We start from the raw sequence: 72089 nt of genomic DNA, 5'->3' as shown, positions 1-72089 counted from the left end.
TCGACGACCATATAAAAGGTGCGCTGGCGTCAGCGGTTCGGGATCTTTAATATCAGTAGAAATGTGAGTTATCGGACGATTGTTTAGAGTTCCCTCGATTTCGATTACAATTGTATTCAACATTTCCGTAGTGACACATGACTTTCCTAGTATTGCTTTAATTGACTTTTTCGTGAGTCCAATTAGGCGTTCCCAAAAGCCTCCAAACCACGGTGCTCGGTTGGGTATGAATTTCCACTCCGTTCCTTGATCGGCAAGTTTTTCTTGTATTCGGTTGTCTTTGCTTGATCTTGTAATCTTTTCGGCGGCTGCCTTGAAGGTTGTTGCATTATCGGACAACATAATCCTTGGTGTAGATCTCCTAGCGACAAATCTTTTAAAAGCAAGCATGAAAGACTCCTCGGTTAAATCTGTGACTATCTCCAAGTGTATAGCTCGTGTAGCGGCGCAAGTGAATAAACAAATATATGTTTTGCTTAATTCGTTGTGTTTTCCTTTGTATACAAAGCTCCTGTGAAATCAACGCCGGTTACTGAAAAAGGATAATCGTAGTTGACTCGATCTTTAGGTAGCAGTGGCGGATCGGGTGCGTTATAAGGCATTCCTGATATTTTAATGCATTGAACGCATTTACGAATTTGTGATTTTACGCACTGCCTTATTCTCGGTATCCAATATTTCTGTTGAATATATGCGATTGTACTGTTAAGTCCGGCATGTAAAGTCTTTGTGTGTGCATCCATTACGATTAAGGACGTAACACTGTGGTGTGTTGGCAATAACAACGGATATTTAGTACTCTCCTTCACAGGTGCGTTTTGTATTCTCCCGGTACAACGTAGTAATCCATTTCTGTCTGTATATAGTTTAAGTTGTCGAACAAGTGGCACTTTTTTTTGTGAAGATGAATTCAAGCTTTCAATTTCATCCTTAAATGTTTCCTGTTGTACTGTTACTATTACTTTTAATGCTTTACATCGCTCCTCAACACTGATAAATCCGATTGACCGTTTATCTTTTAAATTCCGTAAATTCTGTATAAAACGCAAGACGTATGCTGTTACTCTAATTGCTTTTTCTAAAGATCTGTATCGTTGTATATCTATACATGAAATTCTCTGTGTTGAAGCATTTGTACTTTTATCGTCTGTATTGTCATCACTAACAGTTACCATCGTGCTGCAGTCTTCAATTTTCCTCGTCCATGTCGGCCAATTTTCACGATTTAAAATCCATTGTGGACCGTTCATCCATAAGCTGTTATTATAAAGGTGTTTAGCGTAAATTCCGCGAGTTAAGTAATCAGCTGGATTGTCATCTGTTGGACAATAATTCCATTCAGCATTCTCTTTACCTATCGTGTTTCGAAGCGATTGAATATTCCAACTGTCGCTCCCGTTTTCTCGTGTTATATTTTTTCGTACTTCATGCGGTATCTTCCCGAGAATTACTGGTATCAATAACGATTCGTACATGTCCTGACATTGTCCGAGAGACTCTAGACCCCGTATGTAAGCTTCTGATTTGTCATGAAATGTTCTCAAACTTTCTAATGTATCATGTGGTGCGGGTATATCAAGTAGTGCTCTAATATATGCATTAATGATTTTATGTGGTTGGCCATAGCGGTTTCTCAATAATTCAATTGCTTTGTGATAGTTTGGATTTGTCATGGTCAATCCTGAAATTACGTTTGCAGCTTCAAATTGAAGCAATGAGTTTAAGTACGAAAATTTCTGAATGTCAGTTAATGTGTGATTGTGATGAATCGTGGTCTCGTATGAATCCCAGAAATATTGCCATTGTAAAATGTCTCCATTAAAATTGGGAAGAGATAGCTTTGGTAGGCGATGGTTATTACTTGAGGTCGAACTTGACTGCGATAGCTGCTGACTTGTGTGAGTAAATGGGTTTGTGTACGGAACAAACTCTGGTGCGCTTGAATCTAGTATCGAAGATGTTGCTTTTGGTACGGGTTTTAAGAACTTTTTAAATTTTCGAATTTTACCCTCTAAATCTAAATAATACTCATCTGTTTCAAGAATTCCTGGTCACGGCACCAATGTAGATTATTGCGTTGCGTTGTGTATTTGATCGTAAGTTAACTAAGTCTAAGGCGATAAAGATATAACTACGTCTGCCATTATACGTTTCTATTCAATACAACATAAAGTATACAATTACGCGACGTCACAAAGATAGTGGCCGTACCGCAAAAAGGTACGTTAATATTAGCGCAATTCTTTACAGTTATATTTATTACATTTTCTGGTGTCAAACATGCCTAAAATTTCAGAAGCATACAGTACAACTGGTTTTACAGTATGATCAAATATAAATGTAAAATTTTGAATGTCACAAGGAGTATTTTTAAATATATTAGTCAATTTAAAAAATGCCTTCTGACCTATAGAATTTAGGTCATTGAGGGCACGTTTGAAACTCCCATTCAAACTAAATAGAACACCCAAATATTTATATTGATAAACAGACTCAATACTCTTGTCGTTTATATAAAATTTTCTAGACATCATTCGTCCACTTTTATTAAATATCTTCACTTTAGATTTATCATAAGTTATTTCAAGCCCCCAATTTTCACAATAGTTATCAACCTTGTTCATACAATTCTGTAACCCTTCAACTGATTCTTATACAAAAAGTAAATCATCTGCATACAATAAACTATTAAGTAACTGTAATCCAAGTGATACAGGACGATATGAAGTATCAAATAACTTAGTAATGTCATTAATAAATACATTAAAAAGACTTGGACTAAGATTGTCCACCCGGAACACAAAAAACCTCTGAGAGTGAAGAATTATCTAATTTAACTCTAAGCTCTATATTGCTATACATGGATTTCAGTAAGGATAAAAACTTTCCGCCCACCCCTGTTTTTATTAATTTGAATAAAAGTCCAGGGTGTAGGACAGAATCAAATGCCTTTCTAAGATCAATAGAGTTAAAAAGTTTTGAAAGGCAACTAGTAATGGTAATGCCTCTATAATTATTTGGTTCAGTGGGATCACCACTTTTAAAAATAGGAAAAATGTAACCGCTTGACCAATTTCTTGGATATATACCTGAATCCAAGACTAAATTAAGTTCCCAATTCACATATAATCCTGCTGGCCACGTTATTACCGGTGACCTTAACATTGTTAATAACACTTCTCTACGAAATGTGTTATCGAAAGGTCCGAAATATCGTGAGCCTAAATCCATCAATTGGAAATACAACTTTAAAATTTTGATGGACTCAGTCGAGGATTATGCCAGGTAATGGGCTAAACGTGAAAAGGAAGACGTAGACACTCTATCCGAATGAATTAAGGCAGTAAGGTCGTTAATACAAATCAGAATTAAGGAACTGAATGGGTCCATCAATGCCCATGCTACATCGATCTTTAAAGACCCAAATGTTGCTAAACACTTATCCGACCTCCATGATAAATATGTTGTTGTCCCCGCAGACAAAGCCCCAAATAACATCGTTTTTGTCTGTAAAAGTCACTACATTAATTGCTTGATAAACGAATTAGGTATAGACAATTCACTTGGAAGCTCAACATATACCCTCACTACACTTACCAAAGAGGAAATCCTGGATAATCATAGGTCTGTTCTTTGTTCCTTTGATATTTCAACCAAAGATGAAGAACTGGATCTTCCATCACTGTATTGGATACCTAAACTACATAAGTGTCCTTACACACAACGGTATATTGCTGGGTCTTCCAAGTGCTCCACGAAACCTCTTTCTAAATCATTAACATCTATTTTATCAGCAATCAAAGACGGGCTTCAAAGTTATTGTGAAACTGCCTATTCTAGAGGTGGCGTGAATCAGATGTGGATACTTAAAAATTCCAAAGATCTTTTAGAGTACATACAATCTAACTCTCTTTCATCTTGTAACAGTATTAACACATTTGACTTTTCTACTCTTTACGCAAGTATTCCACATTCCAAACTAAAAGACAAATTGAAAGAGTTGGTATTACTTTGCTTCATAAAAAAGAATGGCCAACGTAGATACAAGTATCTTGTCTTAGGGAGGGATAAATCATACTTTGTAAAGAATCACTCTGATTCAAACAAAAAATTCTCAGAAACCCATATTATCAAGATGCTTGATTTCTTGATTGACAACATATTTGTAACGTTCGGAGGACGTGTTTTTCAACAGACTGTCGGCATCCCAATGGGAACAAACTGTGCCCCTCTACTTGCCGACTTGTTTCTTTATTATTATGAGGCTGACTTCATGCAGGAACTTCTTAGGAAGAAAGATAAGAAGTTAGCAATATCCTTTAACTCTACTTTCCGCTATATAAATGACGTTCTTTCACTAAACAATTAATAATTTGGTGACTGTGGAACGCATCTATCCCATCGAATTGGAGATAAAGGATACTACAGATACAGTTAAGTCGGCTTCATATCTTGACTTACATCTAGAAATTGACAATGAGGGTCGGTTGAAAACAAAACTTTACGACAAAAGAGATGATTTCAGCTTTCCAATTGTGAACTTTCCATTTCTAAGTAGAAACATCCCAGTAGCACCTGCATACGGGGTATATATCTCCCAATTGATACGATATTCCCGTGCTTGCATTTCCTATCATCATTTTCTTGATAGAGGGTTACTGCTCACAAGGAAGCTATTAAACCAAGAGTTCCAAATGGTGAAGTTGAAATCATCCCTTCGTAAATTTTACGGACGCCATCACGAGTTGGTTGACCGTTATGGAATAACCGTTTAACAAATGATATCGGATATGTTCCTTACGTCGTAACTACAACCCCCTTCCCTTTCATGAATGTGACCTACCGAATTAGACTATTTACCGGATTTGTAATCACATAAGCAACACGACGGGTGCCACATGTGGAGCAAGATCTGCTTACCCTTCCGAAGAACCTGAGATCACCCATAGTTTTTGGTGGGGTTCGTGTTGTTTATTCTTTATTCTATGTTGTGTCATGTGTACTATTTTTTTGTGTTTGTCTTTTTCATTTTTAGCCATGGCGTTGTCAGTTTGTTTTAGATTTATGAGTTTGACTGTCCCTTTGGTATCTTTCGTCCCTCTTTTAAACATTTTTCTAGTCCAGGCAATATAATAAATTGTCCATATTTCAACATCTCATTAAGTATACTGTCCATACTACTAGCTTTGTTATTCTTTAACTTTTGACAGGCTTTACTTATTTCATTTACAGAAATATTACAATCAAGATAAGAATGACCCTCTGGAATTTTAAATAGCTTTAAAGCATTCCAGTATTCATTATTCAAATCGAGCTTGCTATTGTTTACAGTATTAAGCTCTTTAAAATGATGTAACCATGATTCTGCATCTATACCACTTTCCTTGTTCTCTACATCAGAACTTTTAAAGGTGTTTATAATATCCCAAAATGCTTTAGGGTTAGATTGGGAGGTATCTTTCTATTTAACCATTAAATCTTTAAAATAATTACGACGTTTTTCCTTTCTAGTCTTATTATATATTTTACTTAAAGAAAACATTTAGCTCTAAGCTCTTTATTAAATGGATTAAGAGCAAGTACTCTGCTATAGTGGTCTAGTGATTTTTTCAAATCATGTAATAATGTATTATACCAAGGTTTATCTTTTTTCTTCTTCCTTGTAACTTTAACTTTCCTTTGCTTAAGTGCAATATTAGCTGCTTCATTTATACAAGATTGAAAACCATTTACAGCTATATCTATGCTATCTTGATCTAAACTATAAACACTATTATGTACCAACTGATCAAGTTTAGATGTGACAGAGGGAAGCTGAAGAGCTGAAACTTACAAATAGAATCATCGTTCCACAAAAACTTTCGTGGGTTGGGACATCTAGGAACTCTGGAATTTTCCATGTTTTCAACAAAGTCAACACTTAATAAACAGGATAGCATTCAATGATCAGAGAGCGATTTAATAAATCATGCACACGAATACTTAATATATTATGATACATGCTCTCACTTACAACCATATAATCAATAATACTGCTACCCATGGAATTATGGGATGTAAATTTACCAAGTGTCTCCACATGTTCTCCCATTTAAAATCCTGAGCCCACTCTGAATACAAAGCTCTAAAAGGCTGTTCCCTCAACAACATCTCACTGTATCTTGGTTATTCCTATCCAGGCTTATACTATCAACTAAATAATGTCGATCATAATTAGAATGAATAAAATCATTGTCATTATCAACAAAGTCAACAGCAGTATTAGTGCGAGCATTAAAGTCTCAGCACAATAAAATGTCGCCTACAGCGGAGTATTTACCAACATCACTCACTAATACTTCAAACTGGTTCCCCTCTTTTCTAGAGTAACTTGAGTTTTCAGGGGGTATGTGTAGAAAACAAATATATAGATCTTTACAAAGGTTAAAATAGTTCTGGCTAAGTTTAAACCACATATAATTTGAGTTTTCAGTAGGTAAAGGGGTAATACCACCTGCTATTGACTTTTTCACTAGGACACTGATACCACCAAAATTTCTTTTAGATCTACTATTTTGTACCCTGTGAGAGTGATATATTTAATACTCTGGTAGGGGTGAAATAAATGACTTAGTACAATGAGTTTCTACCAAACCAATCATGTCATAATACTTAATATTATTAATAAAAGTAGAGACCAAGTTTATAAAAATCTTTGGTCGCCACACCATCAATGTTCCATGAGCATACACTCAATAGCCTTTTCTTTTTCCTCTGCGTTGCCATCGTTGATTTTTTGGATTCAAATTCGAATTCAAAGGCCTTCTGCTAGGAGTATTTAGGAATTTAGGAATATTTAGTACATTATCAATTGATCTTCTCTTATTAGATGCCAACATCGTCACACCTTCTACTGTAAGGTGTCGTCCATCATTTTCTATGAAATGTTTTTTAATTTCAAATGACTGGGAAAGATTGTTATGGTCACATACGTCAAATTATTTCGACTCTTCTGCTTATTCTTTTATAGCAGAGTTAATAGTATTAACTCTAAGATTAAGCTTTTTCTCATCCGTCCTATTAGTTGCCAATGATATCAGGAGTTTTGAGCTTGGTTTACAGGTTTTTGTTTCATTCACAAGTTTTTGCATTTTTGTAACACATTCCGATGATGTGGAATGCATAAGCTCATTAGTTAAAACGTGAAATACTATAACTTCTGGATTTTCTGAGGTTCCTAATTTTTGAATGACTTGTTCTGCTTCATTAAATTTATATGCTGTTTCTTTGGTTGTTTCATACTTTGAACTTAATTTCTCTGGATCAATTTTAGAGATGTTTGATGTTCCAATCAGTAATACTTGAGGTTTTTTGTCTTTTTGTTTACTAGTTGGATTAATCTTTGACCATGTATCAAAATTTTGCTGATGTTCAGCTATGTGAATCTTAATTGAAGACAGTTCTTCTTTAGCACAGTCTATTTCTTTTTGCAAGAGATCATTCTTTTTTGTTGACTCTGATTGTTGTTTAAGAGTTTGTTCTAAAAGATTCTTTATTTTCACACTCATTTGTCAAAAACTTTATATGCTTGTCAGTCTGTTCTTTGTATGTTGCATTTGATTTTTTTCTCTGCCTCATACAATGACTTTAAAGTAGTTTCTGAAAGAAGATTCCCGTGTTTCATTGTATTTATTGTCAATTTCAAATCATTTATATTTATATTTTTCCCTTAGTGAACTGATTATTTTTGACTGATCCTCTTTATTTTGGATAGAAGAAATCAACATTACAAGTTCATCCATTTTAATATTTTCATTATTGTTGTTATTTGGTTTACATTCATTTTTAGCCTTTTGTACATAAGTTTTTGTTTCAGTTAGGATCTGATCTACAGTGTTGATTTTGTCACTCAATAGGGATACATTTCCAATGACATTTTCAACAAGGTTTACCACATTCTTTTCAAAAGTTGTCTGATACTTTGAGACTTCTGTTTTTATCATGTTTTTAATACTTTCAAACAAAGCACTATTGTCTGGTTGCAAGGGGATATCTTCTACAGTTTTAACTTAGGGTCTTTCATGGTGCAGAACTTGCAAGAGTATTTCCTAGTTTTGTGTCGTATATATTTTGCTAGCTCATAACCGGGTAGACCCGTACAACCATAGTGAGTGAACCCATCCTTTACATGTATTGCACTGCAGAATAAATTCATTGTTTATATTTGAACATAATGTGCACTCAGTATTGTTGGTGTTCAGCTGAGATTCTTTATAACTCTCAATATTGTTGGTGTTCAGCTGAGATTCTTTATTACTATCTGTATTAAGGGGGGTCGCATTTTTATCATTATTGTCTTCAATATCAGTTATTGATTTTGCAGCAGTTTCATCACTATCTGTGTGTTTATTGATCTTTAATTCATCACCACTCTCAGGACAGTCAACAAACTCGTTCATGTCCGAGTCATATTCAAAACTGGGGGCGTTATCATTTTGTAACTGGCCTCCACGTGGTTCCTGGTCATTGCCATTGGGGTTCACATCGTTACTACAGTTAGAATGTTCATAAACATCCATTGTGACCCAGTTCCTGTTGTTAAATATTAGAATCGGGGATAGACCTGCATCTATTAAAAGTGTTTTTGCGGCTTCAAGGGTCTGACATCCCTGATAAATGGCCCCCTTTACACCGGTAACATGCCTGCTACAATCAGCCCATTGGGTAAATATACCATATTCATAATTGTTATTAAGGTTTTCTCCCTTGCATACTGCATAAAAGTTAGGTTTCTTATTTCTCCTGCTCATTTTGAAACAATTTCTATACAGTTTAGCCTTTGACTAGTTTTTTCTTTACCAAATTAAAAAGTCCGCCATTTGCATCGGACCGGAAAACGCGTTAAAGAAGTGAACATCTCCAACTTCCACTCACAACAATATTGTATTTTAAACATTTTTTTTAAAGTGGAAAAAAGTAAAATTTACTATCTCAACATATATATGCAGCTTGTTTGATTATATATTTATATCTGGGCCATTCAGAGCTTGTTGGGTGTGGATTCAAGATTTGTTGTGACCTTTGAATGAATATTACAATCATTTCTTTTGGTAGTATGCTACTGTATTTGTAAAATTTCCACAAACATTATTTTTCTACAGCCAGTATGTATTATAGAAAAAAGACTTTTCATAATCATGAACTTGCATAATCATGATTATAACATTTATAATTAAGGAAGTTCAGGGGTTCATCACTGAACATCATTTCTGAGCATGTTAGATATTTGTTTTATTTAAGGAATTATGGTCTACATGTACAAAATAAAACAGAAACATTAAAACAATTCACTTTGTTTAATTATAATAGTTGAAGTAGCACTTTTAATTGCATGGCCATTTTCAAAATTTCTGTTTCAATCCAAGGGTGATAATTTGTATAGAAAGGGCATGAAAATCACACATTTTGTCAATTTTCTTAAAAGTATGGCTGCTTTATGGGAGGGCAGAATTATATTTGACAATCATGCTTTTTTGTGCAGAAATACTATCCATGAATTCGATTTTTTACGTTTGTTAAACAGTTATACATGTAAAATATCTAATCAAATTTTTACATGTTTGATATATTTTATATCAAAGTATTTTTTATGTTTATTCTGTTCCAAAGTGTTTGTTTTTTTTTGCCTTCACTGTTCTATAAATCTTGAAAACGAATTTGCTATGTTGTAACTGTTAACTTCACATTGCTAGATGTTCATGATGTTATTTTTGTTTGTCAAGTTATAGATTTATCAAATATTTATTTTTGTCATATACAGACATTGTTTCAAAAAGTTCATGTCCCATGCTTGCCAATAATGAAAAAATATTGAGTCCCATTTCAGCACTTTTTGTGCTGACATGAATTGTCATTGATATTTATAAATTTACTGTTTACAAAATTTTAGAATTTTTTGAAATACTAAGGCTTTTCAACCTCAGGCATAGACTACCTTAGCTGTTTTTGACAAAACTTTTTGGGAATTTTGGTTCTCAATGCTCTTCAACTTCGTACTTTATCTGGCCTTTTTATTTATTTTTGGATTCGAGCGTCACTGATGAGTCTTTTGTAGACGAAACGCACGTCTGGCGTATATACTAAATTTAGTCCTGGTATCTATGATGAGTTTATTTTCTGTTAACACTGCAAAAAGTGCTTGTTTCATTACAGTTTGCACCGGTCCCATGCATTAAGAAATTTTGACCGGTCCCCAACAGTACTTTCTTTACGTTTTTATGATTCTTGGTACATTGACATAACTACAGACTATACAGACCTTTAATACGTACGGATTATTGGGACTCATGTTTTAATGTGAACAATGTAAGGTGAATAATAGGATCTTCTGATTTTCCACAATTCAAATCAGCTAAGAAACAGATAAAAGACTTTCTACAGTTTGGAATCTCTAACTACTGTTTCACAAAGATTTTGCAAAGTAGTTCTGAACAAGAAGATACAGAAATAATAATGAACTCTGGCTTCCATCAAAGAATAGACAAATGTGAAAGTCCAAGAACTCTACAGTGGTGTATTAAGATGTATGATTGAACTCAAAAAGTAGTTGCTATTGATGAATGTGAGCTGGACATAACTGACAGACAATCGTCAAAAGAACTTAAATAAAGAAAAATTTATGAAAACAAGCCGTGATTGCTAACATAAAGAATAACATGTGGTGATCCATTACATGCAAATTATAACATTTCAAATGAATACCTTAGTTGTCTCATTGGAATCTTATCGATGGACCATCATGACATGGAACAAATATGCAGTTAAAAATTATTTCTTGCCTAACCTGATTTCCTGGAAGTTTTTTTAATAAATAACATGGATCCTCTGACTTATGCTCTTGAATATATATATAAAAAAAAAGAAGATGTGGTATGATTGCCAATGAGACAGCTATCCACAAAAGACCAAAATGACACAAACATTAACAACTATAGGTCACCGTACGGCCGTCAACAATGAGCAAAGCCCATACCGCATAGTCAGCTATAATAGGTCCCGATAAGACAATGTAAAACAATTCAAACGAGAAAACTTACGGCCTTATTTATGTAAAAAAATGAACGAAAAACAAATATGTAACACATAAACAAACGACAACCACTGAATAACATGCTCCTGATCTGGGACAGGCACGAAAATAAATAATGTGGCGGGGTTAAACATGTTAGCGGGACCCAATCCTCCCCCTAACCTGGTACAGTGGTATAACAGTAAAATATAAGAACGAATTATAAAAATCAGTTGAAAAAGGCTTAACTCATCAGATGGACAAAAATACAAGTGGACGTGGCCGGGTACTTATACATCCCGACACAAAAAGACACAATGAACAGATCTGAGAGTACTCGCAGTTATCTGACAGCCACTAACAACTAATAAAAAAATCATGCATCTAAGACTAAACTATCAATCCGTACACATCCAAAACTGTTCGTAAGGAAGAGTAATACATTTGGTTTAAATGGATAAAAAACGAAATTGTGAAGATATCACCTTTCTCATATTTGACCTTGAACATTCTTGATGAAAGTAAATCTAGAAAATCGTTTCCTATGCAATAAAATAGTAAATTCTTATTTCCATTATTTAGTCGTTACTCATAATAATATACATATTAACTTCTCTATGGTAGTTTTATGACGTTATTGAGAGTATCTCTCAGTTAATTGAAACACTACGAAAATAACAAACTGGTTTGCATAATATTAACTGAAATGAATAAACGCCAACGTATTTGGTAGATTAAATGTTACTTCACTTTGGTGTAATATCTGCTGGTTCTTATTCATTTTTAGATAAAGTACCAAACCTTAATTATGATTAGGAAAACTGGAGTTTGTGTACTTTAATAACCATCAGCTTTCGCCATAAATTTTATGTAATTGCAAACAATATTGCATTAAACATATAAAATGAAAGACATTTATTATTCCGATCTAGGTTTTAATGGAACTCAATTTTATAACAAGATTTACGATATTAAAACAAATAAAAAATACCACAGATTTTAAGCAATCCTTTACTTTAATTATCTTATGTAAAAACCCAATCACGTAAACATCTTACTTTCAAATAAAAGATAATTAAATATTTCAGTTTAGTTTCAGTGACACATAGTTTATAATGTTGAAAGTATGAATTTATCATTTTATTTTTATTTCTCGCCATTAAAACAGTTGGTAGCTTTTTTTAAGGTTAAAAAGGGAGCTAAAAATTCTAACATATTAAGGATCTATATCAGTATTATATTCTTATATTTGCTATTTTCGTTATTTTTTTCAAATAAACTAAACACGTCAAAGTGACAGCAACCCAACGACACAAATTAAGAATGAAAAAAAATATCTTATGAATACCTAACGATTGAAAACAACAAAAGGATTATTGAAACCATATTTCGCCATAAAGAATTGGTCATTAAATTTTGTATTTTTACATTGATTTAGAAGAGGTTTATTTGGAATTGAATCATTATCCAACAGATCATATTCCGTCTGATGTTGTTTTTTTTTCTACAATTTAAAATTTTTTAACAAATTGAATATGTATTTAAAAAAACATGACTTGATTTCAGAAGATAAGCTTTTTGAGTAAAAGTCAACATTAAATATTGGTCCAAGTGATGCCAATAGCTCTCATGATCATTTGTCCGGTTGAGCTTTATTGAATAAAGATGCTTCTATATTATTAGTTATATAGTGCTCTACTTACCTAATACGATATATATGGGATCAGTGATAGCAAAGCTCAAATTCTTACATGGAATTTACTGACCCCACTTATATCGTATAAGGTCACTAGCACACGGTGTAACGAAATTATCGTATCAGCTATATTAACATGTGGTATTTAGACTGGTATCAAAGTGATCAAGTCTTCAATATTAAGAAACCTACTTTCATTGGTCTATACAAAAACAAATGCAAACAATAAAAACTTGTTAGCTTTTAGTGTGTTTTGTGAATTTATTTCAATTGTTCACCATCATAAATTTCTTTGTTGAAACCTTTCAGATTTCCCCTCAACATCATGCTGGTCCGGGAACACAGTTACGAATATAGTCTCTAGTGTGGACAGTGTGTTGCTTGCCATTTGTTTTTTTATAACCCTTCCTAATGTATTTTTTTCATGCTAAATGTCTTTAATAGCAAGTAGGAGGATAAAATTACACTGTAAACAATTTGGGTCATGAATTTTAAAGTAAAGTAGTGATTTGGTCCAGCTAAATAAAGTAAAAAAAATAGCACTTCTGAAGCTGTCAAAAGATTTGAAGATAGATTGTCCATATATTGAGTTAGAGCCGATGAAGTTTTCTATAAGACAATAACAATTAAAACCAACGAGTAAACAAAGACTCACAAAACCAAAGCACATTTACATCAACAGTTAAAAATGATAAATAAGAAACAACACGAACTCTACTAAAAACTGGGAGTGAAATCAGGTGCTCCGGAAGGGTAAGCTTTTCCTGCACCATAAACGGCACCCGTCGTTTTATTTCTTTGTTCAGTTCGGTAATAAATATAAATTTGATAGAATTTGTCACAAAATTAGTACAACACACTGTGAAAATATTATTGAGAAAGCGCAGGTGGGATTTTTTTTATTTTCATTTATTGTCTAAAAGAAATGCTCTACGAAATAACTGTACTCGGACCTGTTGTTTTCACAAACGGACGTAACACATGCACTACTAACCGTGTGTTGAAATAAATCACGCCTTCACACCCCATATGAAATATACACGGTCGCCATTCGGTTGCTTTTAACCAATCATATTCCTAAAAATGTATAGGAGGTAAGATATTTTGCTTGCATTAAATGATTTTTTTCTGTAAATAATTGTCCCCATTAGTGTTTTACAAAAATAGATTAATCATGTACATACTTTTTGGATTTTTGTGAATATGTTGATATCAGCATATACTAAATATTATATGTGTATACTTTGATGTGTTGAAATATGTTTGTGTTACGGGCTCCATGTCCGTGAAAATAAGTATCATTATGAACGTCTTGGAGCCTTTCTTTAAGATTATAAATAAGCATAGAAAGAGAAGATTATTCTTTTTTTCAATTTCGATGCCTGATCTTTCTTAGAACTAATGCATCAGACCTCCTTATGAATGTTATACAGGTTGTTGTTACATATATACTACTATGGCTTTTGAGACCGCACATGTTATATGTTCACTTTCCGCTACATAGATGATGTTCTCTCGATAAAAATGTCATTGTTTGTTGACTATTTTAAACGCATTATCCCCATCAAATTTTTAATAAAGGATACAACAGACACAGTTTAGGCTGTCTCTCAACTTACATCCAGAAATTGGCATTGACGGTCGATTGAGAACAAAAATTTACAAAAAAAGAGATTATTTCAGGTTCTAAATTTTGAACTTTTCATTTCTTCAAGAAGTGCCTGCATATGAAGTTAAATTTATGCCTACAAGTTGGAACAATATTCCATGGGTTATTATTCCTTTGATGATTTCCTATTTAGAGGGTTGTGCTCACAAGGAAGCTGTTAGACCAAGAGTCTCCATGTTGTAAGGTTGAGATCATTCCTTTGTAAATTTTACGGACGCTATATTTGTTGAGTATGTTTGACAATTATGGAATATATGTTGCACTAATGAGGGTTGGTATTTTCTTATTGTAATAACCGTAATGCCGTCTTCTTTTCCCCTAATATAATCTATCGAAATAGCTTTGTCACCAGGTTAGTACTTTCTTGAGCAATACAACGGATGTCACATGTGTAGCAGGATTTGCGTACCCTTCCGGAACACATGATATTTCCCCCGATATGTGCTAGGTTTGGTTTCGTGTTGGTCAGTCTTTAATTTTTTTAGACTAAAGTCATGGCATTGTCAGTTTATTTTTAACTTATGGGTTTAAATGTTTCTTTGGTATCTTTCGCCTTTCATTTGTGAGTAATAATTGCTGGAACATCGCTAATTTACTTTTACGTTGCAGCAGACATGATCTGTGCTAGTTTTACCATGAAAGAAATTTGATATATTTGAGCTTTTGATTTTGCCATTTTCTTAGGGACGTATCGTTGATATTTTTCCTCGGAATTTTATTTTTTTTTCATATTGCATAAGCAATTAACTCTGAATCGTAAGTACTTTATGAAAATATACTCATATTTTGTGTAAATCATGTACATATAAAACGTTGCGCATGATCTTCGGACAATAAGTATAAATAAATACGGTAGGGTAAGAAGTTCTGTGTGTATTAGTGACACCCATCTCGAATACTAATTTTCGATGCCTAATCTTCTTTAGAACTAATGTATCAGGCCTCCTTATGAATGTTATACAGGTTGCTGTTACATATATACTACTATGGCTTTTGAGACCGCACATGTTATATGTTCACTTTCCGCTACATATATGATGTTCTCTCGATAAAAATGTCATTGTTTGTTGACTATTTTAAACGCATTATCCCCATCAAATTTTTAATAAAGGATACAACAGACACAGTTTAGGCTGTCTCTCAACTTACATCCAGAAATTGGCAATGACGGTCGATTGAGAACAAAAATTTACGAAAAAAGAGATTATTTCAGGTTCTAAATTTTTAACTTTTCATTTCTTCAAGAAGTGCCTGCATATGAAGTTAAATTTATGCCTACAAGTTGGAACAATATTCCATGGGTTATTATTCCTTTGATGATTTCATTTTTAGAGGGTTGTGCTCACAAGGAAGCTGTTAGACCAAGAGTCTCCATGTTGTAAGGTTGAGATCATTCCTTCGTAAATTTTACGGACGCTATATTTGGTGAGTCGTTTGACAATTATGGAATACATGTTGCACAAATGTAGGTTGATATTTTCTTATCGTAATAATCGTAATTCCGTCTTCTTTTCCCGTAATATAATCTATCGAAATAGCTTTGTCACCGGGTTTATACTTTCTTGATCAACACAACAGATGTCACATGTGTAGCAGGATTTGCGTACCCTTCCAGAACAAATGATATTTCCCCCGATATGTGCTTGGTATTGTGTTGGTCAGTCTTTCATTTTCTACTTATGGGTTTAAAACATCCTTTGGTATCTTTCGCCTTTCTTTTTGGAGTAATTGCTGGAACATCGCCAATTCACTTTTACGTTGCAGCCGGCATGATTTGTGCTAGTACTAGTTTTACCAAGAAAGATATTTGATGTAGTTGAGCTTTTGATTTTGCCATTTTCTTAGGGACTTACCGTTGAGATTTTTCCTCGGAGTTTTATTTTTTTTTTCATACTGAATAAGCAATTAACTCTGAATCGTAAGTACTTTATGAAAATATACTCATATATTTGTGTAAATCATGTACATATAAAACGTTGGGCATGATCTTCGGATAATAAGTATAAATAATGAGGTAGAGTAAGAAGTTCTGAATGTATTAGCGACACCCATCTCACACCTCGAATACTAATTTGTAATTTGATGTTTATTACTCTGACTAAATACGAAAACAACACAAATCAAAATAATTTATAACTAATGTTTTCAATTATATGACAATATGACATGCATTCTTGCAATACAATTATTACCAAGCATAATAGGTCTCCCTCAAAGCTGGCTATTTTTCATTTATCTACTGTTTTGTTTGAAAGGCATAGGTCAACTTGTCACAAAAGTAGGCTTGTAACCGAATATAATGACAATTTTTTAGTTGCCATGGTAATTATTTAAAGCACAATTACAATTTGGTTAATGTTGTTTCAATATTATACTTGACAGTTAATGGTAATAATCAGAACATTATGTAACATCAAGATTCCTCATAAATGCATCATATCTTGATTTCTCCAAGAGTACGACATCAAAATATGATAATTATACAATTGTCCCATCGGTAGTGCTTATAATTTTGCTATGCATGTACATTAATTATGTTTCTATATACATTCAATATGATTTATTTAAAATGTACTTTCTACTTCAAACCCTTCCTCGTCCTCGTCGTCTTCCCCCGACTCCGATTGGTTTTCCTCGAATGAATCTAAGTCAGACGAAACTAATGATGAAGATGACGATCGATTTTCCTCGAGTGTTTTAGGGTTTCCAAAAGGCGACGAATCAAGAAGTGCAGTCTCTTCATCTGCTGATCTTGTATTTATTTCTCTGCTAAATGCTCGTACTATACCCGAAACACATCGCTTTGGGAAGAGTGTTTCGTGTGTCAATGGATAGGTATCACTAAAAGCATCATTTTGTAACCCGGATGTTTCCTCACTTATTCGAGAAAGTGACCTCGGAATGTTTGATTCTGCATTTCTGGAAAGGCTCGTGGAATCAGATCTTGATCTTGAAATACCATTTGTCATTGATACTGCTGCAAAACATGCGATAAAAATACAATGAATGAAAAAAAATATACTGTGTTAATCCTTGACGTTTTTATAATATGGGACATTTTCTTACTACACGTCCATATCCCTCTTCGGCAAAACATATATCTAGTTAAACATTTTTTCAATTATAAACATTATAAGCAACCTATAAACAAAGCTGACAAGCCTTATAACATTACGAAGAAACTTATTGTTATTTGTTCTTTAACCAGATACTTTCATTAATAACTTACAGACACAATAACAAAACTGTCACGGAACGAAAGCACCGCAATGAAACATATTCTAGATTTTTCTTCTTTCTTACGCTTTTAACAATAACTTAACAATATATAAACAAAGTCAACATAACACGTACTAGCAAACATCAGAACCTCGAGACCCATAGGGTCGAGGGCCAATACAGCTGACCGAGAATCTATACCAGTGCCAATACAGAAACAGCCAGTTCATAACACTTTTATTAAATAATCCAATTTTTTCAATACAGACTTGTTCTGAATGCTGTATTACATACATTAAATATGAATATAGGGCCAACATTTCCAATACGGACTGGCAATGATGTGAATAAAGGGTCAATATTTCCAATACGGACTGGCAATGAATCCTGAATTACATGCATAATGTTTACATGTTATTTCAGGATTCATTAACAGTCCGTATTGGAAATAATGGACCGGGCCGAAAAGCAATATAGATCACGTGATGTATATGACCAGGACGACGTCACCAGTATGGCAGCATGTCGTTTTGTAGTATTAGGGCTGTCTAAGCGGTCGAGTAGTCTATCGCGTCACGCATAGTGCAAGGCGACTTGGTGCAACGATATCTCAGTAGCACGAGTTCGAATCCCGTCAAGGGAAGGACAAAATTTCAGATGTAAAATTGTTGGGCTGATATTTAGATATTCAATGTAAGAAAAAAAATCTATTCGTTCTATGCCCATATTATTTAAAGTCAATGATCACGTTGCTGAATTCGATAATATTTGGTGTTTTAAATATGAAAAAGAGCAAGTCGCTGTGTATAAATATATGAAGTTTCGAGTGTAGGCTCTCTGCTGACGACTATGACCATAAAATTGTATCACCAGCATGAAATAAACAATTCATCTCTAAATTAATGTATTACTGTTCGCATGCCACGTATTCTGTTTATTACTCATTTACGTGAATTTATAAGAAAACAGGAATATTGAAGCTGAGATTCTGATTGCTTTTAACCTTGATCAGCCAAAAGAATGCAATTCTTTACAAATGTGGACGACTCTTTCCATACAATATTGATATTCTTATAACAACCATCACATGCATGCAAGATTGGGATCGGTGTTGACTGTTATTTCAAGAAAGTCTTCGTGTCTTGTTGACAGTGTTTTGTAAAATGTTATATGTTTTTTTTAACTTTTTTCTCAGCTGTCCCTTTATAACTTATGAGAACTGGTGTAAACGTATGCCATATATCATAACGACAGGGTTACCTGGTATAGAATCTTGTACTTTGGAACAGCAACAACATCTCTGTTTCAGGGCTTTAAACAAATTTTTGTAGCCTCTTCTGTACGATGTATCAAACAATCCATATAGTATAGGGTTGAGTAGTCCAGATAAAGTAGTACTAAGTAAAGCATACAGGACGGAAATATCACTAACTGTTAATCCTGCTTGTTGTAGTGTCATCAATAGCTGTAAATAGTAAATACATATATACATAAACTCATCATAGAAGTGCTGACTACTGGGCTGGTGATACCCTCGGGGAAATAAATTTCTACCAGCAGTGGCATCGACCCAGTGGTTGTAGATAAACTCATCATAGAAACCAGGATTGAAATTTCATATTTACGCCAGACGCGCGTTTCTGTGACATGAGTGCCAACGAGACAACTCTCCAACCAAGTCACAATCTGTAAAAGTAAACCATTATAGGTCAAAGTACGGTCTTCAACACGATTCTTGGCTCATACCTAACAGCAAGCTATAAAGTGCCCCCAAAATGACTAGTGAAAAACCATCCAAACGGGAAAACCAACAGTCTTATTTATATAAAAAACGAGAAAACACTTATGAACCACATTTTTTATGTAGGTTTTATTTGTTTAATAAAGCTTGTAAGATTTCATAACAAACATTTAGAATATGTTCAGTTTAAATATGATGAACGACACTCGTAACTAAAAATTCAAGTTTTGGACACATACAATTCCATTTCAACTAGGAATTAAATATGGATACCATACCCTTTTTATTACAACAGTCGTTACAAAAATAAGAAGATGTGATATGTTTGTCAGAAACTAAATGACATAGAAGTAAACAATTATTATAGGCACCGTACGGCAATCAACAATTAATAAATTATACACAAAATCCAAACCGGACGTTGAAAGGTATTAATAATTCCCAATTACACAATAAGACACTAAGTACATTAAATGGTAGTACTCGTAGTTACTGTCCTTTTTGTTTAAATTAAAAGCCAATAAAAACTAATAAAAAATCATGCATCTGAGACTAAATTATCAATCAGTACACATCCAACATCGTTCTTTACTATAGTCAGATTGGTTTGACGACAGACTAACTAATTAAAGAAACCGCATAAGAATAAGTAATACACAAATAATTGGAAGTGGTATGCTTGGTAATAGGACAACTATCAACCAGTGATCATAGCACGATAATGTAAACAACATGTGTGTGGCATTGTGTGTTCGTACTCATTTATAGAAGAGAAACCATGTGAAGTAGCAAGAGTATAAAGACTAAGCCAAAAACCGATTAAATAAAAAAAAAATAACGTCAAACGTTATCTCTTAATTGTAGTATTCAATGCCATTTATTATGGGTAGTATTTTTCTGATTAAAAGATGTTTACCGCTGAAATGTTCCAAAGGATTTAACCCAAATGAATCTTTAATTAGATTGGATTTAACCAATCGGATGACAGTTTATATATTTTCGAATTATTGGTTCAAATAAGCTTCAAACGTGCTATGAAGTGCTCAACTGCAAAACAAAACGAAATAGCGTCGTTTTGGGGTCTTGTCATTACTAAAATATGAGTCAGATCTTCACATATGTTCCCCAAATGATATTTTGTACTTTGTTTCTTATACAGAGATTTATATGTAGGTAATTTTTGTTCAACTGTGATACAAGTGTGAGGTTTTATAATTAGCTAGCTGTAAAACCTGGTTTAACCCATCGATGCATGTACAAATTATGGAATATGAGTTGCTTCTCAGTCGTTTCGTTCTATCTATGGTGTTGTCATTTTTATGGAATTACTTTTTTTGAAATTACATTGTAGCACGGTATTTGTATCATTACATTTTTTCAAAGATGTCTCCGTGCGTTTTGAGGTATTTATTTGTCGATGGTTTCGAATGTTTGAGTTGGAGCGATTAAGGTAAATCAAGAAATACGGTTCGGAAAAACGAATAACATAAAGCTCTTTTTGTTGTTGTAAAAAAGTATGCTTGAAATGGTTATTTAAGGAATTATATTGTCAACAAGTCGTTACATCACAGGTGACATTTGTGTTATAAAGTGTCCAAATTATATCACATTATTCCTTTTATAAAAGTAGGTAAGTAGAATTTCAAGCTATTTTTATTTTATTCTCGGCTATATAATGAATTTTCTAATCATACTGCTTTCATTATCGTCCATCTGGGATTTAGCAGGTGCCTTTAATGACATCTTTTAGAAAGACGAAATTGATGTATAGTGTCGTTTCTCCATTATTATTAAAAGATGGTGGGTTGTTGTTTTTGTCTGTTTTCCTTTTTTGCCATGGTTTTATCGATTTCTCTTTGACTAATGAATTTGTATTGTCCCTTTGGTATCTTCTAATTGTTTTAAATTAATTTTGGTAATGATATATATACGTTCATTAAAATTCAAGACGTCACTACAGACACGGATATAAATAACAAGTATATACACACACTGTAAGAAGGAAACAAAGTAGATACCGTACAGAAATATGACGTAAAACATTAAGATTAATATAGCAAAACCAGACGACCCTAAATTACCATCAAGTGTAGCAAAACTATCGTATGCAACACAGATTCCACAACTGTGTATTCGTTCTTCTGTGACCGTTCGTCTGTTAGAACTACATATACATGTATCCTGTAATTAGCCAACTATTATCAAATAACAGGTATACACATACATTTTTGCTTTAATAACATTTGTACTTGTACCAATAAAGTTTCCTGTTAACCCACTTCAATGTTGAGCAAGAGGTAATATGAATATTTCTGTTTCATAAGCAGTTCATTTTGGAGTCCTCTTCGTGGTCCGCATTTCAACTATGTCAATTTCTTTGAGAAATTAGAGACAATGATTCAGAATTAAATAACTAAAGTTTCAAGTGTTGGGAGTAATTTTAAGATAAATACAATATAAAAAAAATTATGTACATTATCGGAAAATATAAAATTTATATTTGTACTCGCTAAGAAACAGGAGAAAAGCTCGACGGAGTCTCGCTTTTCGTCCTGTTTCTAAAGCTCATACAAATACATTTTATAGTTTCCGACTACATAGTTCATATATTGTATATATATGAAAGACAATACTGGTTCTCTGAATTATTTCTCAGAATTAACGCCACCAAGACCCTTTTACACGTAAATAAGCTGTATCCAAGTATAAATACTTTAGTTTTGCAATAGAAAGCCTAAAAATGCAAACATCATAAACAATTTAAATTAAGTACAACTATTCAACTTAGATGCGACAATTCGGAAGATTCAAATTTCATCGTGAATAATGTAGAAATTTTGTGTCATAAGGCTATTGAAGTTTTAAAACAAGCTTACCAAAGCAGGAAACCAGGTTATATACAGTAAAATAGACACCGCCATTACCATTTTAACACTATGTATTACAACAACTCCTTCTAACTGCCATCGGATTTCGTCCCGTTGATTTGGACCATTATTTGATCGGTACAAAGAACGTTTAACTTTTTTAAGATTTAATACCATTGATACATTTGTTATAACTGCACAAAGGAAATTTCCATATCCACTCGTTAACAAAGCACCAATGAAAGCAAACTCCTTTGGCTCATTAGGCTCTTCGTTAATCCAAGAACCACACTTGTTTTTAGCTTTTCTAAGTGGTCCAAATCCTAAAACGGGAAAACATGAAACAATTAAGGCGACAGTTATGGCGGTGAATATTGCGAATATAAGTTTAGTTTTGCCGTGGTAACGTGCAGTAAAATTATGTTTGATGTAAAAATGAAGCGCCAAAGACTTGTCTATGCATAAGATTGAAACGATAAATAGTGTGCTCAAACGAAACCAATTCGTTGTCACCTGATAAAATTGACATGAAGCATCACCTCCATACCATTTATCCCTAAAGTAGCTCAGATGACCCAGCGGTGTTGGCACAAGGACTGAAAGTATATACAATATACTTAAGACAACAATGAGGTCATCCGTTGTAGTTCGTTCACTATATTTCTTCCATCGAATTATTACAAATAATGGCAAACAATTCACAAGTATCATCAACACTTCTACGATGATGGTAAATGATCCGCTTATCTCTTGATAAGTGGCACTCTCTGTGTGGCGCTTATGTCCGTAAGAATGTATGTCCATATTGCTCAGCATTTGGTGAAATACAAGCATTTCATTCCGAAGACATTTTAATGTTTTTGTATGGTGATAAAATTAACAGCAACTTTATATGAATCATCACAATTCCTGTTTTGTTTCTTGTCGAAAAGTTTCATTTTCTCAATACGGTCTGAAGTTGAGGTTTTAAAGTAATTCTTGACGGATACTGAATTTATTAGCTTTATAAAATTCCCTTGGTGAATTAATATTACACAAGTTGTACATTTATCTCAAGACTTTTATGTCGACATTTCATAAAAGTGCAGATGAAACCTTTCTACGAATTAAATGACTATTTTCCTGTTAATTTTGATGTCAGAATTGGACTTAATCCTTTATTCCTCATAGTCTAGTTGGATGTCAACGCATTGTAATTAATCCCATATTCCTCATAAACATGATTATTTCATTTCCTCGAGTTCCAATAAACTTTCTAACATTAGAAATCCTCTAGTTGATCAGTTTCATTATGCCGTGTTGATACTCTGAAATTAAAGAGGATATTTTTCATTAATAGAGTTTACATTTTACAACTTCTAGAGAATTAATGTCTGTTATATTTGTCGATATAATTCGATACCTTCCTATCCAGGGCTACGTCTCTAACTAAGCAAAAACTATTATCACATTATTATCGCATGATTAGATAGGTCCTTGGACATTAGTATTCTCTCAACGGTTTCCGCAGTCATTGTAGATTCATCTTTCAACGGATATTGTCTTTCTGTCTAAATTAATGATTTAGACAGTACCGTAAGAGGAATATATGTCCACAAAGTAAGGACCCGGATGTCTAATACTTTGATTGGTATGTATGGTACTGGTATATTAGTTGTAAACTTTTGATCAGAAAGTTCTATATGTAATTAAATTTAAATGGATTCCAAGTTGAATAATTTTGAGGAAGATATCAACTATACGCATACGTCGTTCAGTTCTGATTCAGTAATCATCAAACAGTTTTATAAGTATGACTCTATCTAATTTATCAATAATTAATTACTTTTCCGTTTTAAAAAAGGAACTTTGGGTTGATAAATCATGCATAGTTACTATTTCATGAGATGTTTGTAGTTATGTATTCGGAATAAAATCTTAATTGCTTCCATTTTCTGTCATCAAATTGATACGTAATACCTCTTCTGTATGCAATATGAATCACTGTTTATTCCTGTCAATTTCTGTGTTAATTTCTATAACTAATATGTTAGTGGTAGAATTGTTTTCTGAGTAAATCTAGCAAAAGAAAAACAGAAGGGGGAAAAATGAAGTGAAAACAGTTTTTTTTTTAAATAATCTTGTGTTCTAACTTTTGTAGCAATAGTTTATGTTATAAAAGGTCGAATCTTGTAATCTTTAATACAAACTTGTGATTGTGATAGCGAGTGTTTAATAAAAACGCAAGTACACTTCTGTGGTTTTCTATGTTGTGTTTTGTTTAATATTGTTTGTCTGTTGTTGTTTTTTTTTAGCCATGGCGTTTTCAGTAAATTTTCTACTTGTTTAAAAGAGGGACGAAAGATACCAAAGGGACAGTCAAACTCATAAATCTAAAACAAACTGACAACGCCATGGCTAAAAATGAAAAAGACAAACAGAAAAACAATAGTACACATGACACAACATAGAAAACTAAAGAATAAACAACACGAACCCCACCAAAAACTAGGGGTGATCTCAGGTGCTCCGGAAGGGTAAGCAGATCCTGCTCCACATGCGGCACCCATGTCCCTTTGGTATCTTTGTCTATTTTTTTGAAATTTATGTAGTTTGTTTTCATCATTCCGCTTTATTTTCTGAGCCTATTTTCAGATCACCTATTTTTCTGTAACCCTTTTTGTACTTATTTTTATGTCATATAATACAAAATCTTCCGTCAATAGGTGCTTATTCGCTACTCATGACGGAAAATGTAATTTTCCATATATTGCAAAAATATATCGTATCCTTCCTTGAACGCATAAAAAAGTAGTTGTGCCCTAATTTACAGGATCGTTCGTTTACCAGTGATTATATAAAAATGAACGTACCTACTTAAATGTCCTTTTAATACCGGACTCAAAACTAATTTCCCGCTCATGGCAGCGACTATTAATGAGAAAATGATATTAGCAGCACACGACTTTTAGCACGCATCCGTTAAATTGGTTTTATGATTCAAGATCACGTTGGATTTATCATAATTATTTAGTTATACAATTACTTTCAAATATATATAGCTGTAAATAACAGCTTTGTACGGTGTGTTCCCTTAAAATAAGAACTGAAATATTTCTTAATAACGATACTGCATAACGCGTTAGAATTATTGGTAAAACCAATGCATTAAATACAACATTACTTAAACGAACAGAATAGTTAAACACGAATCTAGTATGAATTTCAATACGACTGACACATCACATTTTTTTCAAATTGGGCTAGTGATTAAAATGGTTGGTTGCAATAATATCTGACTTTTTTCCTAGGAAAAAATAATTAAAACATATTACGTAAATACATGTGCTACATTATAACATTGAATTAGACATACCACAAACAGCAATAAATGTAATGATTGAGGAAACAATAAACATGTATTAACACTGAAATGAGATATATTTTACAATATGAAAACTTAATTAAACGCCTATTTCTACATATACAATATGTATTCAATGGCGTTGTACATAAATGACATATAAAATACAAAAAACGCATACTACCACAGTTAGCCTGATCGATGAACAAAACAAACATGTTGTAACAATGAGATAAGGTACAGTGGAGATCACTTCTAACCTCTCATTAAATCTGTCAGGAGAACTGTTCTAGAACAGTACGTAGAACTGTCAGCCTGACACATTTTAGTCAGTTCTAGGTTAGAACTGTTCTAGCTAGAACTGATTTGGTCAGTTCTAGCTAGAACTGATTTGGTCAGTTCTACCTAGAACTGATTTGGACAGTTCTACCTAGAAATGATCCTGACAGTTCTAGCTAGAACTGACCAGATATTTGGTCAGTTCAACTTCTAGAACAGTTCTACGGTTAGAATTGATTTCTAATTCTACGGCTAGAATTGATTTGTATAAATTCTACGGCCAGAATTGATAAATTTATAAATTCTACGTCTAAAATTGATTTATAAATTCTACGGCTAAAATTGATTTATAAATTCTACGGCTTAAATTGATTTTTATAAATTTTACGGCCAGAATTGATTTATAAATTCTACGGCTAAAATTGATTTATAAATTCTACGGCTAGAGTTGATTTGTAAGTTTTAAGAACACTTTGCCTCAATATACAGGGTTGGGTAAAAAAGCGATTTAAATTATATAGAGTTTTGCTATTTTGCCGGTTTTATTTCAGATTTATTATCGGCAAGACTTAGGCAGCAACCATTTGATTTTCGGGGGGGGGGGGGGGGGGGGGCTATGTTTTTTTTTGGAAAAAAAAGTTTGTTTCCAGTTTTTGGTGAAAAAAAATAATTTGTTTTGGACCCTGAGAAAAAAAATTTGTTTGTTTCATCCTCAGCTGCCACTATATGTAATGCTAAAATTGAAAGAAAAAAAATGTTTTCAGTTTGTCGCTAAAAAAATAGATTGTTTTTCGCCGAAGTCGAAAAAAAGATTTGTACAGAAAAAAAAACCATAGCCCCTCCCAAAAAAATCAAATGGTTGCTGCCTTAGAGAACATGTTTAACCTGTTAACCCCGCCATATTCTGCATGTATGTGCCTGTTCCAAGTCAGGAGCATGTGATTTTCTTTTGTTGATGTGTTACATAATTTTTTGTTTTTCTCTCAATTTTTGTACATAAATTAGGCCGTTAGTATTAGGGGGAGGCATTATTATTTGAATTGTTTTACATTTGTTATTCCGGGAGTCAGGATGGCTTATTATCACATAACAAAATTATAGGACCTCAATAACCAATATAATATCTGTTTACGAGTAGTTTTCATACCTCGGACGACCTGTTTAACAAAAATCTTTTGACCGCATCAATCTAAACTGCCTTTATTTGCTTTTTCTTTCTGCAAATCTATATAGCTGCACAGTACTTCAGTTTTAATTTTAGGTCTAGAGGGACTGTAATATACAAGTAACAGCAATTTTGGAAAAAAAATGTAATTGTTCTCATCAATTTATAGTGCCAGCATGCAGGGGCAGCTAGATCCAGGCTGGGGGTCCAACTATATGCTCCCATTCATATGCATTGATGTTAAAAAAAAAGTGGGGTTCCAACCCCTGGACCCCCTCCCCTTGATCCTCCAATGAGCATGTCCTTGTTTTATTCAAAATATTGAATCATAAACAAATATCAGTAGTTTTTATACTTCAGACTGAGTCGTGTAATAAAATCTTTTGACTGCATCAACCAAAACTTACCATATTTGCTTTTTATTATGTAAATCTATATAGCTGCACAGCAATTCAGTTATAATTTTAGTTCGAGAGGGACTGCAGTATATAAATAACTGCAATTTTGGAAATCAATGACCACAATTTTTTTTTCTCGCATTAATTGAGGGTGCCAGCATTTCCTATTTTTATTCAAAATATCGCATCAGAAACAAATATCAGTAGTTTTCATACCTCAGACTGACTCATGTTACAAAATTATTTGTCTGTATCAATCAAAACTGACCATATTTGACAGCACCAACCAAAACTGACCATATTTGACCACATCAACCAAAACTGACCATATTTGCTCTTTTTTATACAACTCTTATAGTCGAATAGTAAATCTGTTATATTTTTATGTGAGGATGGAGTGTACATGTATAATCATTATAATAAAATTATCTATATTATAGGGTTATTGCATGAATATTGGGGAATATTGTTCCGAGTAGAATTTTATATTCCGCGTGCTTATATTTTTATATCAGGATGGATTGTTCAATATAAACATGATAAAGGAAAGCAACATTGGAAAACAAAATTATGCTCGCATCAGCTTAAAGTGCCAGCATGTCCTCTTTTTAATCAAAGTTTTGAATTGCAAACTAATTTCAGTAGTTTTGATATCTCAGACTGACTCATGGATATAACAAAATTATTTGTCTGCATCAACCAAAACCATGAAAACTGACCATATTTGACCGCATCAACCAAAACTGACCATATGTGACAGCATCAACCAAAACTGACCATATTTACACTTTATAATGTAAATCTTAATATTTATAAAATTGAGAATGGAAATGGGGAATATGCCAAAGAGACAACAACCCGACCATAGAAAAAAACAACAGCAGAAGGTCACCAACAAGTCTCCAATGTAGCGAGAAATTCCCGCACCCGGAGGCGTCCTTCAACTGGCCCCTAAACAAATATATACTAGTTCAGTGATAATGAACGCCATACTAATTTCCAAATTGTACACAAGAAACTAAAATTAAAATAATACAAGACTAACAAAGGCCAGAGGCTCCTGACTTGGGACAGGCACAAAAATGCGGCGGGGTTAAACATGTTTGTGAGATCTCAACCCTTCCCCTATACCTCTAGCCAATGTAGAAAAGTAAACGCATAACAATACGCACATTAAAATTCAGTTCAAGAGAAGTCCGAGTCTGATGTCAGAAGATGTAACCAAAGAAAATAAACAAAATGACAATAATACATAAATTACAACAGACTACTAGCAGTTAACTGACATGCCAGCTCCAGTCTTCAATTAAACTGACTGAAAGATTATGATTTCATCATATGAACATCAGGCACAATCCTTCCCGTTAGGGGTTTAGTATCATACCATCATAACATATATGAGAGGAACATAACCCGTGTCATGCCAACAACTGGTTTTTGAATAAATGTGTTTATATATATATATATATATATATAGCCGCATAGTAAATCACTTATACATGTAGTTACATATCACGATGGATTGTATAATTCAAATGACAGCAATATTGTAACACATTGGCTAAAAAAAAATTTCACATCAATTTAGAGTACCAGCAATTTTCTGCAAGTCCTCTTTTTATTCAAAATATTGAATTGTAAACAAATTTCAGTAGTTTCGATATACATGTATCAGACTGAGTCGTTTTAACAAAATTATTTGACCATATCAACCAAAACTAAACTTGTTTACACTTATCATGTAAATATATATGGCCTCATTGTAAACCAATAATATTTCTATGTCAGGACGGATCGTATGATAAAAATGACACCAACTTTGGAACACAATACACCTATATTGCTAATCCTGGCTGACCCGGCCTCTTGAACTTTTGAAGCATACAACAATCACTTTTCCATTGTGGCGTCAGATATTTTGTTTTATGATGTCAAATTTTTACGGGAACCTGTGCGATATCCAGTAATGGCAGACAAATAGCGGTAAGGTGTATTTTAAGTCAGTTAGTTTGTGATGGTTTTTTTTTTAAACAAAACTATTTACGGCATCATCCAACACTCACATGACTGATTCATATACTTTATTTTAAAATAAAAAGTACATGTATGGGAAGTACACCCCATATGGAATTTACTGACCCCATATATACCGTATTAGGTCACTAGAACACTATGTAACTAATAATATCTTCCCATGACTAACAACAACTAGTCTGATCGATGAACAAATCAAACGTGTATTAACAGCGAATGAGATATGTCTTACAACGAACAACCACAAATATAAAGACTGATAAACAAAATAATATAAAAGATGTATTTACAATGATATCATAGATACATATATCTTACCCCGAACAAACATATTCTTAATATTCCTAATACTAAGGATTTTCTTATCCCAGGCAGATAACCTTAGCCGTATTTGGCACTACTTTTTGGAACGTTTGGTCCAAATGTCTTCAACTTTGTACAAGTTTTGGCTTTCGAACATTTTTGGTCTGAGCGTCTTATGTAGACTACACGCGCGTCTGGCTTATTAAATTATAAGCCTGGTACCTTTTGATAGCTATTATTTGTATGTTTCTCTGTCCTGTATGTTCTCCCGTTTATTTGTATTGTAATCCTGTGATTTAATTTTGCCACTTTAATGTTATATCTAACATTGCCATAAATCGGAAGGTTTGGGTAGCCACAAAACCAGGTTCGACCTATCATATTTCTTAAAATGTCCTGTACCAAATTAGGAAAATAGCCATTGTTATATTATAGTACGTTTCTGTGTGTGTTGCATTTTTTTGTGAGTTTCTGTTGTGTCGTTTTTCTCCTCTTAGATTTGATGCGTTTCCCTCAGTTTTGGTTTGTTGCCCGGATTTGCTTTTTTCCAAATCGAATTATGATTTTCGAACAGCGTTATACTACTATTGCCTTTATTTGCTGAATTAACTTTTATCGATCAGAAATAGAAAACATTTCAAACGGTCAAAACTAAAATGTGTACAACATGTTGGCTTGGTTCAAAACAGATATTTAAATTATAAACACATTTACATAGCACTCGTTCTATTTGAGCAGACAAAATGCGTTGACTGTAAATTTCTATGTCATATACAGTCGCTGACCCGATATCATTTCTCCTCATGAATATTTAGAAAGTAGAGTTGGAACGATATTTAAATATTCATGACGACCGATTCAATCTGTGATTGGAACGACTAAAACTTATTTCTTTTACAATTGTTGGAAAATCATATTTCACTTGTTAATAATTTTTGCTTTAAACCTACAAATTATTATATGTATACTTATTGTAGATATTTTAGTCTATACTCAAACGAATTTGCCATAAATTGGTTTCAACAAATAATGTACATTTCGTTGTGTTGTATATTTCTCCGCCAGATGTGAGGTCTTTTCAAAGGAGAATAACTAAATATCTAAATCAAATAAATAACAAAAACACAGGCCGCTTTTCTTTCTAACCAAACTTTTGTAAACTTTAAAATTTTGTCGGGTTTGTTGTTTCTTAACGCTACAAAAGAAAAAACAAATACATCGTGTGATAAGTCTTTACTTACCCTGTTTGAACTTTTAATAATGCATGCACATGTTGTTGGTAAACAGACTTTTTACAAACGTAGAAACATATATTTGGCTTCGTTTAATCAGGTTGAAGTTAGAAACAAATGATGCAGCGTTTGTACTAACAAACGACAAACTGCAGACGCATTTTTAACGTTTGCATAGTTTGTCACAGTTTATGTAAACTCGTTAGGACAGTAAAGCGGATGTGACACGAATTAGAATTGACGTTATGACGTAAAACGTTTCGAGTGCGATTTAAAAATAATCGAATTCGAATTACGTGTGAACTCAGCAATAATAACTATACATACAATAATTGATAGTTATCATTTGCCTTGCATACACAATCGACTACAATTACAGTTACAATATCACGGACTTACAGTGAATATTGGGTATATTAAGTAAATTTGTGTTCATCTGTTTCGGGGATATTATAATTGTATTCGCCAAATAGAATAGTCGTGATGCCTAAATTTGATTTTTTCGCCAACGTCCTTAAAGGTGCATAATCACAGACGACAAGAGACCAAGAAACGAATAAAAGAACAACATTATATAATACTAACCTTATATGAATATTGAAAGCTAATGGTCGAAATGCACTTTATATCCTGGTGAATTCCCTATACTAACTTATTTGACCTGCAGGACAACAAAAGGCACAATAGAATTAAATATATAATGACAGTAATCAATAATATAAACTGACGATAGACGGAATTATTATAGAACCAAATATCTCTAGAGAATCTTATTTCAGAATAGAACATTACGATCTTCTATATCGCATCTTTAATCTTAGTATCAGATGTCTTACTGTCTTTTCAGTCTGATGACAAAATTATATTGTTTCTTAACATCTGCGTTATTTAAAGATCAATATAAAAAAAATCATCTTATAACAAAATCATAGAAGATTCCGGGTATAATTAGCTAAGGTATTATTTTATTACTCAATGTTACGCACGCATACCTTTAAAACACTAGAACCAATAAAGACAATTTTCATACAGAAACAGACTTTTAACATACTGTGCAACAATTCAGGTAACCGATCACAATATTTTTTTGAACAGAATGACGAACCAATAGTCCGCCTCTAAAACCAAAGAATTCTGACAAGTTATCGGCACCTTCACTTTTTTTTATTATGTTAAAACTTGTTATCAAATGGTAACAGGTCAATGGAAATTACCAAGGTTAAGGAATATATTTAACAATGTATTTCATGTCCGTTATTTATGGCCAATATCCATTTGTGCGAAATAAATCATGTCCCAGGCTTCGTTTTGACATTCACTTTCATTTAATTTAGCTGTGTTAAATGTATGAATGAATGGTTCTTAGGTTTGGCCTCCTAAAGTCTAACATATTAAAGGAGTAGGTCCGGTAAGGGCCGATTTTGGCCTCAAATTTCAGGTTCATCTAACGCAGATTTTGGACACTTTTTAAACACTTAAGTGTCTATTTCAATTGATTCAATTAGTTTATGTGAAAGATTTTAACTCATTTAGTCATTTAAAACGCTCCGATTCAAGCTTAAATATGAAAAATCTATCAAATATGCACAAAAAAACGTCACTTTTCAGATGTTTTTTGTCAAAAATTAAAGTGGCCGCATCCGTGTTTATCCTCAACCTTTATAATATGTTATGTATTATCATCAAATACAACTTACATTTCATTATTATGAATGAACACGAATTCGGCCACTTTCATTTAAGACGTTAGTCATTATGTGATGATCTATTGCCTGATTACAAAAAGTTAAGTGGTTAAGTGATATGGATTGACAGACAACAGAGGATTAAGCATTATGTGTTGATGGATTGATTAATGACACAAGGTTAGTCATTGTGTGTTGATAAATTGATTGATGACACAATGTTAATCATTATGTGTTGATGATTTGATTGATGACACAAGGTTCATCCTTATGTGATGGTGGATTGGTTGATGACACAAGGGTAGTCATTATGTGATAATGGTTTGATTGATAACACAAAGTTAGTCATTATGTGATGATGGTTTGATTGATAACACAATGTTAGTCATTATGTGATGATGGATTGATTGATGACACAAGGTTAGTCATTATGTGTTGATGGTTTGATTGATGACACAAGGTTAGTCATTATGTGATGATGGATTGATTGATGACACAAGGTTAGTCATTGTGTGATGATGTATTGCCTGATTACAAAAAGGTAAGTGGTTTTGTGATATGGATTAAAAGACAACAGAGAATTAAGTATTATGTGTTGATGGATTGATTGATGACACAAGGTTAGTCATTATGTGATGGTGTATTGTCTGATGACACAAGGTTAGTCATTATGTGATGATGGTTTGATTGATAACACAATGTTAGTCATTATGTGTTGATGATTTGATTGATGACACAAGGGTGGCCATTATGTGATGATGGTTCGATTGATGACACAAGGGTGGTCATTATGTGATGATGGTTCGATTTATAACACAATGTTAGTCCTTATGTGATGATGGATTGATTGATGACACAAGTTTAGTCATTATGTGATGATGGTTCGAGTGATGACACAAGGTTAGTCATTATGTGATGATGGATTGATTGATGACACAAGGTTAGTCATTATGTGATGATGGATTGATTGATGACACAAGGTTCATCCTTATGTGATGGTGGATTGGTTGATGACACAAGGTTAATCATTATGTGATGGTGTATTGCTGGATGACACAAGGTTAGTTATTATGTGATGATGGTTTGATTGATGACACAAGGGTAGTCATTATGTGATGATGGTTTGATTGATGACACAAGGTTAGTCATTATGTGATGATGGTTTGATTGATAACACAAGGTTAGTCACTATGTGATGATGATTTGATTGATGACAAAAGGCTAGTCACTATGTGATTATGGATTGATTGATGACACAAGGTATGTCATTATTTGATGATGGTTTGATTGATAACACAAGGTTAGTCATTATGTGATGATGGATTTATTGATGACACAATGTTAGTCATTATGTGATGATTGTGTGATTGATAACACAAGGTTAGTCATTATGTGATGATGGATTGATTGATGACACAAGGTTAGTCACTATGTAATGATGATTTGATTGATGACACAAGGGTGGTCATTATGTGATGATGGTTTGATTGATGACACAAGGTTAGTCATTATGTGATGATGGTTTGATTGATAACACAAGGTTAGTCGCTATGTGATCATCATTTGATTGATGACACCAGGGTAGTCATTATGTGATGATTGATTGATTGATGACACAAGTTTAGTCATTATGTGATGATGGTTCGAGTGATGACACAAGGTTAGTCATTATGTGATGATGGATTGATTGATGACACAAGGTTAGTCATTATGTGATGATGGATTGATTGATGACACAAGGTTCATCCTTATGTGATGGTGGATTGGTTGATGACACAAGGTTAATCATTATGTGATGGTGTATTGCTGGATGACACAAGGTTAGTTATTATGTGATGATGGTTTGATTGATGACACAAGGGTAGTCATTATGTGATGATGGTTTGATTGATGACACAAGGTTAGTCATTATGTGATGATGGTTTGATTGATAACACAAGGTTAGTCACTATGTGATGATGATTTGATTGATGACAAAAGGCTAGTCACTATGTGATTATGGATTGATTGATGACACAAGGTATGTCATTATTTGATGATGGTTTGATTGATAACACAAGGTTAGTCATTATGTGATGATGGATTTATTGATGACACAATGTTAGTCATTATGTGATGATTGTGTGATTGATAACACAAGGTTAGTCATTATGTGATGATGGATTGATTGATGACACAAGGTTAGTCACTATGTAATGATGATTTGATTGATGACACAAGGGTGGTCATTATGTGATGATGGTTTGATTGATGACACAAGGTTAGTCATTATGTGATGATGGTTTGATTGATAACACAAGGTTAGTCGCTATGTGATCATCATTTGATTGATGACACCAGGGTAGTCATTATGTGATGATTGATTGATTGATGACACAAGTTTAGTCATTATGTGATGATGGTTCGAGTGATGACACAAGGTTAGTCATTATGTGATGATGGATTGATTGATGACACAAGGTTAGTCATTATGTGATGATGGATTGATTGATGACACAAGGTTCATCCTTATGTGATGGTGGATTGGTTGATGACACAAGGTTAATCATTATGTGATGGTGTATTGCTGGATGACACAAGGTTAGTTATTATGTGATGATGGTTTGATTGATGACACAAGGGTAGTCATTATGTGATGATGGTTTGATTGATGACACAAGGTTAGTCATTATGTGATGATGGTTTGATTGATAACACAAGGTTAGTCACTATGTGATGATGATTTGATTGATGACAAAAGGCTAGTCACTATGTGATTATGGATTGATTGATGACACAAGATATGTCATTATTTGATGATGGTTTGATTGATAACACAAGGTTAGTCGCTATGTGATCATCATTTGATTGATGACACCAGGGTAGTCATTATGTGATGATTGATTGATTGATGACACCAAGTTAGTCACTATGTGATGATGATTTTATTGATGACACAAGATTAGTCATTATGTGTTGATGGATTGTTTGATGACACAAGGTTAGTCATTATGTGGTGATGGTTTGATTGATGACACAAGGTTAGTCATTATGTGATGACGGATTGATTGATGACACAAGGTAGTCATTATGTGATGGAGTATTGCTTGATGACACAAGGTTAGTCATTATGTGATGATGGATTGATTGACAACACAATTTTAGTCATTATGTGATGATGGTTTGATTGATAACACAATGTTAGTCATTATGTGATGATGGATTGATTGATGATACACGGTTAGTCATTTTGTGTTGATGGATTGATTGATGACACAAGGTAAGTCATTATGTGATGATGGATTGATTGATGACACAATGTTAGTCATTATGTAGTGATGGATTTATTGATGACACAATGTTAGTCATTATGTGATGATTGTGTGATTGATAACACAAGGTTAGTCATTATGTGATGATGGATTGATTGATGATACAAGGTTAGTCACTATGTAATGATGATTTGATTGATGACACAAGGGTGGTCATTATGTGATGATGGTTTGATTGATGACACAAGGTTAGTCATTATGTGATGATGGTTTGATTGATAACACAAGGTTAGTCGCTATGTGATCATCATTTGATTGATGACACCAGGGTAGTCATTATGTGATGATTGATTGATTGATGACACCAAGTTAGTCACTATGTGATGATGATTTTATTGATGACACAAGATTAGTCATTATGTGTTGATGGATTGTTTGATGACACAAGGTTAGTCATTATGTGGTGATGGTTTGATTGATGACACAAGGTTAGTCATTATGTGATGACGGATTGATTGATGACACAAGGTAGTCATTATGTGATGGAGTATTGCTTGATGACACAAGGTTAGTCATTATGTGATGATGGATTGATTGACAACACAATTTTAGTCATTATGTGATGATGGTTTGATTGATAACACAATGTTAGTCATTATGTGATGATGGATTGATTGATGATACACGGTTAGTCATTATGTGTTGATGGTTTGATTGATGACACAAGGGTAGTCATTTTGTGTTGATGGATTGATTGATGACACAAGGTAAGTCATTATGTGATGATGGATTGATTGATGACACAATGTTAGTCATTATGTGTTGATGGATTGATTGATGACACAAGGTTAGTCATGATGTGATGATGGATTGATTGATGACACAAGGTTAGTCATTATGTGTTGATGATTCGATTGATGACACAATGTTAGTCATTATGTGATGATGGATTGATTGATGACACAAGGTGAGTCATTATGTGATGATGGATTGATTGATGACACAAGGTTCATCCTTATGTGATGATTGATTGGTTGATGACACAAGGTTAGTCATTATGTGATGGTGGATTGGTTGATGACACAAGGTTAGTCATTATGTGATGGTGTATTGCTGGATGACACAATGTAAGTCATTATGTGATGATGGTTTGATTGATGACACAAGGATAGTCATTATGTGATGATGGATTGATTGATGACACAAGGTTAGTCATTATGTGATGATGGTTTGATTGATAACACAAGGTTAGTCACTATGTGATGATGATTTGATTGATGACACAAGGGAGGTCATTATGTGATGATGGTTTGATTGATAACACAAGGTTAGTCATTATGTGATGATAGATTGATTGATGACACAAGGGTAGTCATTATGTGATGATGGTTTGATTGATAACACAAGGTTAGTCACTATGTGATGATGATTTGATTGATGACACAAGGGAGGTCATTATGTGATGATGGTTTGATTGATATCACAAGGTTAGTCATTATATGATGATGGATTGATTGATGACACAAGGTTAGTCACTATGTGATGATGATTTGATTGATGACAGAAGGTTAGTCATTATGTGAAGATGGATTGATTGATGACACAAGGTTAGTCATTATGTGGTGATTGTTTGATTGATGACACAAGGATAGTCATTATGTGATGATAGATTGATTGATGACACAAGGGTAGTCATTATGTGATGATGGATTGATTAATAACACAAGGTTAATCATTATGTGATGGTGTATTGCCTGATGACACAAGGGTAGTCATTATGTGATGATGGGTTGATTGACAACACAATTTTAATGATTATGTGATATGATGGTTTGATTCATAACACAATGTTAGTCATTATGTGATGATGGATTGATTGATGACACAAAGGTGGTCATTGTGTGTTGATGGATTGATTGATCACACGAGGTTAGTCATTATGTGATGATGGTTTGATTAATAACACAATGTTAGTCATTATGTGATGATGGATTGATTGCTGACACAAGGTTAGTCATTATGTGTTGATGGTTTGATTGATGACACAAGGTTAGTCATTATGTGATGATTGATTGTTTGATGACACAAGGTTCATCCTTATGTGATGATGGTTTGATTCATAACACAATGTTAGTCATTATGTGATGATGGTTTGATTGGTGACACAAGGGTGGTCATTATGTGATGATGGATTGATTGATGACACAAGGGTAGTCATTTTGTGTTGATGGATTGATTGATGACACAAGGTTAGTCATTATGTGATGATATATGAGATATAATATCGAGCTCATGCCTTGCGAATTGTCTATTTGGATTGTTTTTGTAATTTGAACAAATCTTTAATCTATTAAGTGCTCAAATTATTCCGATATATATTTGAAAAATGAGAAACTGCTTTTTGCATTTAAACAACTAGTTCAAATGGTGGATGTTAATGACATGATGAAAACAACACATGAAAATGTCGAAAACAAAGATTGATTTGTACTCGCTTCGAAACTGGTGAAAAGTTCGGCAAGCATAGCTTATCGTCTGGTTTCTAAAGCTCATACAAATAATTTTCATATTTTCTAACATTGTTCATATATTGAATATGTTCATATTTAAGAACAATTGGTTGATATTTACGTCAATGTTAACTTCTTAATAAAAGCATGTCATTAAAGTCTTTTATGATCTGAGTACCAATTTTTCTCGATTCTATATGATTATTAATAAACGATTGTATCATTATTAGTTCCTTTCATACGACCACTGAGTTTGGATTCCGTCATCATTGCTTATTAATTTATAACTATATAGCTGATATCTACTGACATATGTATATCAATCACATTAGTTTTCGCCGTAATAAGACTTATTTTCTAAATAGAAAGTGAAGTCGATCGTAAATTATTCTATATTGGAACAAAATGCATTATGAAATAAATGTCAAATTTGAAGTATAGCCACTATAATTAATTCAATTGTCTACTTCTTGTGAAAATGCCGAGACATCGATAGTTCATCTGATCATTAACGTCAAACGTGAGTCCATACAACTGCAATATCAAAAGAGGACAAACTTTGCAATTAATTAAATTGGTAAAAACAAAATTTTATAACTTTACTATTTTGGTCTTTCATATCAAAATAATGAGCCGCCCATACAAATGTATCGTTAAGAAACTGTTTGTTATGTTATTATTAATATATAAGTGTTTGAATATTTAAGAATGTTTTGTCTACATTTGAACATATTTAAAAATTTTAAAAAACGTATTTGTGAACCATTAAAAAAGGAAAACTAGGCAACAACTCTCAATCAGATGACAGGCGATTTTTTAACCATCTAAAAAACACTTTAAAGGGGCACTAGCTACGAGATATATAAAAAATCTAAAGTTTGATTTTTTTTTTCAATCAATAATGAAAGTGAAATAGTGAAATAACAATTCACTTTTTGCAGCCAGAGAGGTTCAATTTTGTCAAATTACGCCAAGAAACATTGATAATTAGTTATTCACTTGCAAGTGAATGAGTCGACCTCTTTAAATCCGTATTCATGTGAACTTCAATTTAACCCCTAGCTAGAAATTGACAACGCATGTATTTTACGTGTACTGGTTATTTAAAGAAAAAGAATGTCAACAATGAAAGTGAAACTACGGTAAATCATTTGATTACTAATTCGATGCACATAAAATCATTCTTATATGGTTAAAAGCAATGAGAAACATCTATTTTAATCTATAAAATAAAATCAAACAGACCTATAAAAATCCAATTGCACGTTCTGGTTTTTATCTATTCATATCTTTATTTATGTTTACATCGCTTATATGATCATCTGAGGTCAAATCGATAGTTAATTAGATGGCGTCTGCACTAAAATACACACGAAACGAACCTATATATTATCTACCCCATGCTCTGTAAACTGTTTATTTTAGACTTTTGATAGTTTGGATAAATGTTTTACATTGTTATAAATCAAATATGAGAATTTGAGTCAAATCGGTGACCATGAATTTGACAGCTAGTGTCCCTTTAATAGTGACATATCGAGAAAAGATGTATCTTTCGACTGATTTTCATCGTTCAGACTGATTTAACTTGAAAACAAGTTTACGGACTCCTCTTTTTATAATGACATTAGGTTTAATTACGTATGAAGTTTATTTGAACCAATTTTTATGAAAAGGTCAACGACGAAATGTTTTGAATTAGATAAATATACATTTTTTTTTAAATCCTGAAACTTCAATAAAAAATTATTATTTCAAACGAATTGTTATATTACAATTTCAGAGCATACTCATGTTGAGAAGATACTCCAATTTTTTTTTTAACCAAATTTTGCTTGTTTTCATCTTTTGAGACAAAAATGTCTCGTATGTTTATTTAAAGGATGGAAATGTAAAAACCATATCAAGTTTTGAGTAAATGTGGAGAATTTCTACACCGTTAATCTCTTAAAGTAGCATATATTTGAATTTACTAGGTGAAAAGTAACTTGTATGAAAATTTTGCGTACACAAATCAACGTGGATCAGAACTGTATCGTATGCCCTTTATAATACGAGGTAAGGGTTATTCCAGGACTAGTGTTCTCGTACGGTTTTATACTATAACATTTCATCGATCTAAAAGAAGGTCACATTTGAAACTTGGTTACGCAAGTGAAGACTTATTAAATGTTTTGTTGTTTTCGTGTGATAAAATGTTAATATTTGAATATTATATCATCAAAAAAATACCACCTAAATGTCAAACCCAATTTAATAGTATTTTCAACATTCAGATTTCTCCCATTTAATTATTCTTATTTAAATTCATAGCATGTTGGCAAGACAAAATCTAATTAATTTCGATATGATATATCAAATTAAAACATCAAGAGTTATGCAGGAACGTAAAAAATTATAATATATCAGATTTTAGCATACCAGCATAATAAATATACAATACTAACAAATATTTAACTAACAATAAACTATAAATATTCATTTACATATTCACAATTATGTAGTACATGTAACTTTGTAAAAATAGTTGTTGTCTGCTCTGTGGTCGGGTTGTTGTCTCTTTGAAACATCCCCCATTTCCATTCTTAATTTAATTTCTTGTTAAAAATGAATTTAGAATTTTCCTCGTAGATCGGTATTTTTGTTATTTTACATTTTACAATACTTTTGTTACCGGTATGTTTAAATTGATTGAAAGATTCAAAGTGTATCATTTGATTTAAAGGGGCACTAGCTGTTAAATTCATATGCACCGATTTAAATAAATTTGATATTCGACTTATAACATACTGTGCCGTATATCTAGATAAAATGAAAAATCTAAAATAAACAATTAACGATGCATAAACTCGGAATTATATATAAACATTTTGTTTGTACTTAAGTAGGGCATCTAATTATAATCGAGGCGACCTTCCAAAAAATGCCCGCAATCATATAAACCGTTGTAAGCATAAACATAGATATAAATAGATAGAGAACTCGTGCATTTGGATTTTTCAAGGTCTGTTTGATTTTATATTACAGGTTAAAACAATATGTTTATAATCGTTTTTACTTGTATACGGATAAGTTTTTGAAAATAAAAACAGTCAATCACATTGTTTAATCATGTTTCACTTTCAATGTTGACATTTGTTTCCTTTTACTAGCTGATCACGCCTAGCTCATGCGTATCCCATCTCTAGCTAACAGATTTAATTAAAATTCGCATGAAACATTTGATGAGGTCGAATTGTTCACTTGCAAGTTAATAACTCAGTAGCAATTTTTCTCTATTTATTTGACAAAACTGAACCAAAATGGTTGCTAAACGCGAATGTTTACTATACCATTTCACTTACATTAATGATTGAACAAAAACAAATCATATTCTATTTTTTTTTTATATATATCTCGTAGCTAGTGCCCCTTTAAAACAATGCCTTTTATTAACTCGTCTTTACATTTCAACATATTGTAACTTTACACATTGATAAAACTATTGACAATGTATTAAAGTTCACCAATAATAAGTTTATAGCTCGGTCATTTTATGAAAATACTTACAATATCCATCTCGTAAAACTATCAAAATTTGATTTTGAATATCTTAAGGAGTGGTTTTGTATGAAACTGCTACAAATGTAAATGCACACAAACGTCAATTATATATATAATAAGACATCTAATGTGAGTAAGTGCAGAGTACTATCCTCTCATAACATGCTTTATTTTTACATAATTCAAGCAATTCTTTAGTTGAAATAACCACTCACGTCAAATGGTGAAAGGCATCAAATCTAAAACCAATTCTAAATAATTCTGTTTTCAGCAAATTGTAGTTAAAAGGAAATCATTTACGTGTTTGTGCATCGTTATGCGAAGAAAAATTGTCTTTTTCTAGCAATAACTGTTTTGATAATCTAATCGGCTGGTGATACTAATTCCGGTAATGTTTCCTCTGATGGTTTAGTTCCGTATACAGGAAACCAATTAATGGTCATAATACTTGTATAAGTGCTGCGGAATTAAAAAGCTTTTATCTTTTGTCTCTTTCCTAAAAAAATAATTCCTGCTGTCTAAGAAAAGTGTGACTAACATTTATTTAATTTGTTTTTATATCATGCAAATTATTCAATTTTTTCTATCAATCCTTTTCTTTTATCTTTTTTTAATTGGGGTGCATATTCTGCTGATTAAAGAACATAAAAAATTAGCAAGTGACAGACGATTCCGTAATCTTTTTACACACTTTGATATGTTTGCTTATTTTTCTATAGAACTGTTGTCGTTTTCAAATTTGCTAGATTGAATTGTTAGCTATGATTCATCTTGGTATTATATACAATAGATATAATTCTTGCTTTGTTAAAAAGATACATTGGGTTCAATATGACTACTCTACGACCAATCGGGAAAACATGGAAAAGGTTTTTCTTTTCAATTGTTTCCCATCAAAGTTAATGATAGTTATGGTTTTTGCTTATTATTAAACCGTACTGTATACTTGTTTCACATCCTTTTCCTTAATTGATTGATTTGTATTTTAATCTTTTGAAAGGGACTAAGTGGTCTTCAGTTTAGTCAGCATTCTTCAGATATCACATCAATAGTTAAATTAATTGTGTATAGATTAAATCACACACGAAATGATGATACATATAATCGAGCCAATGCATTGTAAATTGTTTATTTTAAACTTTTTATAATATGGATACACGTTTTAGTATATTATTTATCAAATATTACAATTCGTGTCAAATCGGCAAAAGCGTATTTTCTATACATGCAAAGGAGGCGGTTTGTGCGCATGTAAAACTAGTTTAGTCCTCGTTAATTTTGTGCCTGTATCGAATGATGTTATCTGGACCATGTATTGTTCTTCGATGTATCGTATTGTGTTAGTTATTTTTATCATGTGAGTCGAGTTTTAATGATATGACATGCTAATAGTAGAGAAAAATAATATACGCCCGTTACATTCCTAAAAACGGAATGAATAAAAACATATATCAAATGTCTGTACACATCGAGTCCACAAAATATACTAAATCCATGATAGCTTAGTCCGTCGTGACCTTTAAACGAGGAATTTATATCCAATTTGTGTAGAAAAACCTATGTTTAATGAGATGACGTAGACGATCTCTCTATTAACATCTTTTTTCTTTTTTCTTATATGATTATGTTATATATAGATATACGAAAACGAAGCTTTCTTATAATATTTATGGATATACTAGGATAGTATGAAGGGTATAATCTAGACGAACAATTTGTTTTGTTTCCTCTGAACCGGAGAAAAACAATTATTTCACTTATTTCCAATTCTGCCCAACTGTCAGGTTTTGTGATTGATTAGGAGAAGACCTGTTTGCCGTTTGTACAAACAATTCCTAATGACGTTTATTTCACAAAGGATATGGAAATAAGTGATAGGTCGTGCAAGTCAATCGATGCAAACTTTTTAATATTGCAACACATTTGTTCTTACAAAATTAGTTAGCTGTCAAAAAAAGCAAAAAACATTCCGTTTTCAAAAAAAAAGAAAAGAAATGTAATATCGATACGCGATTGATAATTTCTCATAATTTTACTTTTCCGAATAGAAAGGGGGAAAACGAATTCAAGGCGGTTTATATCTTTTCCTTGTGCAAATTATGCTTAATATTTGACTAACTTCGTGCATGCAATTCTTTAGAAGAGAATCAATATGCGATCATACAAGATGTCCAAAAAGTTTGGTTTGCTGGCAGTTTAAAGTCAACTGCCCTACTACAAAGGAGTTTGCTTGTATGATCGCATATTAATTCTCTTCCAAAGTCCTATAAATAGTTATCTAATCTAGATAAGATTACTATTTATAATGACAAGATATGATTTGCTTATTATTATCATTGTTTTAACTCGAGATGTTCGTTTTGTTTTCAATAGAAAATCGTGATATCGACAATTTTGATATTTTAAAATAGTTATTTTAACTGTATCAATATATAATTTTCTTTATAGAGTTAGAATGTAGTCTATAGTTATCAAAGATTATAATTTGATACGCAAGACGCACGTTTCGTTTACATAACACTCATCGGTGACGCTCAGATCAAAATAGTTATAAAGCCAAACAAGTACAAAGTTGAAGAGCATTGACTTACTTGACTTAATCCACTTCGTCCCATGGGGGAAATAGAGCGACCACAGTAGATTTCAATCTTTTCCTGTCCTTTGCTAGTTTCTTTGCTTCACCCAATGTTTTCCTAATTTTCTGAAGATCAGATGTTAGATCTCTGCGCCAGGTTGATTTTGGTCGCCCTCTTTTACGATGGCCCTAAGGATTCCAATCTAGTGCCTGTCTTGTTACATTTGTGTTGCTTTTACGAAGAGTGTGTCCAATCCATTTCCATCTTCGTACTGTTATCGTTCTTTCTTTTGGCTCCTGTCTTGTCCTTTTCCATAACTCTTTGTTGCTGATTGTGATTGTTATGAAAACGTGTAATGTTTTTGTAGATGTAGCTATCAGTCTCAAAGTTTCTGACCCATAAAGAAGAATAGATTTTACATTTGAATTGAAGATCCTGATTTTGGTGTTTGTTCTGAGCGCTTTGCTCCTCCAGACTGGTTTAAAAATAGCAAAGGCTTGTTGAGCTTTTCTTTTTCTTGATTGAATGTCTTCATCTGTCCCCCCTGATGTTCTTATGACACTTCCAAGATATGTAAACTCATTGACATCTTCAACTTCAGCATCTCTCACTTTGGTTTTGTAAAGTTGGTTTGTGTTTACCCTCATTGATTTTGTCTTTTTTGCATTTACGTATAGTCCTACTTGTTTTGCAGTCGTTTCAAGGTTGGTTGCTTGCTTTTGTGAGTCTTCATGGCGATGGGAAAGCTGGCAGATATAGTCTGCAAAGTCTAGGTCTTCAAGGCATGACTGTAATGTCCATTTAATACCTAAAGGAGTATTGTACGATTTCCGACTCACCCAATCTATCACTATTAGAAAAAGGAGAGGGGAAAGAAAACATCCTTCTCTGACACAGGTTGATACAGGAAATGGATCTGTAAGAGTCTCTGCATGGCTCACTTGACATGTAAAACCGTCATAGAGCTGTTGGATGAAGGTTATAATTTTTTCGGGTATTCCATAATGTCTAAGGATGTTCCATAGTACTTGATGGTCTATACTATCAAAGGCCCTCTCGAAATCTACAAATGTTAAGTATAGGGATGTCTGCCATTCACTGGTTTGCTCGATGATGATTCTTAATGTGGCAATTTGGTCAATGCATGATCTCTCTTGTCTAAAACCGGCCTGTTCGTCTCTTAGTAACTTATCAACTTCTTTCGTTAACCTCTGTAGGATGATGTGACATAGGACTTTGCTAGGAATGGAAAACCAAATAATTCCTCTCCAGTTGCTGCAGATTGATTTGTCGCCTTTCTTTTGTACTTTAATGAGGATTCCTTTACGCCAGTCATCAGGTATATGTTCGTCATTCCATATTTTGTTAAGTAGTTGGTGAAGTTTATCAATACATATGTTATCCATTGCCTTTCGATCCCTCCTGCTTTCCCATTCTTTAGTTGTTTTAATGCAGTGTTTACCTCTGATTTAGTTATATCACCTGTCTTGATATTCAGGACCTGTCTCCCTTCGATGTTAGGTGGGTCTGTTGGAGGGGGTCTGTTTAGCACTTCTTCAAAATGATCTTTCAATCGTTTTAATTGCTTTTCAATTTTTGTTATCACATTGCCATTTTTATCTTTAACTGTAGCATTTGAGTTCGATCTTCTTCCACTTAGTTGTTTAGTTGTGTTGTAGAGAGATTTTATGTCTCCTTTGCTACATGCAATTTCTGCTTCTTGTGCTAGTTGTTCAACATAGTTTCTTTTATCCTGTTTAAGCCTCGGTCACACCTTACCGGATAGCTCGAACGGACGACTAACGGATAACTTTTTTTCAATCCGTTCATGTCCGTTAGACGTCCGTTCTTATCCGTTAGACGTCCGTCCATGTCCGTTGCATGTCCGTTAAGCGTACGTTTTATCCGTCGACGTCCGTTCTGTCCGGTGGAAAATTTTGAACATGTTCAAAACTTTGAACGGACGTCCAACGGATAAAATGTCCGTTGAACGTCCGTTAGGCGTCCGTTTTGTACGGTACTCGTCCGTTTCGTTTCCGTTTTGTATCTGTTACGTGTCCGTTATACATCCGTTGGAGGTCTGGAAGATAAATTCACCAACGGACTTCTACCGGACGTTTAACGGATAAAACGGATGTTAAACGGATGAGAAACGGACTTCTACCGGACGTATAGCGGATAAAACGGATGATGAACGGATCAGAAACGGATGAATGCCAATTGAAAATTTAGAAATGTCAATTATTGGTATGTCAGATTTCTTAAGGTTCATGAATTCTTATTATTGATAATCGACCATAGAGTATAGGTACGCCTTCGTTATCAAGCAGTTCTTATTAAGGCCAGACACTGCCCTTTGGCGGAATTTTTGAAGAACAAACCAAAACCAGTTACACAGAAACATTTTGAATATTAATTCGATTTACATGTATTATTATTGTCGCCTTTGATTTTTTCGTATATCTTGTTCATCCGTTTTATCCGGTACGCTTCCGTTAGGTGTCCGTTTTATGCGGTACTCGTCCGTTGGATGTACGTTCTACATCCGTTCTGTCCGGTACGTGTCCGTTTCTCGTCCGTTGCATATCCGGTGTTTGTCCGTTATCCGTTATGCATCCGTTAAACGTCCGTTTTATTCGGTCAGTACATCAACGGACTCCCAACGGATTACAATTTTGTCAACGGACAACTTTTATTTTCATCCGTTAGACGTCCGTTTGTGCTATCCGGTAAGGTGTGACCGATGCTTTACAGTTCTTCTTCACTTCTTTGTCTTTCTCTCTATAAAGGTCTTGTGTTTGTCTTTTTTGTTGTCTTGTGGTGGCATTTAAGAAATTTGTTTTGGCTTTTCTTCGTTCTTCAACCTTAACTCATGTATTATCTGACATCCAGTTTTTACGTTTATACTGCATGTATCCTAATGTTTCCTCGCATGTTTCTAGTATTACATTTTTTGTCTGCTCCAATGCGTTGTCAATATCATTCTCCTCTATATCCAGGTCACTTATAGCTGAGAATTTATTTTGAAGAGATATTTGAAATTCTTCTCTTGTGTTTGGTATTTTCAGCTTCCCAACGTTGAACTTTCTTCTTTTGACAACTGATTTTTTTTGGGCAAAGAGTTTAATCTTTATTGACCCTATAACTAAATGATGGTCTGATGCTGCATCTGCTTCCCTTTTTACCCTTACATCTTGCAGTGAAGACCTCCATCTCTGAGAAATAGTTATGTGGTCTATTTGGTTTTCTGCATTTCCTGCTGGTGACACCCAGGTTACTTTATGGCACTTCTTGTGTTTGAAGATTGTTCCTCCTATGACAAGGTTGTTGGTAGCACAGAATTCTGCAAACAGTTCACCGTTTTCGTTCATTTTCCTATCCCATGGGGGCCGATTTCACTTCCCATCCCTTTCTTTCTGATCCAACCTTAGCATTTAAGTCACCCATAAGTACCAATAGGTCTCTTTTTGGCATTTTTTCTATAGATATTTGTAATGAGTGGTAGAAGTCTTCCTTTTCACAGTCATCTGCACCATTGGTTGGGGCGTATACTTGTATCAGTGTGGTTTTTTGGAAACGTGAGTTAAAGCGTGCTGTGATAATTCTTGGTGAGATGGGATTCCACTCCAGCAAAGCTGTTTTAGATCTTTTCGTTATTAGACATCCAACTCCCTTTTCGTGTGGGTCATTTTGTTTGGTGTTTCCGAAATATATGATGTATTCAAATTTGCCATGCCTGATGTGTTCCATCTAACTTCACTAAGTCCTGGAATTTCGATCTTGTATCTATCCATCTCTTTTGTTACTTTGGTATAGTGTTCTTACATTCCATGTGCCTATTCTGGTGGTGAGTTTGTTTTAAAACAGCTCCATCGGCCTTCGCGTCATCTACTGTTTTCGGTTAAAACATGTTCTTCCTCCAGTCTGTGACGAGAAAGAGTATTGGCTATTGTAGTCGTTTCTGTAATCAATATGTTTTTCCAAGGCAAGGTGAATAACCCTACGCTCAACCCCCTGTGCCCGGAGGACTGGCAGCTTTTCTGTAGGGGTTTCCATCCCTAAGACGATTGCTGTTGCTATCGAGTTCCATCTACCCGGATTTTCTGTCTGGATTTACTTCCATAGCCTTTGATTCAAGAATCCAATCACAAGGCAGTGATACTATTTGACCCAGAGCTTGGACAAAGATGATGAGTGCTAGGGCGTGTCCACACGCCGGTGGGCCTACACACTGCATCTCTGGGGCCATTGCTGCTCCGAGATCCTCTACAGATGACGCAAAGGATAAAAAAAACCTAGTTACCGGGTGCTGTCGCGAGAGCATTGAGAACCCAAAATTTAAGTTGTGCCAAATACGGCTAAGGTAATCTATTCCTAGGATAAGAAAATCCTTAGTCTTTCGAAAAATTCAAAGTTTTGTAATAGGAAATTTATCAAAATGAACATATAATTGATATTCATGTCAACACCGAAGTGCTGACTGCTGGGCTGGTGATACCCTCGGAGACGAAGCGTCAACCAGCAGTGGCATCGACCGAGTGGGGTGTAAATAGTTATCAAAGGTACCAGGATTGTGAGAATTAATCGAGATGAAAATTACATTTACGTATATAATTACATTTATATTTGAAAATATGTTTGATATTTTATCGTGTGTTTGTCTATGTGGTGATGTTATACTATTGTTTCAGAAAAAGGGAGAAGGTTTGGTACCATTAAAACGTTTACTCCCGCTTCAAATGTTTGCATCTGTTCTCAGTCAGGAATCTTTATGTACAGTAGTTACATTTACGTTTGTTTATGTAATTTATACGTGTTTCTCGTTTCTCGGTTTTTTATATAGATTAGACCGTTGGTTTTCCCGTTTGAATAGTAATTGTGGGGCCCTTTATAGCTTGTTGTTCGGTCTGAGCCAAGGCTCCGTGTTGAAGGCCGCACATTGACCTATAATGGTTTACTTTTATAAATTGTTTTTTGGATGGAGAATTGTCTTATTGGCACTCATATCACATATCTTTCTATATCTATTGAGTATACTTTTTTTTACAATATTAGTATACTCTACTGAAATTTTACGGAATATTATTTGAAAATGTATATAAAAAAAGACCCGTGACTCATACTTTTCTAAATATAGAAAAGGCATAATATAAACTAAATTTTGGAAAATAATTTATATAAACCCCTCATCTACCGAAAGAGAAACATAAGTTCGAAAAAAGTAAAATTACAAACAAATATCGAACTCCCGGAAAAGTTCAAACGAAAAGTTCTTTATCAAATGGCAAAATCAAACGCTCAAACACATCAAACGAATGGACCAAAAAATCGGTAATATTTCTGACTTGATACAGGCATTTCCTAATGCAGAAAATGACGAATTAAACCTGATTGTATAGCTGCGTAAACCTCCTACTTGTAAGTCATTTTATAGAAAACAATATGCGAGCCAAACAAACAGACATAATAGGTAAACATCTGAAAAATTGGGTTACATCAATCAACATTGTGTTTTAATCTTTATCATTATTAAAACAAATAACAAGTTCTCATCAAAGAAAATCACTCTTTAAACATAAAGAAGGTACTTAAGCTAACATGACAGTCAAACATACAGAAATTACCATGACAGCAAAATAATACAAAAGCGGAATGTATGACTACCGACTCACGTCAAAAGTACAACGCCGAAGTTTACTTAACAGTGAAAGTTAAATAAAAGAAACACGGTAACACGTTATTAAGATGATAAACGACCTCACTTTACTGCGTGACAATCATGTATTATTTGTAAAATTAAAACGAAATACTAACAAACATAATTATATTGACATAGTCCTGGTATATCAAAAGAGGGACGAAAGATACCAAAGGGACAGTCAAACTCATAAATCTAAAACAAACTGACAACGCCATGGCTAAAAATAAAAAAGACAAACAGAAAAACAATAGTACACACGACACAACATAGGAAACTAAAGAATAAACAACACGAACCCCACCAAAAACTAGGGGTGATCTCAGGTGCTCCGGAAGGGTAAGCAGATCCTGCTCCACATGTGGCACCCGTCGTTTTGCTTATGTGATTACAAATCCGGTAAATAGTCCAATTCGGTAGGTCACATTCATGAAAGGGAAGGGGATTGTAGTTACGACGTAAGGAAGATATCCGATATCATTTGTGAAACGGTTATTCCATAACGGTCAACCAACTCGTGATGGCGTCAGTAAAATTTACGAAGGGATGATTTCAACTTCACCATTTGGAATTCTTGGTTTAATAGCTTCCTTGTGAGCAGCAAACCTCTATCAAGAAAATCATGATAGGAAATGCAAGCACGGAAATATCGTATCAATTGGGAGATATATACCCCGTATTCAGGTGCTGCTGGAATGTTGCTACTTAGAAATGGAAAGTTCACAATTGGAAAGCTGAAATCATCTCTTTTGTCGTAAAGTTTTGTTTTCAACCGACCCTCATTGTCAATTTCTAGATGTAAGTCAAGATATGAAGCCGACTTAACTGTATCTGTAGTATCCTTTATCTCTAGTTCGATTGGACACTGGCCAGCTCTTTAATACCAAAAGATTTAAGTAAAACACAATTTATTATAATTGGTTCGTAAAATATCATTCACACTCGGGACTTAATGATTTTTTTTGTTGATCACATAGTTCATCAACTATACATATTTACATCTATTCAAAGTTATTTTGATTTCGTATGAAAGAGGAGCAATTGGTAATCGAAGGTACCAGGATTATAATTTAGACTAACAGTGACGCTCATATCAAAATATTTATAAAGCCAAACAAGTACCAAGTTAAAGAGCATTGAAAATCCAAAATTTCAAAAAGTTTAGCCAAATACGGCTAAGGTAATCTATGCTTGGGATAAGAACATCCTTAGTTTTTCGAAAAATTCAAAGTTTTGTCAACAGGAAATTTATGAAAATGACCACATTATTGATATTCATGTCAACACCGAAGTGTTGAATACTGGGCTGGTGATACCCTCGGGGATAAAACGTCCACCAGCAGTGTCATCGACCCAGTGGTGTAAATAGTTATCAAATGTACTAATTTAGTACGCCAGACGCGCGTTTCGTCTACATAAGACTCATCAGTGACGCTCATATCAAAATAAATAAAGCCAAAGAAGTACAAAGTTGAAGAGCATTGAGAATTATAAATTCCAAAAAGGTAATCTATGCCTTGGATAAGAAAATCCTTAGTTTTTTTAAACAGTTTGGGCAAAAGAAACCAGAGGGACAGTCAAACTCATAAATTATTATACAACACAGCAATTTGAAAGCATGTGTAGGTTTATACAGGGCTGTAAGTTGAATCAAAATCTGTTTTTCAACCTTTCCATTTCGACATATTTAGGTTTCGTAAACCTAATTATTACAAATGTTATACCAACAAATGGGGAACCCTTATAATCTTAGAAAAACTTCGATTAGTTAGAGAACAAATTCGTTTTGGGCGATGTAATTTGTCCAAAATATTTTAATAAAATAGTAGAATGATACATGTCAGAATTAATTTTTCGAATTCGATATATTTTGACTTTTGCAAATAGACGTTTGATCTTACATAGACATATCCCATTTTTTTGTCATAAGTCATGGAAATAGGAATGAAAAACCAATGCCTTATTTTATATCTGTTCGTTTTGTTCACACATCGTTGTTAAACTAATGGAATTGTATGTGTCAGTATCATACAAGTGAGAGGTTTAGCTAGAAATAAAACCAGGTTTAATCCACCAATTTCACAAAGATCAGTAAATGTTAAATTGAAAATGGATCATAAATTTCAACAGCCCAGTGTTATTTTTAATTGTGATGTTATAACTTACGACCAATTTTACACTTACGACTTTTTGGGAAATCGAGAACTGGTTGAATCCACCTTTTTCTACATAAAAAATGCCTATACCAAGTCAGGAATATGACAGTTGTAATCAATTTGTTGATGTGTTTGATCTTTTGATTTTGACATTTGATAAAGGTCTACCTGAGTTCGGTATTTTTGTTATTTTACTTTTTACTGTGTTTCACAAAATATTTGATTTGATAAAATATATTTATGCGTTCCCACACAAATTACTTGATAACTATGTATTCACAAATTATTTGATAACTATGTGTTCACAAAATGTTTGATTATTTTCAGTTTACAAATTATTCGATAACTGTGTGTTTCTTGTTCTCTAAATATATACGTACCAATGTTATCTTGATTTCTATAAAGACATTTGAAATATCTTTTTAAATTTTCTGCCCGATAAACAATTAAGTATTAGCTGTAACAGTATTTAAAAGTAAGTAACACATAATTACTGTCATGCAGATGCACTATATATGTATAATAGATAATATAGTATTTTCTTTAAAACATGACCTTGTAAAACTACATAAAACTAATATATAATTGTTCGAATAGGGTAAGTTTTCAAATTATGTTCTATTTACAAAGAACAATGCTTCAATCTTACATAATTCGTTCAATTTAAGGAAATTTTGATAATAGGTGCATAACTGAATTTTGAATTGTGAAACTTTTTATTTTTCCTCCTTGAAAATCTTGCAGACAAAAAGATAAATTCTCAATTAAGATTGTTTTGGGTATAAATTTGGATTATTTTCGTGATGATTTGAGTTAAACTCAGTTGAAAGTATAATTGCGCTCTTTTGGAAACGACTATTCTGTATTGCTTGGATTAAGAAGCGATTAAACCACGGAAATTACGCAATTCCTTTCTCATTAAGAGGCATTAGATTTAAATCTTTTAAAGTGACTCCAGAAATAGAATCATCAACAGCAAATACCGTTTCTAGTGCAGAAAATAGTAAAATTATTCTAGATCGCACTGATAACGTTATAAATAGCAATTCGTTTGACCGTTTGTTTATACGTTTATACATGTATGTCAGCAATGTATACGTCACTATTTGGTTTTTCTACGTACAATCAAAATCATATGTATATATTCTGAATATGTACATATGCCTGATATGTTTTTTTTAATCACTAAAAAATGATTTTATGTTATGTTATTTTTGGTCTTCAAAAGAAAAATACGAACGCAGATGCAGTTGCTTTTGTGTAAACCTACAAATACAAAAAAAATAAAATTTTCGTTGTATGATTTTGTTTTGTCGTGATTGACTATCAATAGAACTGAAATTATATATAGGGATTTAAGGAGTAGCAACCATTTCTACAACAAGTAATTACTCCACGTTTGTACTTCTGACTTCCAGAAATATAGCATTAATGGATTTGAAACACAACGAAAGATAAACTTTCTTACTTATCGCAAATCGAAGTAATTGCCAACGGAAATTTCTTCATTTAGAGGATGGTTCAAAGATAAGATTTATTTCATTCGTTCAACGCTTTGAAGCCTTTTATGCGTTTTAAATTAAATGAATCGTTCACAATCTGGGGCCGTGTCAATGAAAGTATCCTAAGATATGTCTTAAGATATATCTTAGGACATTATTTAGGATGGTCTTATGACGTGTCTGAGACATGTCTTAGGATGTAAAACAAAGCTATCTCAGGACAGTCCTAACTACGATGGTCCTAAGACCATCATAACACATTTGTCTAATCGAAAAAAGTATGTAGAGATGTGAATGGCCTTTATTTTATTGTATTTCAGTATATACGTAACGGGGGGAGGATGACTTATAACTTATATGGAAAACAATTTAAAACGCAAAATATACGTTTGAATGTAATACTAAAAGCTATGTTATTAAATATGATAACAGATATAAATGAATTTCTTACGTCAAAAATAAAAATAAATAATCACAAAACTTGGTTAAATGCGATATTCGTGCTGCAATTTTAGTATACGAACTTGTTTAAAAATTGTCATTAGGTCCACTCGATTTTCTTTGTTGTATTAAATAAGGATTAATTAAAAAAGAAGTCACTTATTTTCCACATTAAAATTATAACTGCTTTGTATGCATACGTTCAAGTGCGAAAATGTTGTATATATATGAGAGTATTTTTAAAGCTTCAAAAATGGCAGCACAATTTATTTAGGATAAGCGTACTATTGTGACATTGTAAAATATACTTTTTGGATAGAATACAAATATGTCTATAGACAAGTGATTTTTGTTAGAAAAGCAACTTCACCAAATGACTCCTCAACATCTCAATGTATTAATACATGTGAACCAAGTAAGTTCTAGAAGACGCACACAAAGTTCTTGTGATATGATTATTATTAAAAAAAAATCAAACTGAATTTTATTTTATGCATCAAATTGTTTACAAATTGAAAATAAAGTACCATAATTGAATCTTTTACAAATATCAAAAAAATATTTTGTTTAATTAGTTTAATGCTAATAACAGTATGATAGTTAAATATTGTATTAGTATTGTTCTATTATTGAGTTTATGACATATTTGTTGTTTTTATTTCGTTTTAGGACATCGTAACTTTTAGGACTATCCTAAGACACCTATTTATATATCCTAACTTTGGGACCAAATTGAGGACAAATCTTATTTTAGGACACCTTCGTTAACCTGACTTAGTATTAAGACGTGTCCTAAGACCATCCTAAGACACGTCCTAGTCCTAGGACAGCTTCGATGACACGGCCCCTGAATTGCACACGAGAGAAATTATTTTACATTTGTTTTATTTTTTTATATTCCATTGAAGAGACATGATTTATACTTTCACGTGTATGACTGTTTTACTTAAATAAAATGTTCCCAGAGAGAAAAAAAACGACAAAATATGCCGAAGCTCATCAGTCAGCAAAAACAGACAATAACATGGGAAAAAATAATGACTACGAAACACGAATGAATATTTCTTATGAAAGAAAGAAAACAAATATTCATTTGGAGATGTTTCTTCTAAATTAGTGATTTTGTACTGTAGAATAAACTCATCATAGATACCAGAATTAAAATGTTGTATTTGAGCTGAACGCTCGTTTCGTCTGCAAAAAGACTCATCAGTGTTGCTCGAATAATAAAAGTTAAAAAGGCTAAATAAAGTACAAAATTCAAAAGTATTGAGGACCAAAAATTCCTAAATGTTTTGCCAAATACAGCTAACAACACCAAATAAATACCCCCTTTTCTTTCTTTCTTAAGTAAATTCATTCGCTGTCTGAATCAACACGATACAACGCTATTACATATCAACGTTAAACTATGAATATGTATTCCTCTGTATGGTCTGATAAAGTAAATGACATAGCTGTATAACGGTTTTTTATTATTATGAAAGAAAGGTACAAATATATTCTACATATGTCAAAGAAAGACAGACAATGTATAACCCACATAAAAAAGACAAACCACAGTCCAATTACGCTAGCCAGAAAGTTAATGATTTATGACACTATCACCATCAAAAGCCATGTGTAATAATTTGTTAAGATTATAACACAATGCTGACTGCTGTATACACATTGTTGTCAATATAATTGCTTCTTGTGCGGTTTTCATACAAGTGAGAGATTCAGCTATTTATAAAACCAGGTTTAATCCACAATTTACTACAAACGAAAATGCATATATGAAGTCAGAAATATGACAGTTGTTTTAGTTTTTTCATATAAGGGATAACCCGTTTTGTATTTTCTTTATAGTTCAATATTTTTGTTATTTCTTTTTTTTTAGTTTTCTCCTCTTAAAAGGTCGAAATCGGCTGTTTGATAGGATAAATATTTACATATAATGGACTCGAGGCCTTTAGATTTGAGATGCTTGATCTTATAACTTGAAACTGTGGTCAAGGTCAGAGGTCACTTTGACGTTCTATATTTTTACTTTTGTTTTAACTTAATACCAATAAATAGTATAGCAATAAGGTATTTTGTAAGAGGTTGGACAACATATGAAATTAAAAAGTTAACTGGAGGTGACATTTCTTAACCGAAGGTATTACTTTTTGCACTAATTCACTTCAATGTACTTTAAAACCATGTATTGTTTTAAATTGCTGTGAAGTAACCTATCGTAAACTGAAAATGGCATTATGTTTAAAGGTAGTAGCAAATCATCTCCCTCATTTCTATTTTGTCATAATTAAAAAAAGGCACAAAATATAAAAGTTAATTCAACCCTTAATTATTACAATATGAGGTGGAAAGACTTTCAATAGTTCTCTGTTTAACTGAATTTAAATGTCTCACAAGGTTTCGTTCAGTTAATCATATGGAAAAGAACTTATATTTCAAAAGTGCTTCTTTTATATCAAGGGGACAATTAATGTGGTTTTTTTTCTTTCGTATCAATGACATTATACGTAATAAATCATGATCGGTGCTGCATCATATCTGACAGCTAGAAGTATGTACCTTGGGAGTCGAATATTACTGGTGATAAACCAATGTAGAACATATCGAAAGTGCATTTGTTGTATTTAAGTTGCTTTTATGGTTCTCAATTGTGAACTCGTACGGAAACTTTTCGAAAATCGGGAATTATTTATGAATTCGACTTCCAGGATAACTAAAATGGGTATTCCTCAATTGATTTACTAGTAAATAATCTTGTATCTTCTCTTTATAGACACTTCTGTGAATTTCCGGATACAAGAACACAATCCACAATTGAAATACATTTGTTCTAGAGTCAGATGGATAATTCATGACTTAGAGAATTGACTGTCATAAGTAAAAGAAACACAAACAACACAACTGTCAAAAAGGATAGATTGCTTCTTATACTGACAACTTTCCACTTTTAATACTAACATTTGAGGAGTACAAGGATGTGACACTTACTAATATGATACCTAAGTTCGGATTTCTACCTTCATAGTAAATAATTACTTTTCTTTAGGAGAAAAAAAATCAATTTTTTTATTGAAATATTGGTCGTATTTACTACCAAGACATTTATGTGTCAAGTCATACTAATCAACGAAAGTAAATTCTTGATAAACAGAAAAAATATACAATTTCCGGACTATGTCTTCATATGGCAACTGCTGTTTTGATATTCAGCTTTCTTAGTAGTCGAGCTTAAGTCAATTTATTTCATCAAATAATTTCATACAAAATGAGATAGTTACGTTAGCGTGAAAGATAGACATTGTCAATACCTGAGCACAATAGCTTGGCGTGACCCTTATATACTAGAAACATATTGGAAAACTAATAGTATCAGCCTCAGTACATACAATTGAGTAACAAAAATATCATTAATTAAGTAATCTGATGGGCATATTTCCAGAAACGAATGTCAAAAGGGGACGTGTATTCATGTAAATGTCAAGTAGACTGATGCCTTGTCTACAAACAATACGGACATGATTTAAGGGAAGCACCAACGACCAATCAATTTTAATAATAGTTGGTGTAAATCAAAGATGTTATTATAGTTATGTAGCGGAGAAAGAAAATCTTTGACAATCGAACCACAGTAGAAAACAATAACAGAACTATCTTTGACTGAAGGTGTCAAGAGTTTACACATATATAAAAAAAAAGTATAAAGAAAAGATCTCAGTCAGTTACTGTAAGCTTGAATAAAACAAATATATTAATGTGAAAATCCATACCAAAAGTAACGGTTATGCCACAAATAGTATAATACGGATCCAACAGTATTTTATGGTATCAGCAGGGATCTCCATGGATGATAATTAAACGATGGAGGAACAGTCACCATCACAAACCGTGTCTACACCGTACAGTGTAGCGCGATGGAAAGTATTTCATCCCTTCATATAAGGAATGGTGAACATGCTAATTCATTGCTTATTTAAATTATATTTATTTGAATTTTCATTATAGAAGTATAAATATTTTCAATAATTGCCGTTTGAAACCATTCATATGCCAAGCCTGCATGGCCCAACCCCCTTAGTAGAGAATGACTAAAAGCTGTCATGGTCCCATGTAGTTTTCTTGCTATTTTTGGTAATTCTGATGGGGGTTAAAAATCATGTGGAGCTTATTTTTCACGGACACTGTCAAATTCAGAAGTCATGAACCCATTAGACATTACCGGTATGGCTGGTTTGCAGCAACAACAAAACGATTCGTACGGGTTATGTAAAAGGTTAAAGAGATTTGTAAAGCAAACGTTGACAAATGAAAAGGTTTTTAATGACTTTATCTAGAAAATTGATGCTATGCAACATGCATCTTTCGAGTCTGAAACGCGGATGTATCAATTTGATTGTAAACTACAAAATGAATTCGGAATTACGATACGATATTTCTTTACAAGAAATATTTTAACTTTTTAACCTTTAACATGTTTAAAGTAATTCAATATTATCGTTACATCAGTACTCGAGTTATTTGCAATGAAATAAAAATTACTGTTTTACGTCTTATTTTGTTATTTAGGGGGATGCTGATTGCGTAAGTCAAAATAAAAGCACGTGTTCGACTTGTTACACTGTTTTCATTGTAACTGAATTATTAATTTATTTATTTAATCTAAATTATCATAAGCATTTGCGGAAACTTAGTTGAATCGTCTATCTTCAGATAGTATTCTCCTGTCTGATTTGTTGATCTACCTGTACAAGCTCAGATACCAGTGATTAACGATCTTAATCCAGATATCCCTCAGGCGTTAGAACTGTATTGGATTATAATATAAAAAAGTCTATGGTTATGCAACTACATGCATTTGATTATAATTGCTAAAAAAATGGCGTCGAGCTTTAAAAACGATAACAGTTTTGAACGATGGCGGAAGACAATTTAACGATGGCGCGGGGCGCCATCGTTAAACGGGCCATGGAGATCCCTGATCAGAATCGTTTTGGAAATGTCTTCAAAGGTAAAAAAATAAAGCTATTTTTTAAGTAAAAAAAGGTATCTCTTTTTACTTTACAGAGTTAATTGATTTTTTACTGAAATTTGAACAAATTAATTTGGAATTTATTAGTGATATTTCCTTTTAAATGAAAAAAATATTGTTTGACGTTATAAAAAAATGGTTTTCATCGATTCAAAATTTTGAAATGTTGTTATTTTAGAGGGATAAATCAGATACCTTATTTCTAGAATACAATTTACATTTGATTTTTTTATATTTTGTCATGTAGCAATAAAACGAGTACAGTTACCCCAATATTGAATTACATTTTTGAAAGCACATTATAAGAGCTATCTTTTGTTTTCATTTTTAAATTCTAACGTTCGGTTCTTTTTGTTCAACCACAAATTCTTTTCAATGTATAATCGTTATGTCAGTAGATGTAAACCGGTTTTTTTCAAGTTATTTTTTTTTTGCGTTCTCTTTGAGGTGGGCCTTTCATTATACATATATTTTGTGGAATTAATTTTATTTACCTATGGAACAGGATAAGAATTTTTTATGTATGTATATTGAGTCATAATCATTGTAAATATCGTAAAGTGAGATGTTGCAACAACCAGACGTAGCATATACATTTCGTCGTATGATTATTGCGCTTTCACTAAGCAGACTTCAACAGCACACAAGATTATATTATCATGATTATGTTTTCTTTCATATAGTCGAAGAACAAAGTAAATAAAATATATATTTTGTTGAAATGAAGTTATGTTTAGAAAGGTGTTCGTTCCGTCTACAAACAAATTTAAGATAAAACACGGTTATTTGATTATTGTATTAACTGACCTTGCTAAACATTACACGAAGACAGGTCGCTATAATACTTTTACTCTTGACAGTATTGGGAATACACAGTCATATTATAGTATTAAAGACGCCTCTAACAGTAGACGTGTTTACGCTTTTGGTATTTAGCTACATTTTGTCTCCGAATAACATTTTTACGCCAGGCAACTCTCACTTTTGAACTGTGTCGTCAAATTTTCAGGAACTTGTTTGATTTTACGTAATGGCGAACAGATTCCCACACAAGTGTAAATACGACTATATAAAGTTATGAACTAATGCCTGTACTTTCTCCAGTTCAAAGTAACGTAAAAGATGAATGAATTCTAGGAAACATGCTACTTCGAATTACGTTGTCAATACTTTTGAAAGTTGAATGTCTAATGTATTCTGTATTCAAAAACCTTCGGATATTCACAATAAAACTGTTTTGATTGCACTATCAAAACTCACGTGTTTTATTTCAAGTGGCAAAAATATATTCATCCATGGATACCAATAACTCTAAAAGCACAATCATTTCAAATACTTATGAATAAGGCTAAGCATCTACTGTTTCAATAAAAATGCCAACGAGGAATCGTAAATATATATCCGGGTCTTGTGTGCCAAATTATTAGCCTGGTGTCCTTGATAGGTGTTTGGTAAACTGTTCGGTTACACATACAATCAGAATAGATTCCGTCCAAAAAATGAATTATGAGGATTTGAGTTTCTCATCCTTTAAAAATGCTTGATGGAAGGGATGTTTTATCCTATTTACATAACAAACATGCTGTTTTATTGGGCAATCGATTTAATTTAAATAATATTCGGATTTTCTAACGACAAACTTTCGACTTAAAAGCAATTTTTCAAAAATTTCATTGAAAATTAGATATAGACGCAAAAATTATCGATCAACCATGTCGTATTCAGAACAGTTTGACATGAGTGGTATTTTTAGTATTGATTTCCGTCTTTCTACCCAATTTTTGATATCACACTCTGTTTACCAAATCTTAATAGGTTAAGATTCATATGGAGGTGTGCAACATATCAATTAAGAAATGTAAATGCATTGACGAGCAAACCAGTTTTGTTCAGAAACGGCCATTTTGATCTAATCACCTCGTATAAATAGACAGGATAATAGATTATTACGTCATTTTCAATATATCGTTAAATTTCCGGATTTATCCACTGCAGTAAATTCGATACTGTTCATGCAATTTGCTTGCAGTCAATACAGATCTGTTCAGTCTTTAATCAGTGTATAACTGTATGTGCAAAAAAATTGAGAAATCGAATTGTATAAAGCGCATTTTTTTCATATCGAAAATGAAGATGTCTTCTTATTATTGGTGATCGAAACAAAAAGAAATATAAAACCTAAAAATCTTTAAGCGGCACTAGCTACGAGATATATAACACATTTAAAGTATGATTGTTTTTTTGTTCAATCTTTAATGAAAGTGAAAAAGTGAAATAATGAAATAATAATTCGCTGTCGGCATCCAGTATGGTACAAATTTGACAAAATAAGATAAGAAACATTGAAGATAAACTATTCACTTGCAAGTAAATAATTCGACCTCATTGAATCCGTATGCATGTGAACTGCAATTCAACCCCTTATCTAAAGATGAATTATGCATGATTTGTGTGTTTTCCAATTTCAAAAGAAAAGAATGTCAACATTGAAAGTGAAACAAAGGTAAATCATTTGATTGACTGATTCGATGCACACAAAAAAAATTATCTTTTGCAGGTAAAATCGATTTTTTTGAACCTACAGCTTGAAATCAAACCATAGAAAAATCTATTTGCACGAGGTCACTATATATTTTTCTTTATGTTTAATTTTATATCAAGTTATGTGACTGCTGTTAGCTTTCGGAGTTCATATCGATAGTTAATTAGACGGCGTCAAGATTAGAATACACAGGAATTCTGATATTCTAGTATATGCATTGTTGACTGTTTATTTAAGACTTCAAATTATTATTATTTTGTTATGTATTCTAGTATTTTATATATCAAATATGAGAATTTGAGTCAAATTGGTTAACAGATTTTGACTTGCTAGTCCCTTTCCTGAATGTGACCTACCGAATTAGACTATTTACCGGATTTGTTATCACATAAGCAACACGACGGGTGCCGCATGTGGAGCAGGATCTGCTTACCCTTCCGGAGCACCTGAGATCACCCCTAGTTTTTTGGTGTGGTTCGTGTTGTTTATTCTTAAGTTTTCTATGTTGTGTCGTGTGTGCTGTTGTTTGTTTGTCTTTTTCATTTTTAGCCATGGCGTTGTCAGTTTGTTTTAGATTTATGAGTTTGACTGTCCCTTTGGTATCTTTCGTCCCTCTCTTCTAGTACCCTTTTAGTTGAAAATATATAAACACGAATACTGAACACCAAGGACAATTCAAAAAGCAGAAGTCCATCAAATCTAACAAAACAAAAAATAAAAAATCAAATTGAAAACAACTCTGTGAAAACCCCTTGCGTCAGAATCGCACCTCTGGATCAACCTGCATCAAGAACGACAAAAGCTAAAATTCCGATAGCTAGATGCATAAGTACCGATTAAAATCATATGAACAAAAGGAATATAAGAGCACAAAGACAAAACTGTTAAGTAAATAAAAGATTCATATTGCTCTTGGAACTTTCCGATGACTTTGAGAAAAAAAGATGAGACATTCTTTGACAAAACCCTTGTTCGTTATTCTTTGGCTCAGACAACGGTAACGTTTATGAAATATGAGTAGCAGCTGCAAGTTCTTGAATATCGAATGAGTTGTGAAAAGTATACTCTATACAAACGTGAAGTTGACATATTGCTGCTTAGGTGAGAACAGTTTATAATTTCAAAATCGAATCCGTTTCGTTTATCATATATTCTTATGATGAAATGGTCGCTGAAGTCAAATGCTAGGTATAAAACAGGGACGAAAGATACCAAAGGGACAGTCAAACTCATAAATATAAGGCAAACTGACAACGCCATGGCTAAAAATGAAAAAAGACAAACAAACAACAGCACACATGACACAACATAGAAAACTAAAGAATAAACAACACGAACCCCACCAACAAACTAGGGGTGATCTCAAGTGTTCCGGAAGGGTAAGGTCTAGAAATGAGGCAGATGTAGTTGTATCTGTATAAATGGTCGACTATAGTTTTTTTTAAACGAAACTGGTAAGAAAAATCTCATTGTGAGAGCTGTTGTCGGAAAAGATATTATTGGAAGATTACAATCACAGTTCTAGCTGTTGTCGGAAAACATCACAGGTAAAAAAAAACACATAAACTTTGTGGGATGTTGCCGCAACAGATATTGATAACGATAAAAATTGCAATACTTGACTTTCTGCAGTAGCTTATCTTTATTTTATTCACGCAGTAAAGCATTTCTATCGAGAATAATTTAACACACGAATCGTCAATTAATTCTAATGTTATTGCTAGGTGGGGTTGTTTCATTGAAGTTTGCTCATTGCAAATATAAGATGTGATTTAAGATATTTTAACTGAATAAATGACTTCAAGGTTTCATATTTTAAGTTTCCTGCAGCACATGTGAATGTAGTTTAATGAGATATCGTATTCTAGGGCATTATATTCGTATATCAAGTGCCTTGATACTTAAAAAGGTTGGGTGATTACAAGGTCGCCATTGGAAAAAGAATTTTATGATTAAGCTGAAGTCATCTCTTTTCAAAAGACAAACGGGCGCCATCATGATTTGGTTGATAGTTAAGAAATATTGTGTAACAAATTACCACATATTTGTTCACATTTCATAGATGCAATCCCTTCCTTCTTTCCGCAATGATAACATTATTTAATGAGATAGATTTCCGACTGTTTTCTTGGCAAAAACAACACGTTTACATAAAAGCATGTTTTTTTTTTATTTCTTTCTTTAGGCAACAATATCAATCAAAATCGCAGGGAAATTATGTATGATTGGAGATGAAAGCTTATGTAAAACATTTTGCCTAAGGATAATGTAATTCCATGTAATTGTAGTTGATCTTAAAGACTGAATGGTTATTGTCTTCCATCGTTGCATTTAATCAAAACTGACATAAAAAAAAAAAGCGACGTGAAGCATTACATCTATCTGAATTGGTTTATAATACTGCAGTTTAAACGTAATAAAAATGTCAATTTACCATTACAAGGTTTTGTTTAGGGTTTTCGTTTTTATTTGCTTCATTGTACCGGAAAGGTTAGTCCAATTAAAGGAATATTTCAAAGCCATTTTAATAACAAATTATTTCAGTAATTCTACTAATACTTGACATGAAATGCCATGCATTTGCTGATTAGAACATTACAGTTTAGATATAGAAATCGCAGTTTAGCGATATACCAAAATGATGCTGAAAAAATACTTTCATAGTATAACCATAAATTTCCTCGTGACTTTTTCGGAATGATTCTTTTGGAGACAGTTTGGCGGGATAAATTCTTTTAATGTATTGATGGCAATAAATGATAAGAAATATTTTACTGACAAGATCAGACTTAGTGAACAGTTATCTCCTTGAAAGCCCAGAATATTGCTAGTTACAGTTAAACTATTCCAAGAATTCCCATATAGAACAAATATTCAACGAATTACCGATCAAACCCTTAATTGGCGAATGTGACTTTTACATGAGTTGATCATCAGTGCTGTTCGGTCACACGAGTTAAATATTTATTGAATTCATCGAGAATAACTTGACAACATCTATTTTTGTAAAACTTCTTTGGCGTGAAACTTTCGGATCTATTTCAAATGTGAAATTTTCGTGGTATTTTATACTAAGAAAGCATGGTATTGTATTGCAACCATTGTAATAAAAAGTAAAATCACAAAAATACTTAACTTAGAGGAAAATCAATTCGGAAAGTCCACAATCACATGGCAAAATCAAATAACAAAAGCATAAAAAACGAATGGAAAAGAACTGTCATATTCCTGACTTGATACAGGAAAATGATACTGCAATATCCCGTGTTATAAACTTACAAAGGTTCTATATAAAATGTGAAATGTTAAGAAGATTTTTTTCTTCTAATTGCTGCTTGGATATATAACATTTTGTTTCCTATTGAGTGCTATATTCATCCATCAACCTGTATAAATTCTGCAACTGTCAATAAACAAAACAAAAAAAGCATGCCTGTAAAACGATTGCAATCACATGGTCTGTTTACAAAATGCGTATGAAATTGTTAATGCTATCAATTCATATAACATCATTTAGTTTCATCGTATCAGATACAACCATATTTTGTTTATTTATGGTAATATAATTCTTTCATGGTTTATTATTATTTTGCTCTGCTAAAATGTATATTGATTTAAATTGATATACACAATTCCATGTTTAACCTTTATATTTTGTCAAAAATATAATTATCAAAATTGGCATACCATATTCATGGATGTGTTGAACGAAGAATAAAGTCATTAGTGTTATATAGTCAATGAATGAAAGAATAATCAGGAAAATAACAAATGTTAACCCAGTAAGAATAAAAAATGAAACATTTGAACGTTTCTAAAGACTTGTTTATATTTCGAAAAATGTATTTATAAGTATATTTTGGTTCAGTAGTTTGTATGGTGTATTTTAGTCAGAACCAACAACGATATGTACTGACGCTATTTTATATGTACTAACTGTACTTATGTTTCCCGCTATTTGAGGTGTACTCCCTATCCATATGGCCCTGCATTTCCATATGTACTCTCTATCTATTATGTTTTTCGCATTTTTAGATTTTCTCCCTATCAATTATTAATAGGTCTGCCCCCTGCATATTTGGTGTTCCCTCTATCTATTTACCCCTCCAGGTTTTTAGGTGTTCTCCCTATCGTTATGCCATCTTACCCGTCGTATTTATCTGTTCTCCTTATCTATACATCTCCAATGTTTTAGGTGGATTTTGATGTTGCTAAGTCTTTGTTTTCTTTGTAGTACTTTGTTTACTTTGTTTGTCTTTTCATGTTTCTATTTTGACATTATATTTTCTGTTTTTTGTCCACTTAATGTTTTGGATTGCCCCCTTAGTATTTTCTATCTCTCAATATTTCACATGATTGCGCTGAATTTGTATATTACATTTGTATGTCCACAAGTTTAATGAAACAGTTCTAATTCACGAATTCAACGGGATTCAATATTTGGTTTTTAAATATATTCCATTGAGATTATATATATTTGTACATAATACATCAATAGGACAGAAACCAGAAATACGCAACAAAGCTAAAACAAAAATGTTTTTTATTCACTGAGTACGAATTTTTTCAAAACACAAAAAAGAGTTTAAGAGATATATATTAACAATTTTTGTTCATTATAAAACTGCCTATATTTTGTTAGGGAATGTGTTTCAGTATTTACAAACCATGTCCGAAAAAAAGTACGGTAAACTATTTTACCAGATGAGTCTTTTGAAGTGATAAAATGAAATGTTAAAACTGTTATACATGTTACTTGAAATATGCACGTACAAAAATGTGTTATTAATCAACAATATTAAGATGCTGAAAGTATTCAATTCATTGCATTCCATTAATGTAAATTGAATATGTTTACTGAGAAAAGGTAAACAATACAGTAAACTGACGACACAAAACTTCAAAAGACTTCAAGCGTATATAAATGTAAAGACAGTGAATTATTACTTACCAGTAACTGGAATGGATTCACTTTAATCCAGTTTTTTTCTAATGATTTTGTTCCGACAACCGTATGGCTCGGAGAATTCATTACAGCATTGGTAAATCCTACCGAAAGAAATGTTTATATCAGAAAATGAGATTATCGGCTTTCCGTCATTTCTCCATAAGGATTCAACTCGTTAAATTAAGAATCCTTATAGATATATATCCATATCAGGATTCTTCATGTTCCCTGCATACTAATACTATTTTATTGTCTTCTGATTCCATTGTTGATTACAGTCATATAAATTCAATAACTAAATGCAGGTTTTGGGTCTTACTTTTATTGATATTATACAATTCTTATATAATTTAACAAAATTATTCTGGATGTTGTCTTTACTTTGAATATATAGTTCATAGAACTAAAAAAGTTCATTATGTAATTTATAAATTGGTGACATACTGCGTTTCATTCAATTTAAAAAAAAACTGTAGTCTTTGGATTCATTATAAAAATTTAAGGGATAATTGTTCTCTCTCATTGACAATCCATTTTTTTAGGATTGGGTTCCATTGATTGATCCCCAAAACCAAGAATTAAAGACGCAATAGACATGGCTTCCTCTGCCTCCATGTTAGACTTTAGTTATATCTCGAATTGAACATAAGTGGTCATCTCAATAACAAAATTAATGACAAGCACGACGATTTAATTTTGAAATTATAGCAGCAGTGTATCAACTTTAAACGCATATCCAAGTCATTCGGTTGTCTGAAGCTTGCAGCTGCTACTTAAACTTTATAAAACGTGATGAGTAATGGTTTGCCAAAGAACGACTCGTTCTGTTTCTGAAAAAAACTCATAGGAAGATACCAAGACCTTGTTGATAAATATTCCGTATCAACTTCACAAATGGTACATAATGGTCTTGTATTGTAGACTCTAGGTACTAACCTTGTTTATCATCTCTTTCACTTTTTTTATCTTGTGGTTTTTTTTACCAATACTGTTTATGCATTATTTAGTATATACGTATGGCGTGGATCACTACGTATACACCCTGCAATTATTTTATTGTGCCAAGGTCAATTTTGAGATCTTGTATTTCAGCATTTGTTTATTTTTTTGTCTTTATGGCATTATGTGTTTCTTTTTTAAAACATCGTTTTGTTTTTGTAGTGATTAAGATTATATAACAATGTTGACTGCTGTATCCAACTTTGTGACGTTTTTACGTATAATGTATGTTTGTTTTGAAAGGACTTTACTGGTGGATTTTAGGCAAATGAAGACACCGAAACATATCCGATGTGCAGGAGACTAATATGACATATTTGTTAATTGATGAACTATGATCCAATTGTTATTCAAATGGTGGACGTGATGAGAATTTGTTTATCCAAACTTTTCTAAGCATCACTGAAGAGACATTGATGGTCTAAATGCGCATCTGGTGCAGAAAAATTTCTTCCGTTTATGTTATTATTGATATTCAGTTTTTATGTCAAGGTAGATAAACTAGAATGATCTACATGTTGTTCATTATTATGCTGTTATTTCATCATCAAATAACAAAGCAAATAATTTATAATGTATTTCTTTGATCATTCGCCTGGTTTAGAGCCTTACAATTTCTCTTGAGTCCTTGCTTTATTTTTTCAGATGGATATCATTCGTTTGGTCTTTCTTATCGGTTTTGAATGCTCTTCAACTTCGATATGATTATGCTATCCTATTTTTTATTCGAGCTCCACTGGTGAGTCTTATTTAAACAAAATGTGACTATTGTCACAAATTATAAACATGGTATTTTTAATAATAAACCTTGCATCTTTGGTGATTTTGTTATATTTTATTCTAAATAAGTATAAATATAAAACAAACATTTAAAAAGTAATCATTGTTGTCAGATCATTTTCATAAGTAGTTATTTAATGTTTTTTTATTAATTATAAGAATCACATATTTAGTTACTGAATTCGGAAGGAACGGCATTGTCAAATCTGATTGGATATATTTAAAATCTTTGTTATATTGATATATTCTTATAACAATAAGAAGCGATTTTTTTTTCAATTTTGTAATTAAATCATTATAACATTCAGAAGATAAGTTTTAAAAAAAGTGAAAAAGTAATATTACGCTGACAAGGACTTCAAAGTTCAACGAGTCGTGGCTATAACTTTTCGGTTATCAATGCTCCTCAACTTCATGCTCATTGATAAGGCTTTTTAACTTTTTTTATTTTAGCTCAACGGACGAATCTCGTGTATACGAAATGTGCGTCCATATATTCGATGAATTCCTTGCAGATCTTAAGTTCAGAAAATTTGAAGAGTGCTATAGCTGTAGAAATAACAAACTATAAAAAGGTCAATACAATGTGGAGATGACTTTTGATGAATATGTTCACAATTTCATAATTAAAATTGACTCGAACATTCGATCAATCTAAGAAATAAGTGAACAACTCTTTAAGATCCAAATATTTGTTGACTATCTTGAAGCTAACGTATAATTTATGGTGCAGTGTTTAATTTTTTTTAATGATATTTTTTATAAATCAGCTAACACGTTAATAATAATTTAAGATACTGTTGCAAACCACAGCATATTAATTTAAATGCAAAAGTCATGAATATGAAAACTGGAGCTGACTCAAAAAGAAGCTATCAACATCAGTTGGAACATATGCAAGAAAGAAATCTCAATAAAACGCTTTTGCAGGCAAATACAAAAACGCAAACATATGTTAGGCAAATGTGTTTATTTTTTAAATAACTATTTGTTGACGTGGATGCAATCTTGTGTATGAGAACATTATATTTTTCCTGAATTAAACTAATGAAAATAGCAAATACTAACCTTCGAATCAAGTAATGTTCAAAAATGTCATTTATTGTCCTACAGTGTATCTCTTGAGTATTTAGAAGATTTAAATGTAGTCTGAATGCTTTCCTCGAGATTGCTTTTCTACAGAACAATAGTATTAACTTTCTGTCGAGACGTACTTGAAAAATTATCTCATTCATTGACTTAGAAACCATCGCATGGTTTTATTCCCTTCCCTAATGTTTCTTCAGATGGGTTCACTGATAATGAATTGATATGTATTTAGTATGACGGAGGGAGACAATATAAGCCAAGAGACTCCTCATTTTGATTTCAAATTTATCAACTTAAGGTTAATGTTTTCTCTAAATTAGCAGACAAGTTTGTCTTTCCGTCTTGATTGGACATTTATAAATCTAAATTTAAAATAAATTGGAATAAGTTAAATAATTGAATGGATAATATGCAATACGAGACAAAAAAAAAGCAAAACAACAGAATTGTTAAATTTATTCCAAAATGCATTCCCCAATATAATAGTGTAGGGCTGCATGATTTCTGATTAGAAAATAATTTTTAGATGGCATTCATTAGGTAAAATCATTGATTGAAACACAATTATTTTTGCTTTTAATTAGACCGGTACTTGAGAGTTAATTATACAAAAATGTTTTTTAAAAGATTCGAGGTTTATAATTAAAATCGCCAAGCTTCACAAAACTCATCAATGACGCTCTATAAAAACAACTATCAAATTTAAAGACAAATAACAGAATACAAAACACAAAATACAACATATAAAAATATAGAGTGGGTAACATCAAATTAAATCACCAAAACAGAGGTGATCTCAGGTTCTTCGTAAGGGTACGTAGATTCTCTTCGTGTTGTCGATGTAATTGTAAAGATGTAGCAAAAAGGTTTTGTTTGTTAACGATGTCATTTTCCAAAAACCTTTCAGTTACAATATTGGTAAATGTGTGATTGCCTTGTGCAGAATCTCAATATAATTATTCGTCAGACAATAATAATGTTATCATTTGTAGCCTTATCAACCAGGACAAAAACAAATTCCTAGTCAACGTCTTATAGGTTATAGTTATTTAGAGATATGGTGCTATTTTTGCTGTTGTTAGGAGTAAATGAGAGACGAAATGTACTAACGGAACATTCAAACTGACGACTCCATGACTAAAAACGAAAAAGACAAACAAACATCAGTACACAAAACAACAAAGAAAAATGTTTTTTTTTTAAATGTTTAATACGAATATCAACTATTTTCATTACTAAATGGAAAAAGGAATCTAAGAATTAATATATGTCAGCTTTTCTTGTTTTTTCCATTGTATACAACAAGTATAATGTGAGCCTGGATAATGTCAATTTATTAACAGGTTCAGAACAGAGATTGGTTAACAGGTGATATCTGTTGTTGTTTTTAGAACCAAAATATTTACATTGTTAGCACTGGTTTTATCGTAGTTTTGAATCTTTATCCAAAATGTGAACAGGATCTGTTGTTATTTTACGATCACATGATGATATTTTCATTAAAACGAAGAGGATAAAGTGTTTAATCATTTTTTGTCATCGTTCAAATTTTGAATAAGATTCTCCCGGTTCTCTCTTCTAAAGGTTAATATGTTTATTGAGATTTTTAAGGTATTAATAAGTGATATTTTTACCATTATATGTCGACTAACAGAGTAAAGGTGTTCTTGTGTTCGTTTAAATAGTTATACGCATATGTACATTATACACTGCCCTTCAACTTGTCGAAACTTATATGTTGTCATTGCACAAATGTCATGTTTTTCTCAGACTGTTTATTACGTTTTTTACCTTTACTGGATAGTAGATGTGTATTGTTTGATATTCAAGTCTTAGATAAATAATTTTGTTTTTATTAATTAATTATTGGCTTTGAACTAGCGTATAGTAACTTGGAGTACTCTTTTATCTGTACTTTGTGTGGGTTTTTTTATTCCGATTTTTGATGCTTTGTAAAGGTCCGATGAGTTAAGCCTTTTTTATCTGACTTTTACAGTTGGTTTTGGTGTTGTGCTGTTACAACACTGTCCCAGGTTAGGAAGAGGGTTTTTTTGCAAGCGAACATAATTGACCCCGCCACATTATGTGTGCTGGCCGAAATCAGAAGCCTGGGATTCAGAAGTTGTAATTTTTTTGTTGTATACCACTTTTGTTTGTCGTTTATTGTTTTGTAGTACATTAATCAGGCCTTTGGTTTTGTTGTCTGAATTGTTTTATATTTGTCATTTTGCGGCCTTTTATACTATGAGGTATGTGGCTTACCCATTGTTTTGACGGAAGCACGATAACGTGGTAAAATTTTACTCCATTTGTTTCTGGTGGTGAATTGTCTGATTGGTAATCATAC

General features: G+C 32.6%; 4 protein-coding genes across 4 annotated transcripts in view; all 4 read right to left on the bottom strand.

Annotated features, from left to right (window-relative positions):
• LOC139510996 (uncharacterized) overlaps window positions 1–390 on the bottom strand; it is a 771-nt gene extending 381 nt beyond the window's left edge. Inside the window, exon 1 of the mRNA XM_071297561.1 lies at window positions 1–390. This exon is cut by the window's left edge and continues 381 nt beyond it. Coding sequence (XP_071153662.1) covers window positions 1–390 — 390 coding nt within the window.
• An 86-nt stretch (window positions 391–476) lies between these two features.
• Window positions 477–1673, bottom strand: LOC139510995 (uncharacterized). Its single transcript, XM_071297560.1, has one exon. It carries the CDS (start codon window positions 1671–1673, stop codon window positions 477–479), a length of 1197 nt encoding a protein of 398 aa, XP_071153661.1.
• Window positions 1674–16528: 14855 nt separating this feature from the next.
• Window positions 16529–42071, bottom strand: LOC139512832 (galanin receptor type 1-like). Its single transcript, XM_071300765.1, has 5 exons — window positions 41989–42071; window positions 31579–31654; window positions 22249–23546; window positions 18892–19096; window positions 16529–17389 (listed from the first exon to the last, which is right to left on the bottom strand). Exons 3-5 carry the CDS (start codon window positions 23071–23073, stop codon window positions 16977–16979), a joined length of 1443 nt encoding a protein of 480 aa, XP_071156866.1. The 5' UTR covers window positions 23074–23546; window positions 31579–31654; window positions 41989–42071; the 3' UTR covers window positions 16529–16976.
• A 5357-nt stretch (window positions 42072–47428) lies between these two features.
• On the bottom strand, window positions 47429–47929 carry LOC139510994 (craniofacial development protein 2-like). Its single transcript, XM_071297559.1, has one exon. It carries the CDS (start codon window positions 47927–47929, stop codon window positions 47429–47431), a length of 501 nt encoding a protein of 166 aa, XP_071153660.1.
• Between the last annotated feature and the right edge of the window lie 24160 nt (window positions 47930–72089).

Source organism: Mytilus edulis, chromosome 2, assembly GCF_963676685.1.
Source record: "Mytilus edulis chromosome 2, xbMytEdul2.2, whole genome shotgun sequence".
Classification (NCBI taxonomy): domain Eukaryota; kingdom Metazoa; phylum Mollusca; class Bivalvia; order Mytilida; family Mytilidae; genus Mytilus; species Mytilus edulis.
Note: the sequence above shows the minus strand (reverse complement) of the source record. Positions and strands in the feature narration are given on the sequence as shown.

Excerpts from the sequence above, each read along its gene's own strand:
- LOC139510995 (XM_071297560.1), bottom strand. The coding sequence starts at position 1,673 with ATGACAAATCCAAACTATCACAAAGCAATTGAATTATTGAGAAACCGC.
- LOC139512832 (XM_071300765.1), bottom strand. The coding sequence starts at position 23,073 with ATGCTTGTATTTCACCAAATGCTGAGCAATATGGACATACATTCTTAC. Across the intron at positions 19,097-22,248 it reads TAACCTGGTTTCCTGCTTTG|CTATTGATGACACTACAACA; the intron begins GTAAGCTTGTTT and ends TACTATTTACAG. Across the intron at positions 17,390-18,891 it reads AGTACAAGATTCTATACCAG|CAGTATCAATGACAAATGGT; the intron begins GTAACCCTGTCG and ends CATGTTTTGCAG.
- LOC139510994 (XM_071297559.1), bottom strand. The coding sequence starts at position 47,929 with ATGAACGAAAACGGTGAACTGTTTGCAGAATTCTGTGCTACCAACAAC.